At 34.3% G+C, this 56,389-nt stretch overlaps 2 protein-coding genes across 6 annotated transcripts; one reads left to right on the forward strand and one right to left on the reverse strand.

Moving 5' to 3' along the window:
• The first annotated feature begins 2,044 nt into the window (after window positions 1–2,044).
• Window positions 2,045–9,942, forward strand: LOC113716872 (uncharacterized). 5 transcript variants are annotated; one of them, XM_072070498.1, is made up of 4 exons: window positions 2,045–2,714; window positions 6,706–6,848; window positions 6,963–7,116; window positions 9,066–9,942. In XM_072070498.1, exon 1 carries the CDS (start codon window positions 2,115–2,117, stop codon window positions 2,709–2,711), a length of 597 nt encoding a protein of 198 aa, XP_071926599.1. In that variant the 5' UTR covers window positions 2,045–2,114; the 3' UTR covers window positions 2,712–2,714; window positions 6,706–6,848; window positions 6,963–7,116; window positions 9,066–9,942. The 5 variants fall into 5 exon arrangements, with proteins under 5 accessions (XP_071926599.1, XP_071926600.1, XP_071926601.1 ...); XM_072070499.1 differs by having other exon boundaries at window positions 9,072–9,942; XM_072070500.1 differs by having other exon boundaries at window positions 9,080–9,942.
• Window positions 9,943–10,135: 193 nt separating this feature from the next.
• Window positions 10,136–11,041, reverse strand: LOC113716873 (major allergen Pru ar 1). The gene is made up of 2 exons (XM_027241405.2): window positions 10,751–11,041; window positions 10,136–10,650 (listed from the first exon to the last, which is right to left on the reverse strand). Exons 1-2 carry the CDS (start codon window positions 10,929–10,931, stop codon window positions 10,331–10,333), a joined length of 501 nt encoding a protein of 166 aa, XP_027097206.1. The 5' UTR covers window positions 10,932–11,041; the 3' UTR covers window positions 10,136–10,330.
• Window positions 11,042–56,389: the final 45,348 nt, after the last annotated feature.

A 56,389-nucleotide genomic window follows, 5' to 3' on the forward strand; every position in this document is an offset into this window, starting at 1 on the left:
GTATACAGAGGTCTGCCATTGTAACTAGCAAATTTGCTCAAGGAGGCCTCATTATAATAATGCAATCGTAGATGAGCTCATTGAATCCAAATTGGGACAGCATCAAGCTCTTCCTTCCTCATATCCAATTCTGGGCTCCAAGGCTCCAAAAATGACATTTTACTTGCAATTGGCCATGGAGATTGCTCCAATACACATGTCTAACTCTCAGCAGAGGAAAAGTTGAATATAAAAATGCCATTCTTCAAGGATATCACCTCAACCTTCCCCATTTCAGCCCATCTATTTTCGACAAATTTCTGGACAACGCTAAATGGAGGGTTGAATCCCCCAATGCAAAGCCTACTACCGCATGCTGCTATTTCTCCAATCCTTGAGATACATCCTCCATCGACACTTGGATTGGGCATTGATCTTCCGGTGGAATAAATTTAAGATTCAATCCCTCATGAGCTGGTTGAGCTCCACTAACTACTTGTGCCCAAGACTTACCACCCATCTCTGGTGAATAATGCTTTGGATTCACTTGTCCAATAGCTTGCTCCAGCTTCCCAGGTTGAATTTGGCTAACATCAAGTCCCAAAATTGAAGCATGAATGGCTTGACGTGTCAGCCACTCCATGAATTGGGACTTTAGAACCCTACTTATGGTGACTTTAAACAAGAGAGAAGAAGACAGTTGGCTAACAAAACTCTACAAAAATGCAAAAAACCAATAGGATGAAATGTATGCGAATGTGAAGTTGAAACATAATATATATAGAAACAAGAATGCAGAGCTGCCAATGTGCAACAATGGCGGAAGTTTACTCTACGCAAGTTAGCAAACACAATTGCCAAGTACGCATGTTAGCCCATACAGTTTGACTTCAATAGGGTAATTGATTTATATTTTAATGAGCATCCATGTTTTGTACTAACCAAATAGTGGTATGTAGTTGGTAATTAATTAATATTTTAAGCTTAAGTGCAAGGTTTTTTTTACACATAAAAACCAACGCCAGACACGTCTAATGGCAAAACAAATTATAAAAATTCAATCTTTTAATAATAAAACTATTGTCTGATAATAATTTTTTAATCTAAATTATAGGTTCATTTCTTTAGCACACAAATCTCAATGTGATATCCCATTAGTCAACGTATGCAAGAAAAGTTCCAAGATTATGCCTAATTAATTTAGTACAAACATATGTTAGTATAGAACTCCTTGTAGCCTACTATAATGACAAAAATGAGGTTCATACACTCATGTCCTTTTCAAGTCCCATGTGTAGCATAAAAAACCCATTAAACCCTAACATCATAGTCCCTACACCCTTAACTTTTTTTCTAACATCTTTCCATTTTGGGTTAATACTTTGAGAGTTTTAACTATTTCTTAACAAGCACTTCTTAATTGAAAGATAATTTACTGAAACATATCCTAAATCGTGTACAGATCAGTATACTCATCCCTTGGTTGCTTCACCCAATCCATTAAAATCACAAACTTCACAATTTCCTCGATTATTGAAGTTGGTGAAATGATTAGGCTGCAAAACTCATTGTATGCCACCTATCTCCCTAATTTACCGAACAAGATAAGGAGTTTTTCACTTGGTCAACTTTCGGGATGTTTCAATCTGTGGGGTTCGCTTGTTTCAATACCCTTTTGGGCATTCTTGTCCATGCGAGAATATTCGTCCAACACAGGACCCATGTAACCGAATGGTTTACTAGTAGAAATTGACAAAATAACTCGAATGGCACACATTTTCCAATTTAACGACCTTTTTTGTCACAAAAAAAGTTTGATGATCAAACTGTCCCATTTTTAATAGTTGAGTGATAATTTTGGCCCTTCACTCTAGGGAAAAAATAGTCAAGGATATCTATAGTATTACCACACTCTTGCGCATGAATGAAGTAACACTAGACTTTTAAACCTTGGGGGGCAAAGTGTATATAAAACTTATATAGCGTGCCAAAAGTGAAACTAATTCCTAATTAGAGGGCAAATTGCAATTAAGTCTCTGCATATTTTTCCCAAATTGCACTCCAACATTTCAAATTTCAAAAGCAAGAATTAGTAATATCGGAGAGAAAGAGCCCAAAAATTCCAATCCAATAGAATGAGTAGTAGTAATTACGACGGCAGAAAGAAGATGGAGAAGTCAGTTGAAGAAGATGAAGTGGAGGAATTGCTGAAAGCTGCACAAGATGATATGCTTCTTAAACTCGGCCTCAATTCCCACATGACCCACTCTTCCTCTCAATTTTCTAGCATTGACCCTGATCTTGATTCACGCTTTCTAGCCCTGAAAAAACCCCATCAATCAAAATCAAATTCAAAATCAATATCAAAATCAAAGCTTGATGATACAGCAGGCACAACCCAGAAAAACCCAGAAAAGGTTTTGCAAAATATCGATGAAAGTGATGATCTTTTTGCAAGATTTGCTGCTCTCAAGAGTTCTCTTCCTTCGTATAATACTTCTGTTAGAGATGGTCAAGTGCAGCAGCAGCAGCAGTTGATGGATGATGATGGTGCTGGAGAAGAAGATGAAGTGGAGAAGGTAATTAAGTGGGCTATTGATGCTGCTAGGCTTGACCCTTCTCCTCCCTCTAATTCTAATGATGATGCTGCTAGTGATGCTGATGATGTTAGTGATGATGAGGTGGATGATGGTCATGGTGTTGATGCGGGGAAAAAGAGTAAAGGGAAATGATGAGTGAGTGTAGTATGACTGTTTTTGTCAATTGTCATTGTCTGCAAACTGTAAGAGTTAGAGCTAATTCATAAAAAATCAAAATTTTGAGAATTTCTACTTATTTCTAAATTGTTGTTGTTTTGAAGCATAAATTAAATACACATTGCTGAATAATCTTCTGTATTTGGTGTGACGTAAGAATGGGATTTGGTTTACATGATGAAAAATTTAATTGTTTTTTTCTCTTAAGGTGCTTTCATTGGACGGAGGTCAGATTTTTTTCACTATCTCTAAGTTTAAACTGTAGAATGATATGCTAACAGGCCTAAAATTAGTGGTCTTTTGGAATATGTTAGTTTTACTCTATCTTCTGAAACACTCCAAGGAGAATTATTTTGCATCATGATTTTCTGTTGAGTGATCCTTTCATCCTACCACAGTGATTGTCTGAAAAATTTTTATTACCATATTTGTTTTCCGATTGCATTTTCTTTGAAGTTAGCTGGGTTTGCTTTAAAACTAGGAGTGAGCCTTGGGAAAAATCGCATACTGTTAGAAAGTTGAGTAGAATTACTTCATGGAAAGCTCAAAAATTGGTGGTTAGTAGACCTTGATTCTCAAATTCAGACCAAAGTTGCAATTGCTTGGTTCCGCAATTCAGCTGTTTCACTGCATATTTTCTAATTTTTGGTCTTTCAAGTGGTTAAGAACTCTTCCAATTCATTTGGCTTAGGTATTCATATTTACGTAGAAAAGACTCTGTAAAGAGACTTTTCATTTTAACACTATTCACTCCTTTGCATGTAAAAAATTTGATCATGCTTAAAGGAATCTTGGTTTCTCCAAAACAATGATTGGGGGTTGCAGATGACATAGACTAGCACTAGCAAGTTCTGAATAGTTTCTACTTGCATTTCTGTCAACTTTATGTGGAGGCAGACCAGATTGCTCTAAAGGGTGCCTTGATAATTTTTCACCATTTTGGATGTTTAGAAAACTATGTGATTAATAATAGAAATACTGTACACTATGTCATTATCTTTTCTAATTGAATCTTCAACCTGCTGCTAGCAAAACAGTGCAATGGGTTAAAGCTTAAATATTTGCAATATTTCACGTTATACTAAAATAATTGAAGAGGTTGCCACTTGATGGATTCCAAATTGAGTTGTCACATTGCCTGTTTGAGTGGAATCTAGAGTAGACAAATTCTGTTGCTATGATGCAATAATCTTATTGCTAGATGCTAACCATCCTTATTGATGTGGTGTTAACTATTTTAGTAATGCAAAAATAGGCCATAAATGTATTAAGTTTTTTTCTTAACTGGATTTCTGATCTCCAAAAGAGCAAGACTTCTTTCTTTTCATGCTCGTAGTTCTGCAAATACAGCACTTCATCTTTGTGCAAGCAGGATCCAATAATTGGGTATCATTTGACGCTTCAAACTTTTATTGTTGGAGATCTTTTGATTTGAAATGGAAAGAGGCATTAGGTGAAAGTAGTTGCAACGAAAATACTGCCTCTGTCTTTTACAAATTTCCTCTCCTTTACCTCATCTTTCGTCTCTTTTGATGGAGACTGGCAAGGAAAGAATCTAAAATAGAAAGCCAAGGCTTGTGCAAAAGCTTGAGAACGCAGAGGTATAGTCGTCTGTGGTTATGTCTTTTCTGCAAATAGAATTTCTATCCAGAAAATTTCCCCCTCTGTTAAAACTATTTACCATCAATATTGAAACTCATTGTACTCAAGGGCCTGTAGTTTCCAACAATTAGTGGTTTGATCTCTGGTTACTGATGAATTGTTGAGAATGAAATTCTAATATGATTTATGTCCTAGACGAAGAATTGTGCCTGGAATCTCTTTGGTGTGAGTAGGATAACATCCAGGTTTTGTTTAGGATTTCAGAATGGACAAGAGAGTTCGACGTATATATGATACAAGTGACAGAATATGATCCAGATCAATATTTTAGCATCACACTGGCGGTAATTTAGAAGTTCTGTTATGCAGATTATGGATGAAATGCACAATGGAACCCATACATTGCTTACTTGAGTTTGTGATCTTTGAAATCATTGACTGCTTTAGTTCTTTTATATCACTAAACCCTAGTGGCATGACCTGGCTAAGATTTTGTGTCCAGGCCATTTTTGCCTGAAAAGAAACCTGCAAGTTCTTTCTTCACAATTTTCTCTTTAATTAGGAATGATCTGCTTTTATTTTCTGGGACCCAGCCTAATTATTATTTGTTTTGATCCAACCTAATCATCAACCACAGATTTATGAGCTTGTATTGGTATTTGCACAAATTTTATTTGTTGGATAGAAGAATATACTGCTTTATACATATTTGGAATGCTTTATCAAACACAATAACTTCTTCCTTTATGGAGATTAAGCCATTTTTTAGTTTTTGTTCTAATATAAATGCTGTCTAAGCAACTTGATTAATACTTGCCACTTGGAATATGATGACATCCAATATGCTTTCCATGAAATTAGTTTTGTCTGCTACACTTTCAAAAGTTTGATTGTTGAGATTTGACTCCATTACTATCAAGCTCTACATTTATTTCCTAGAGTAACCTTCATCTTTTCCAACCAGGAGAGGAGAACAATTTTGTCGGAGTGCATTTAAAAGGTTTTCATATGTATGAGATATTATATTTTCCTTTTGGAATGTGCAAGTATTAGTTACAGGAGATGTAGGCTCTCATGGTTGTATACTTTTAGATGTTATGTTTTGATACTTTGTGGAACTTAAAGATCCAGAAGAGTGCTTTTAGTTATCTACAACTAGCTGCAAGCAAAGGAATCCCCATGCCAAGATCAGTAAAGGGATAATTTGCAGAAAACATTACCTTAATTAGGCATGTTAGTTTGTAAGATTCCAAATGCTTTGTTAGTTCAATAATAAACTGCAGTTATATTATCTACTTCAATTGAAATGAAATACTAAAATAAATGGTAAATCCATATCTGGCAATTCCAATCCACATTCTAATGCACAATTGTGCATGCAATATCATATTGTTCACTTTGGCTATTAAGTAAAGAGTGGGGAGATAAACTTCCAATTTTATAATTGGCATTTTAATACTATGTTCACACTTCTGTCTGCAACTCTTTTATTTTAGAACGGAGTATTCTCTCTCTCTCTCAACCCACTCTTCCTTTCTAGTATCCTTTGATCACTCCCTTGGGAGAAATAGGTAGAGGCCACTTGTCCATGACTTGGTTTGTGAGAGATTTGATAGTTTTTGTTTTTCTTTTGTTGGTGCTTTATTAGCATTTCTCTTTTCTAAATCCCCTGAGTTTCCTGTTTTCCCACTCTATTCTTTATGCTAACAAACTTATGTGTGTTTCTGAATTACCATATCTCTAATAAATCCCTGGAATTAAACTGAAGGGCTGCAAGTTATGAGTTGTTATGATGTAGTCTGACTGGGCATTTGTTTCAATTATGCAGTTATAGTGCGGCTAAATGTTCTGAAAAGTTTGTTGGACTTTATTCTTTGTTTGAGATAGATTCTAAGTTTTGTTTCTTCATATATGGTGTTTTATCCTATTTGGCATCTTGTGTTACTCTAAATTTTGGTTCTAAGTTTGTTCTATTTCAGTCTGTTGTTTTTAGTCAAAATATAGTAGCTTTTATTAGGTAAACTTTCTGGTCTAATTTCTTCAAGCATGTAAACGACATATTGATAGTTGTTACTAACAGAGCAGAGCAAAAGAAATTGGTCTTGCCTGTAAATTTATCTTTATTAGTAAGAGTTGTTTATGCACATCACAAGGGAATACCTGATTTTACCCGTGTTACTTTTCTATATGGTAATTACAATAGGAATTTATGCCCAAGGTCTGGCATTATCCCAACCTTATATCTACTTTCTTCTTTGTTCATTAGTTTTGTCTTGCTGTGTTGTTTTTTTTTTTTTGGGAAAAGGGGTGGGGGTGGGGGTGGGGTTTCTTTCTCTTCTGAGCATAGCTTGGTGTATGAGATCATCAGGTCACCATGGAACGGACATGTTGTCATAGGATTTCGCTGAAATCTCGCAGCTCTTGGAGAGCATTGCTATTTCCAATCTGTTTTGTGGTGATTCCTTCGAACCGTCATATCCAACATCGACCACTGAATGAAGCAGTATTTCAGTAAGTCACCATCTCTCTCTTGTTTGGAAGACTTTTCCTAGTCAATTAACTCTGTTTTCTCTTCTTCGTCTTCATACTCTAGAGCTAATTGTATCCACATTTCTTATAGTATAGTCATGCAAAACCATCCTGGCAAAGTTGTGGATAGTGACCATTGGCCTCTTGCTGGTCGTCGTCTGCTGGATCAAGATACCAAAACTGTAGACAGCCCAACTCCTTGATGGCTCTGTTCCTGGTCCATATTCAGGCATCTTTTAAGAATTTGCAAGTAAGAAGATTTTTTATAATTGCCCATCTGATGTTACTCTAGAAACCTCGAACTGTTGGGTAAAGAAAAGAATGCTGTAACATGAGGACTTAAGATACCACAGTATTTAGCAGGCTAAATGTCAACTAGTCAAATCAAACAATTGTATATGGAAGCTTTAGACAGTTGCAGAATCATAAACATTTTGAAATTTGAGAAATACCTCGTTAGTTATATGGTATGTGTTAATGCTATTTTTTTAAGGGTTTTATTTTTTATATTTTATTTTTTTATAACTTCTTTTTAGAAAGAACAATGTTGCAAATTCCGAGCAAAGCAAAAATTTATCAACCTGGACCTCCATAGCCTACAGTTCCTTTTTACTCCTGTTGGACCATACTTATACAAAGTTTTCACTTTTCACTTCTAGTAGAAATCTGGCTTACCGAAAATTTCCCACAAGCCGTTATATCATGGCAAGAAGAACATTACCTGGCTTTATATCACAATAAATTATTTGTTTCTGGCACTGGTTGTGAACGTAATTAATTGAACTTCCTATGTAATATTTGTTCTTTGAAAAAGATTTAGTTTGTTGGATGTTTCTATTTGTCTAGACATCCCTTGGGCATTTAATCAAGAAGTAGAGCTATAAACTCATTTTTGTGAAAATCAATACTCGAGCAAGCAGTTGTAATCTTAATATGATTTCTGCCAAACACTTGCCTAAAGATGATGTTCAACAAGAAACTCGTGGAAGCTCCTTTATGTTGAAAATTGATTACTTCAACAGTGATAGTTAGTCCATTGTGGTCAAATTATCCTAAACAGCACCAAAGCTAGCCTACAAATTACTTTGTCTTTGGATAATCCATTATTTGCATGAAGTAGTTTTCCTGTAAGAATGTTCCAGGAATGGATTTTCTGTGGTTGATTCTGCAGGGAAAACTTTTTTTATGCTCCAAATAAAGCAGTAGATAAAAGACAACAACAGGGTGGCTCTAAGAACCATAGAAACTACTGAAGGGATCATTTTGTGGATAACATACATCTTCCGTAGCTTTCGTTTTCTGACGTTGCATCTCTACAGCTAAGAACTGGTGCACCACTGTAACAACTATTATGTCTGATAACTGGTACAGCACTAATGTCTGCAAAAGGATATAATAGATTCTTCATAAAGTTGTTGAGAGAAAGATCTTAGTTGTGAACTCTGCTCAGCTGGAGAGACAGGCCCCTGGAAGAAGTTCCCCTTTAGGTATAATATGCTAGGTTGCTGCAGGTCCCAAGAAAGTTCTCTGGACAAGATAAATGATTTTCAGATATGGCCAACTCAACAAAATTCTTCAGGTTGCCAGAATTGAAGGAATAGATCCAGTTAAATGGTTTTGTGCTAGACTTAATGATTGACAACAATGCTATACTGAAGAGAGTTTCTACTTCAGTTCCATTGAGCTTATTTCTGGAAGGATTGAGAACTAGTAAGTTTTGACAGTTTCCAAATTTTGCAGGTGTATATCCTTTTAATTTGTTTTCATTCAGCCATAGATCATTCAAGAGCGACAATTTCCCATAGGATATGGAAGGTTTCCTGATAAAGCTCAGCCTTTTGTGGCTTTTGAAGATTACCAATTCCAGTGGGAAAAAAGGGCAGTGGGCTTGTCATAATACTCCATAAATAACCAATTTAGGTTGACAAGATCACCAATGCACAACGAATGTCACCATAAACCTGTGTGAAGTTACTGCAAACTGTACAAGCTTAGTGGAGAATCTGCATGCATCATTTGTTATAGCACGTCGTAAAATCCAGATTGCTGCAGTTAGTGAATTCAAAAATGATTGAGCTCATCTAGTTCCCCACTAACAACATTAGTTTTTTTCTGGAGAAGTATCTCCATAAGCTTTTGTAGGTTTTAAAAATCAATTGACACCTTTCCAGTAAAACTGTTGCTTGACAACTTAAACAGCCTTAGCTTTGTAGAATTTGATAGTGAAAGTGGAAGAGCACCAGTAAAGTTGTTGCTTCCAAGCTGATAAAGATGAAGATGGGGAAGCACGAGCACAAAGCCTGATGGAAGTTCTCCACCATGTTAATGGATGATGGGCATATACCTGATAGATTGTTGCTGCAGAATGTTAGGAATCTTAATTTTCTCAGTGCATCTGGAGTTCTCCCTTAGAGGGCATCAATAGCAGCTGATAAACTCTGAAGAGAGGTAAGATTTCCCAAAATAAGAAAAAAGAGTAATGGCTCCTGTGAAGTAGTTGTAGTGAATGAACTTTGTTTTTGTTAAGGAACCAAGTTTTGGAAGTCTCTGACCAAGTGTGTTAATTGCCACAGCAAGGCAACTAAGGTTAAATCAGTTAGACAAGTTGGCTGGTATCCGCCCTTCCCTTCGAGAAGATTCCTGTCAGGTCTAGAATCTTCATTTCAAGAAGATAACCAAACTTGATAAGAAATTCCACATTGAAGGGTATTGTTGTGGAGATTTATCATATGACAAAAGTTTCAGTTTATACGTCAGTCCCTCTGGAAATTAAACTAATGATGGTTACTCTGCTGTGTTCACTCCACAGGTGACACCTTCTCACTGGCAAAATAGAGTATGAAAGTTGCTAAATTCGGTTTGAGATCCCTTATACTCAAAAAGGGATTTGATTGGACCACTTTAGTAATAATTGTATAAATAACTATAGATGACTGTTTTTTTAAACAAAATTTTCACTTTTCTTGTATTTTCTTAGCACTCCATCTGAGTTGGAGGCTAGATACTTGTATAAGCATACTTATGGGTGCTAATAGTCAATGATGCAACAATTGTAGACATTTATAATCAACAGAAACTATGGATTCCATAGATAGTGAAGAACTTCCAACTAACCAACTTTGACATTTCTTAACCTTAAACTACATAAGCAAATTTTTGGCAAATTGCTCAAATGGTGATAGATTTCTTCTGAGGATTCTCCAATCAATGAGGTGCTTCAAATTTCGACATAGGCATTAAAGATTTAGGTGTCACTCACGGCGCAATCATAAATCAAAGCTTCAAACAAGATTTATTATTGATGACCGGTAAAATATTACAAGCAAAACACACTTTGATGATACATTAAAATCGCATTACCCAACAATTGAAGCTCAAGAAAAGAGCTACCAAAGAAAACAGATCTTCAATATGTTTATTTCAATCATCCAACAAGTATGTGGGCATATATGACGCAGCATTGATCAGTTGTATACATCAGGATTTGCGATGAGGTAGGCTTCCACAGCCTTGAACATGGCCGAGGACCTTTCTTTTGCTGCCTTAATTTGCTGTTTTGCTCCCTCAATTTGTTCTTCGGTATACTCGATATTGCCCTTGGGGTAGTATGTGCTGGTGGTCTTACAGATTGACCCTCCATCAGCTGAGGCTTCGATTTTAATCACGTTAGCTACTTTTTCAATCTTATCACTGAAGGAATCACTTTCAAGAATAGTATAGCTGTAGGTGAAGTTGTCTTTGTCAATTCCATCGACTCTCTGTTTTGCACCCTTATATTGACTACCTAAACATTCAACAAAGTTCAAAAAATATATATATAAAATTATTCGAATTTATGGACAAAAAATTATGAAATGATGATTAGGTGAATCTCAAGAACTAACCTTCACCAAAAGTGATCAACTTGATGGATCCCACTCCTCCATCTCCTTCAACGATTTCGACTTTTTTAATGGCCTGTGGCAGCACCTTGGTAATGAAGTGGTCATCAAGGATGAAGGCCTTGAACAACCTTGGAGGAGGGATTGAGCAGGGGACGTCATAATCACAAGTGAGAGGGGCCATGATGCCTTGGTTGGTGTTTGGGAATAAACAAAAGTTCTCTTCAGGAACAAAGGGTTTGAAGAAATGTGTAGTTCTTGAAGAGGATCTGGGGTGCTAAGCAATGCGACTGGAGATGGTATTTATAGGATGAAATTGTAGTGTGAATCTTCTAAATACAAAGGACCTACACTGGACTTCATAGTCAGTCTTCTTGTGCTGGCGAGGTATTGTGATCTAAATTTTGACACCAATGGGCACTGATAATCCAACTTTGTTGGATTGTGATGCGTAGTTTTGAGTAAAAAGGACGCAATTTGTTGATGGTCTTATTTATTAGCATGTTAAAAATTAATCCAACTTAAACAGCCGAGGCCGGCGATAATATCTGGAATTTGTTGATGGTCTAATTTATTAGTATGTTATTAGACCTGAGATTTTTCAAATTTTGATTATTAGATTTGGAATTTCTTGGATCTATTCGACAGATCTCACCATAATATCTGAACTTGAAACAATTAATTAGTAGATCTGATAATTAAAAAATGCACAGATGTCCTTAAAATTACAATTATTTTATCTCATTTTTTGGATTTGGAGCTTTATAATGTAATTTTTATTGTTCTTCAAATCTGTTTTTTGATATTATGTTTGATGATGTAATTTCTATCATTAATGTAGATTTTAATGCAATTATGATATTTTATTAAAAAAAAAAACAACTAAGGCCGGCGATAATGTCAGAATAGTTATTTTAAAGTTAGAATAAGTTCTATCTAAAATGATAAATTTATGTTTTCTTTGCTTTTTGTGTAATTAGAAAGTCAAAACTAATCAATTCACAAGAAACTTGGCGTGGCATTGCATTTGCCACGTATTAAAGTTTCCTGAACCACAGTATAAAATGCTGAGTTGACTTCGTTGTCAGTTTTGGTGTGCTCCGACCGCAATTACTTATTACTGTTGATTTTGAAGAATTGGAACCACATTTCTTGATTTTAAGATTTAGTATTGACAAAAGGTACCGCGACTATATAATTCCAAACAATTTGAGTCCACAATGTGTGGTTCCTAAGTTCATGATTGTACTTTTGCCCAACTCTTGTTTTTTTTTTCTTGAGGGGTTGCTTTCCTTCATTTGTTGAACATTGACAAAGCTGTTGCTAAAACGAATGTTAAGTGGAATAGGTCAAGCAATAGTAAATTGAGAATGGCGTAAAAATTTTAGCCAATTTTTGAAAAAAAAAAATCTAAGAAAAAGATAACCTTATTCGATTTTTTTGTGTTATTCAAACTTGAAAGTTAAATATTGTTTTTAAAAGTGTATTTGAGGGTTGCATCCTAAATTTAACTTTTTTTTTTTAATCTTAGAATAAGTCAAAACAAATAGTGAGAGTTCTGGGGTTTAAATCCTCCCACTTACACTGCAAAAAAAAAAAAAAAATGAGTTGTAAAACTTGCAAATTCTTTTCCCTTGGCTTTGTATTGGTACGAAAGAGTCGAGAGATTTACTTATTCTTAATGCGTTACTTCTAAACATACCTCGTATAAGTGTTCTCATAATATGGATTTTCATCTGCATATATAGATCACACTAATTAAAGCATAATGTGTAATCTTTTGCCCTCCAGTTTCATAAACTCCTTGGTATTTTTATTCTACCGGAGGGAGCATGAAGCATCATCACCAAATTGTTTATCACTGAATAACTATGGAGAATGTAAGTTGCCTAGTGTTCCCACTAATAGCCATCTAATAAATATTGTACCCTTCTCATTGCTGGAGATAGTTGCTTTTCTATTGAAGTAATGTCTAAGCCACTATACATAATCAGTTTCAACAACCTTCAAGATTTATATGCGCCCTTACATTACGTATCAGAATCTCAACTCTCAAGTTTGGAGGATCTTTTATTTTTTTGTGTCTAGAAGAAATATATAACCGACTAGTTATATATTAATGACTACTTAAGTTAAATATGATTAAATCCTTTCAAAACCTATGCATGACGCATTAATTCCCGGGAATTAATTAAATAAAAAGTTGGTATTGAAGCTTTGATATTTTTGTTTTTTAGTGTAAGTGGGTCTCTTGAAGTGTTGATGACATAAATTCTAATGTAATGTAGGTTAGATTATTTTATTTACTTAAAATAAAATAATTATAAATGCTGATAATCAACTATTTGTGAGTTAAATATAGTGTATAATTACCAAAAGAATTAGCAAAGTGACACACTTGATTAGGAATACCATTAAATATTCGTTGAATTATAGGAATAATATAAAATTTTGAAATTTGCAAAAACTAGCTCAAACCTATGAATAGTGATACACGATTCGAATTCCGCAGCAATTCCCATTACGGAATTTTTTTTAAAATTATAACTAAAAGATAGCAAGTAGGGACATATTTAAATTTAAGATATTTTCTATTAAGCTTCAAGTATGTTAGGAGGTTAGTGGTGTTCTAAGTCACATAATAAATGAAGAACAAACTAAAAATTGTGAACTTGAAAGTTTATCCATTGAATAGGTTTTTGGTTCAGACACTCAAAATCTTCCACTAGAATTAGCTAAAAAAAATTGCCATGGTAGTTGTTAAAGCCGAAAGAGCCAATATCAAAACCAAAGGTACAATAGAAGAAACATACATGCACGAGCCATCAAATTGTAAAAATTCTCCACAAGATAGGAACTGACTTCGTATGGTGCTCCCAATTAGCTAATTCTTTATAACATGAACAATTTGAGCACTTTTCATCTCATGCTAAGACAAGAATAAAATTAGAAGAAAAGGGAAAGGTCAAATGAGCAATTTTTTTGCCTTCAAAGACATATATAAAGCCATCATAGGACCCTCAAAATTGGGCTGAAATCAGCAAAAGAGTCAGCTCTTGCTTGAAGAAACTCTAAATTGAATACAAATGTGTGTGTGTGTGTGTGTGTTTTTTTAACCCTTGCTAGCCTCTTTTGTGACTAAAAACCTCTTTTAAACATCAAACAACTTTCATTTTGCGAATGTTTTCAAGCACGAATGGCTTTTTGATGCACTGAAGTGAAGGTAAGGAAAGAAAGAAGTGAGAAAATAAAAATATGAGTCATGTTCACAGCAACAGAGAGATATGGATATGTATCCTAGATTCATCTCGAGTTTTTTTTGTCAAAATAACCTTTTTTTCAAAAAATATTCCGGCAATGATTCAACTCCAAATTTTATTACTAATCTAATCTTCTGACTTTATCCCCTAATAAGAAGCAACCACCTCCATACTTTCTAAATCAAGTTTTTCAAACTCAATCAAATTCTAGATTCACATAGGAGGTTCTAGATTCACAGGTATCCATCCAAAATAAAAGCATAAGACTCCTTTCCTCAGCCCTACATGCTATTCCCTCCATATTGCCACATGTGCAGTGAGTTTGGTTCAATGCAGTATGACAAAATCAAAACTAAAACTCTGGAAAGAGTTAATTGAATGAACAAGTGATGGAGAGTTCTGTACAAACATACTAATAATTCCAATTTTGCTAGATTTGTAGTGAGTTTTTCCTTTTTTTCATTCTTAATAGGAAAGAGAGCATCAGAAAGAGAAAATTACTGTAACTGGAATGGAGATGAACAATCAAAATTTTAGATTTTGCTTTTCGTGTTTGGTGATAATAGTTTTCCTGGATTTGTAGTGAGTTTTTCTTTTATTTTTTTCTTAATAAGAAGGAAAGCATCACAAAGAGAAACAGTCAGATTTTAGATTTTGGTCTCATCTTTGGAAATATCGTTAGGTTTATGTTAAGTATTCAAGACTTTTGCTCTCATGTTTGAAAATATCGTCATATTTATGCTAAGTATTCGAGATTTTTTTGGATACTTGAGTAACAAGTAAAGACAGAGTAGAGTATTATAGTCAAAAAGGAAAAGATAGATTCAGACTAGAGTATGATAGTTATATAGGGGATTTTTGGACAATATTAACGGCTAGTGAAGGGTTTTACCCTTTTTCTCATTTCCATTTGAATTTGATCGGATAGATTACAAAAAAGGTTGTTATGCGAATAAAGTATGAAATTGAATCATAACATTTTTTGTGAAGGGAGCTATTTAGGCAAATAACTCGATTCATCTCAGCAGCAGAATGAACAAAATATGGGTATAGTTGCTGTACTTTGAATTGAATACTGACTGAAAGCTGAAAGAGACAAATTGAGATGCAGAAAGAAGACCAAAAGGTATACGGATATGCATATTTTCTGGCATAATAATAATGCGTTAAGGATGACTGAAAGATAAATACTATTAGCACATTGAACATAAATAACAAAAGCTTGCAAGTGCAACCCAAAAGCAAAAAAAAAAAAAAAAAAGATTTCTTTTTCAACTTTTAAAATGAAATGCAACAAAATGAAATACGAATATGCATTTTGTTTGGCATGACAATAATGCAACACCTAGAGTGACCAAAATATAAAAACTAATATTTCATCAAGAGTGAATAGCGGAACAAGCTTGCCATTACTTGCCAAGAAATGAATAAAATGAAAAGGTGTTGCATGATTTTTAGAAAATATAGCGGCTCTTAGTCATGGTTCTGGCATTCAGATATAAAGATTGTGACTTTATAATTTTAGAAGGTGTGGTTGTAGTGGTGAAGTGGTATTTACTAAATGCTTCCAACAATTGTGCTAGTAGAATGTGTATCCTTGATTTACCTATGCCATAGAACAATTGTGCTGTTAATCATTTATGACTGATTACTGAATTAACACGGAGACAAATTGAAATCTAGAGCACATGTTGGGCTATGAGCATTTGGTGAAAGCATTTTGTGTATGAAAGGAAATCGTGCATTTTGTCTACAATTGACTCATAACTGAATTCGCACAACTTGTGTGCAACTTGCGTGGAATAGACTCTTAATTGAATTGAGTTGGATTGGAAATTAAATTTAATTTTGAAATTATTAAAGGAAATTAAAGGAAAAAAACATAATGCATAAAACTGATGACAAAATACAAGTAAATGATGCTCTCTGTTTTCCTAACATTTCATTAGACAACTCATGTTATTTACTTGGAACACAAACTACTTATAAATTTCATAATGCACTCTGGGTGATTTTTACTTGAGGATTAAAAAAAGTATTGAATTTATAAAATAATAATGACTTCATATTCTTAACATGAAGTAGAGATTTTGATATCATGAAATGTTTATCACCTAAAGAAGGGGTGATAAGAATAAACACGGATGCGGCACTCTCAGCTAAGATGGTCCGGACAGGCCTGGGGATCATTGCGCGGAATTGGCGTGGAAAGATAGTGAAAGCTAAAGGCATCGTGACACGGAGGAGAGGAGTACCAGCAATTGAGGAAGCAATGGCAATAAGGAGTGCGTTGGAAATGGCCAAAAATGCAGGATGGACTACAATAGAGGTCCAATCTGATTGCAAATGTGTGGTAAGCCTAATCAACTCAAGCAATAGACAGGATTGTATGTTGCAAACGATCCTGGATGACATTGAAGACTTGAAGAAGAACTTTGACTGTTGTGTGTTTTTGTTTATTCCCAGGACTGCTAATACTTGTAGCCATGCTTTGGCTCAATTTGCAGTTAAGTCAGTTAGGATAATTGAATGGGAGGGATCATTCCCATCTTGGTTATCAGAACTAGCTAGGAAAGATATGGGGGTGGTTACCCCGTTTTGTAATTAACTCTTGTAATTTCAAGTGTTAATATATATAAAATTGGTATCGTTTGTAAAAAAAAAAAATGTTTAAAAGTTTCATTGATGAGAAATGATTTGTTCTAAAGTACAATTTTATTAACTTGTGGTATGAATTAAGTGTTCTAGCAAGTGGAAGACCTCTTTAACATGCAAAATCACACAACTCTTTCACCTAAAATCAAAATTAAAAGGCTACCATGCTTTAAATTTTCAATTGGATTATTTGAACAACTTTATTCAATTTGTCGTATGGAAACAATACATTTCCTTGAAAGGTACAAATATTTTTCTAGCACATAAAATTAAGGCATAATACCATATAAATAAAAAAAAGTTAATTTAATGATTTACTTCGGTATATGGTGGATTAAGGGACCTGGTCGGGGAAAGGAAATTTCTTGCTAATATTTTTGCAATTGGTGCAGAAAATGTCCACCAGCCAAGAGCTGTACAACCTACTTTATATCATGATATGTAACTTGATGATTTCATTCTTACTTTAATGATTTTAGCCACTTAGACATCCAAATTTTTCTTATCATATTATGGCCTGGAATGTGTTCTATTATCTATGTAATACAAATGTCGTTGCCTAAAAAAAAGACAAGAAAACTTGTAAATCAAAAAAAAATAAAAGGATTATAATTTCTGAAAATTCTTGCATAAAAAAAGTTAATCTATCATGTCTGGTCCTAGGAAAATTGATGAAAGAGTTCTTGGGAATCCCAAAATACAAATAACAAAAGAAAAAATAAATAAATAAAACAGAGATACCGGTTAAATTGACTTACTTCCATGGAGGAGGAGAAGAATTTCACTGTGAAGAAGAAAATACAAGGGTCTTCAAAAAGTGTTCCTGAACTCAAAAACACCTAATATAAAAATACAAGAGAGTCTAAAATATTTTTTATTACAAAAAAAAAAAACTAAATGACCCAAAGGCCTAAATTACCCACTAAAACCCTTGTGGGTAGCTGCACTTAATCTCATTACAGATCAATTCTATTTATCGCCAATTAAGGGAAAGACTCACTTGTACAAAAAATCAATGTGGGACAAAGCCACACATAACATAATTTCTTATTCTTCTCTTCATAGGACTTTAATCAAAGGGTCGAAAAGACTTCTTCTCTGATTAACAATGGTGTTTTGTACAATTGGGGCTTAAAAAAGGTTGATTTGATGATTACATTTGAACACTTGAACCTTCAATCTTCAAGCCTTCAACACGAATGGAAGAATTTGTTTGACTTGACTTGGAGTTGATTTGATAATGAGGAGAAAAGCTCTTGGGAGAGTTTAATAGAGTTTTTCCAAAATTTGAGAATTAATCTATATCTTGGTTTGAGGGAAGGCCTCTATTTGTAACCAAAATATGTAGGTTTGGTATTCAAGAAATCTTTCATAATCTTCTTATAATCTAGATAACTTGAAACTCAAAAAATTCATTTAATTTGAGTTTTAATAAGAGACTTGTCCAAATAATATATTGTGAATTAACAAATTAATTAATCCATTTCATTTTAAATGAACCTTGCACCTTTATGTTAAGAGCCATATGACGCTGGCTCAACTTGTCAATCCAAAGGTGAAGGGACTTGACATAATTTAATTTAGTTTAATTAAGACGGTTTTTGCACATCATCACCTTGCTACTTTCTCAAGGCAAACGCTCGCATGGTGTCAAGTTCCATCTCAAAGGCAGAACTCAGTTTGGTCAAACGTGTCTGCTCCCACAAGAGCTGCAAACGAATCGAGTCACTCATAAGCCAATTGCGAGTGGCTCAAGTCTTAGCTCGGTCAACATCGTGTTATAGTAATCAAACTCGAGTCGAGTTTGAGTTGACCAAATCAAATTCAACCTCGAACCCGACCTAAAAAATACGGCTAATTGCTTAGAATATATGTAAAAAAAAAATAAAAAAAACATCGCACAAATGTATCTCTGACACTCACCATTTCTCATTCTATACCTGCCATGCTAACTCAGCACGGCAGCAGAACGAATTGTCAAAAATTCTGCAAAAATGTCAGTGGGTTAGCAGCCCACAATTGTTTTTTAGTTAGCCTATCCCCAGCCGTGCTGACTGAGCACGGCTGGGGACAGGCGGTAAAAAAAAAGGGCCTTCAACATGAGAGTACAGGAGAAATGTTGTGGGAATTGGAGCAAAGAGCTAGGGAAGTATCTTTCTTTATCAACGTGCAAAGTTAATTTTTACAATGCAACCATTTAATGAACGCTGGTAAAATTTAGAAGTGTTCAAATGACTTGGCATGCACTTTCTTTGCTTTGAAGATAATAAAGAACTGAAATTCATTATTTTTTCTCCAGTGCCATTCTTTTCATCTATCACCCCATAATTTTTAAAAAAAAAAATTCTGAAAGCTTTCTACTTGAATTTTACAGGGCAGCTGACAACCAGGTATTTGATGTGCCTCTCTTGCAATAATCTATTCCTCATCGCCAGAAACAAGACCAGACCTTTATTATCTTATTGGGTTATGAATTATGATGTATATTAATATATATATTAATATGTATATTTCAATTATGTATATTATATTATATATATAACTTATAGTAATATTAATATATTTCAATTATGTTTATTAATATGTATATTATATATATTATATCAATTGAAATAAATATTATATATATATATATATATATATAAATATAAATATTTTGTTTAAAATATATTTATAAATATATATTTATATAAATATATTTATATATATTATATAAATGTATAAACATATTTATTTCAATTTTGTTTTATAATATGTATATTTCAATTTTGTATATTATATTCTATTAATATATATATATATATTTCAATTATGTATATTATATTATATATATTATATTAATATATAGAAACAAAGCCAGTATATATTTAAAAAAATCCCAAAAAATTGTAAATTATAAAAATACTCAAAAATATATTTTAAAAATACCTCTAAAAATAATTCAAAAAACATCTACAGTAAAAGTTTTTCATATACACAGTTACAGTAAAGTTTTTAAAAAACACCTCTAAAAACAGCTAATCCAAACGGAGTCTAAATTTTTTAAGAAACACAATAATTATATCATTGACAAATGCCTGACTGGTTATTCTTATTCTCTTCATTCCCCTTTGATGAGCAGTCAGGTGAAATTATTGCAACCTCTGGCTCTGGGCATGAGGGGGGAAACCTTATGGTAGGAAGCCTTTGACCCTTCCTACCGTAGGCAGCTCCTCAGAGCATGACACGTGTATTTGTAAAATGAGGAGCTCATGGACTGTTATGTTGTAGTGGTAACGTGCATGGAGATAAACCAAACAAGACATGTCCGGATGCAGCCTTTTTTCCCCTCCAATTCCTTCGTTCACTGTGCATTGTTTCCCATTGCTTTATTACATTTAAAAAATTGTGAAACTATAATTTTCTGCACCTAATATACCAAACAATTTAATAGAATAAATAACAACATAACAACAATATATACCCATGACATAAATATACTAAACAATTATAAAAATTATTAGGATCATATAGTTACTTTAGAAGTTGCTCCCAAGCACCGTGCAACTAAATTTTTCATTCACACTAACGATAGTACGAAAAAAAAGACTAATTAATGAAAATACGATTTCAAAATTTTTTAATTCACAGTCACAATATGTGAATTCGTGATAAATACAAAAAGTATGGTGCTTTGACACTCATTGGTGTTTTATTGAAAAACGAGTTTATTTTTATTTTATCCGATAAATAAATTTGTTTATGGAAAAATGGGTACTCTATTCTTATAATAGAGAAAGGCTATAAAGAGCTGGTGTTTTATGAAAAAATGGGTATTCTGTTCTTATAATAAAGGAAAGTCATAAAGACCTGGTGTTTTATTGGAAAACAGATTTATTTTTATTTTATCCGATAAATAAATTTTTTTATGGGAAAATGAGTGTTAAAAAACTGGTATTTGATGGGAAAATGATACTTTAGGATACCAATGGATTTGATGGGAAAATGATACTTTAGGATACCAATGGATACCAAATCTGTGAATGTGTTTTAACTGTTATCCATTGGTATCCTAAAGTATCATTTTTCCATCAAATACCAGCTCTTTAACACCCATTTTTTCATAAATAAATTTATTTATCGGATAAAATAAAAATACACTTGTTTTCCAATAAATGGATATTTCCAATAAATAGCTGGTGTTTTATTAGAAAATGAATTTATTTTTATTTTATCCGATAAATAAATTTGTTTCTGGGAAAATGGGTACTCTGTTCTTATAATAGAGAAAAGTCATAAAGAGCTGGTGCTTTATGGAAAAATGGATATTCTATTCTTATAATAGAGGAAAACTACAAATAACTGGTGTTTTATTGGAAAACGAATTTATTTTTATTTTATCCAATAAATAAATTTGTTTATGGGAAAATGGATACTCTCTTATTATAATAGAGAAAAACCATAAAGAACTGGTGTTTTATGGAAAAATGGGTACTCTGTTCTTATAATAGAGGAAAACTATAAAGAGCTGATGTTTTATTGAAAAACGGGTTTATTTTTATTTTATCCGATAAATAAATTTATTTATGAGAAAATGGGTACTCTATTCTTATAATAGAGGAAAGTCATAAAGACCTGGTGTTTTATTGAAAAACGAGTTTATTTTTATTTTATCCGATAAATAAATTTGTTTATGGAAAAATGGGTGTTAAAGAGCTGGTATTTGATGAGAAAATGATACTTTAGGATACCAATTGGTATCCTAAAGTATCATTTTTGGTATCCTAAAGTATCATTTTCTCATCAAATACCAGCTCTTTAACACCCATTTTTCCATAAACAAATTTATTTATCGGATAAAATAAAAATATACTTGTTTTCCAATAAATAGATATTTCCAATAAATAGCTAGTGTTTTATTAGAAAATGAATTTATTTTTATTTTATCCGATAAATAAATTTGTTTATGAAAAAATGGATACTCTGTTTTTATAATAGAAAAAAGTCATAAAGAGTTGGTGCTTTATGGAAAAATGGGTATTCTATTCTTATAATAGAGGAAAACTATAAATAACTGGTCTTTTATTGAAAAACGGGTTTATTTTTATTTTATCCAATAAATAAATTTGTTTATGGGAAAATGGGTACTCTGTTGTTATAATAGAGAAAAGTCATAAAGAACTGGTGTTTTATGAAAAAATGGGTACTTTATTCTTATAATAGAGGAAAACCATAAAGAGTTGGTGTTTTATTTTTATTTTATCCAATAAATAATTTGTTTATGGGAAAATGGGTGTTAAAAAGCTGGTATTTGATGGAAAAATGATATTTTAGGATACCAATGGATAACAGTTAAAACACATTTACAGATTTGGTATCCATTAGTATCCTAAAGTATCATTTCCCCATCAAATACTAGTTTTTTAACAGCCATTTTTCCATAAACAAATTTGTTTATCAGATAAAATAAAAATAAACCCGTTTTCCAATAAAACACTAGTTCTTTATGGCTTTTCTCTATTATAAGAATAAAGTACCCATTTTCCCATAAAACACCAACTCTTTATGGCTTTTCTCTATTATAAGAACAGAATACCCATTTTTTCATAAACAAATTTATTATCGGATAAAATAAAAATAAACTCGTTTTTCAATAAAACACCAACTATTTATCGAAAATAGCTATTTATTGAAAAATGGGTTTATTTTTATTTTATCCGATAAATAAATTTGTTTATGAAAAATAGGTGTTAAAGAGCTAGTATTTGATGGGAAAATGATACTTTAAAATACCAATGGATAACAGTCAAAACACATTCACAGATTTAGTATTTTAAATAATGAAGATTGGTTCCGTTTGGATTAGATATGTTTTGGTATGTTTTTCAAAAACAGCACTGTAGCATTTCGAACATAAAATACAAGTAGTGTACATATCTGCTATTCCTTTCTCTTTTAGACCAATCATTTTGACTTTTGTGCTTTCTGATAAAAAATTTTCATTTGTTTTTTGTGGAAATGCAAAAAAAAAAAATTACTAATTTAATTATTGGCACTTTGCTCATACGTTGGAGGATTGGTAAGAAAGCCGTGAAGAGTTGGTATATTTATTAATGAAAACTTTTCCCGTAAATGGCCTGCTCTTTATGGCTTTCCTTCATTATATGATCAAAGTACCATACTTTTTTTTTGTATTTATCATGAATTCACATATTGTGACTGTGAATTAAAAATTTTTCGAGATCGTATTTTCATTAATTAGTTTTTTTTCGTACTATCGTTAGTTTAAATGAAAATTTTAGTTGCATGGTGTTTGGGAGCAACTCCTAAAGTAACTATATAATCCTAATAATTTTTATAATTGCTTAGTATATTTATGTCATGGGTATATATTGTTGATATGTTGTTATTAATTTTATTAAATTGTTTGGTATATTAGGTGCAAGAATGTTATCGTTCGGGAAAAAAAAATTAGGTGCAGAAAAATATAGGTTCACAATTTTTTAAATGTAATAAAGCAGTGGAGAAATAATGCACAGTGAACGGAGGAATTTGAGAGGAAAAAAGGCTGCATCTGGACACGTCTTGTTTAGTTTATCTCCATGCGCGTTATCACTGCAACATAACGGTCCGTGAGTTCCTTATTTTACAAATACACGTGTCATGCTCTAAGGAGCTGCCTAGGGTAGGAAGGGTCAAAGGCTTCCTATCATAAAGGTTTCCCATGAGGGGACCATTCTGATGGCTGAAATTATTGCAACCTCATGGGATGTATTTGACCCTTGGCCCCTTTTTTTTAAACCGTCTGTCCCCAGCCGTACCTAGTCAGCACGGCTGGGGACAGGCTAATTTTAAAAAAAAATGTGAGCCATTGACCCACTGACATTTTTGCAGAGTTTTTGACAATTCGTTCTGCTGCCATGCTGACTCAGCACGGCAGGTATAGAATGAGAAATGATGTGTGTCAGAGATACATTTGTGCGATGTTTTTTTTTTTTTTACATATATTCTAAGCAATTAGCCAAAAAATACTAAGTTCATTAACTCGCAAGTCGGATCGTGCTCGATTATATATACATATATATTATTTTTTATTTTAATAGTAAAATTACATACATATTCCTAATATTTTATTATTTGTTAAGAAAAATTATTATTATTTTTATTTTAAAAAATGAAATAATTATTTATTTTTATTTTTTTAAACTCGAGCTCGAGCTTCATATTTTGAGCTTGTCAAGCTCGAATTCGAGTTCGAGTTTCATAAACCTAGGTTGAAACTCGATTCAATTAGATTAAAATTCGACTTGACTCGACTCGTTTGTACTCCTAGTTCCCATACTACAAGATTAATTTTGATGTTTATTTATCAACTGTTAATCAAGTGATTGGCATTACAGTTGTTATTCAAAGTAATGATAGTCAATTCATTATTGGCTTATCTGAAAAATCAAATGCCCAATTAATGTTGAACTGGCAGAAGCTGTAACCGCGAAAGAAGCAGTTTCACTTGCAAAGATTTTGATGATTCCAAGTTCATTTTGAAAGAGGATGCTTTTTCGGTTTTTAAATTGATTTGCAGTTCTGAAGATATGCTCTCGTACATAGGCTCTGTATTGAGGATGTTCACTAGCTCTATTAGACCAACACGTTGTGGATGTAATTTGAATTTTTAGAGAGGTTAACAAGATTGAACATAACTTAGTACGTTTTACTAACTCTGCCAACTAACTTGAATCCCTTTGAAATTCTCCTTTGACCTTTGTTATGCAAATAGTACTGGATAAATTTCAGCGATCTCATTAATAAATTTGTTATTTTTACCTCAACATAAATTAAATGAAAATTTCATTTTCTACATATGCTCCCACTTCCAGGCTTGGTGAGATATGTGTGACAATTATTGGAACAAGGCTTGAGGTTCAGTCTCGCAGATTACCCAGCCCTTTCAAAGGCTCAATTTTGCCTTGAAGTCCAGTTGAATCAATCAGATCGGCGTAGAGCCTGTGGCTTCAATTATTTAATGGAAGCCTGACTCGTTACTTAGAATAATAAGTCACTAGACCACTTTTCTTTTGACTTATGGTTGATTGCGAAATAACCACTATTTTGAAACCCAGACCGAACTAACTAGTTTGACCAGTCAATTCACGACCATTCATAGCTTCGGTTTGGTACATACTTTGCATTGATTGAACTTAAAAATTGATAATAACCGATTGAACTGTGCAAACCATGTGAACTAGGATGAACCGTTGATTTTTTGTTTTTGTCTATTAAACTGAAATTTTAAAAAATAAAAAGAAACTAAAGGCAAAAACTTGAGTAGAATTGGTGGTCCAAATTTTACAACATCTTCAATACTTGAATTGGTGAGATGGACAAATTTTGTACTACTAAATCTATATAGACCGAGTGTACTCAAGTTTTATCAACCCTACGGACTAATCATTAAATGCCTCTTAATGATTTTGCATCTTATTAAGTTTGCATCTTATTTTCTATTTTCCTAACTTCCTCCAAACGTTAATCTACTTTTTTTTTTTAAAGTTCCAATCTCTAATTCTCAAAATTGTTATTTAAATTTAAACTCACAATGTCTAATTCTCAAAAACATGAATTATGTATAATTTCAATATATTGTGGTATTTTTGGGGTTGGATTTAAAATTATATTTTGGTAGATACAATTGACATTGAGATGAAATTTATTTATTTGAACTTATAATTAAAAAAAAAAGTATTTGTGAAAATCCAGGTTCTTTGAAATATTTAACCTTTCATTATATAAAGCCTTAAATGAGTTCATTGAATGTCTTATTTTGTGCACATATATTTATATAAATTATTTTTTAAAAACTCATTAAACAAGGGTTGAACCAATCGAATCAGTTGAATTGTGACCCAAATATCTCGCGAGTTCAATTAACGGTCCTAATTTTAAAATATTGGAAATAATTAGTACTTAGTTGGAGACGTTCATTAATCGCCAAATACTAATGCTTCCAAATCAAATACCCGACGTGAGTAGGCTGTGGGCAGCAACTTATACCAAGACATTACCAAATTGGCAAATTCACTTTACAAGCTTAAGCTGCAAACAAAGACCACTGTAATTTATTGAAGTTCACATGGAACATTCTCTTCCAAACATTCATGCATTCTGTAATTGCATCAAGACCACTGTGGCAAGTACGAACTTCGACAATTTTCCAATTGGTTTCAAGTCACCAAAATTTGCAGCTTTCCAAAGAGAATCACCTAACTTCCTCTTTACAATCTCACAACCATTATCTTGAAATTGAAATTTGAAGCGTGTCAAATTTCAATTTCAAGATAATTATATTTTGAGAATAAAAAAAATAATTAACCTTTATGGAAGTTGGTATAGATTCCGTACTTCTATACTAATCAGGATATAGTTAAGGTGAAGGGATAATAATTATATAGCAATCATTCGTAGAAAGGTAAAATCAAATCACTTAACTTTTCTCATTACTTGGGTGATCATGATGCATTGTTAAATGTCAATATTGATCTACAAATATGAATTGATTAATTAGTCAAATGAACAATAAATCAAAGGAGTTTAATTTATCTACTTCTTTTCAAATTATTTATTACCAATATGATATGAAAACCTAATGGGTCATACACATAAAGGACAACAGACAAAAAAATTAAAAAGATATTAAGTGAAGACTGAATAAGATAAGTTTGAGACACTAATAAGTTAGTTTATAAACATTAATTAACTCAAGAGGTATGGTGCAAATATTTAAACTTTTTTGGGTTGGGTTGTGCTTATAAATACCTCATTGAAGACCAAACAAGCCATTCTAATTTGAAGTGGAAGGCTTTGTTTCCCTCCTCTTTGTTGAATACTAACGAAGAAAAGGAAAGTTTTTTTTCTTGTTCTCTCATCCTTAAAAATGATTTGGGTAAAGAGTTAGCACTTATCTTGCATAGTTCAATCTATTCTTAAAGGATTCCTTGAGGTATTATTGGTGTGGACTATCACTAGTTTGGTGGTACGCATCCTGTAGCCTTTTAAAAGTGGTGAAAAAACTAGCATCTTTGAGATATTCTTCATGAACCCACTTGATTTATCCATAAATTTACAAAAAGATTCATAGGATGAAAATAAATTTTTAAAATTCTTTTATTGCCTTGTTGATTTGTTTCCTTCATCTTCCTAGGTAGCAAAATTTCAAAAATGATACCACGGCAAATAACATGATGATCATCACTTAAATCATTCAAATCAGGTTTCTTAGACATGGGCATACCAGAAAGTCTCCATTTGATTATATGCATCCTTCAGATTAAAATTATTATGCGAAACCAAATGCTTTTTGCACCAAAATTTTATATGGCCATCATACGCTTCAAATATAACATTCAAGGTAGAGGCACCAAAAGTAAATTTTTATAACCATTGTTTTATCATACGGCAACAGGTAGTCTAATCATTGTTTTATCACCATTGTTTTATCATACGGCCATCATACGCTTCAAATATAACATTCAAGGTAGAGGTACCAAAAGTAAATTTTTATAACCATTGTTTTATCATATGGCAACAGGTAGTCTAATCTACTCCTACTCTAACTTATACTAGGGGGACCTGGGGAGCTGCCCAGCGGGTTTAGAGAAATCGACGGAGACTGAACCACTATCGGATTAAACAGGTGCACTACGCACCCATATGGACTTAGAAGAAGTCACCTGTAGTGACACATTGAAAAAAGGTAAGGTTTGAATTCTTGATCTCTCATCCTACCAAGATTTAAAGTCTTTGGTGGTGGTCAACAGCCACCAAAACTTAAATTTTTATAACCATTCACTTCAGATTTGTAAAACTCATCATTCAATTCCTCCAGGTTGTAATAAAATTTGCATACTTTTAAGTGACAAACTTTTTTCTTATATATTAGAAGGAATAATGAGCCCATAGCTCAGAATGTGACCTTAAGATAAAATTTATCAGTCTTCTCTGAGTTGACAATCCAAAGAAAGATACAAAGAGCATGACAGTGATCAAAAGGAGCTAGCTTGCAAATCTCTTTTTTTGTTGACTTTTTTCGTTTCTTATTGTATGTGATTGGCTTGAATGCATGATTGAGCAGCTAGTATTTTCAAAGAAAGATACAAGAGTAGAGAAAATTTTCTTGAAATGATTTTTGAATAATAGATCAGATGGAATTCATTAAAGGCATTCGGTAAAACTAGCTTTCAAATGCTATTCTTAACACCCAAAGTTTCAGTTGAAAAAAGGGAAAATTTCAGATACCTCCCCTGAGATTCTAACAGTTTCACTCCCCTCTTCTAAGGTTTCCAAAATATCATAGACCTCCTTTGACAGAATTTTGGGTCCCATTTCTTACATCATCATGGACCGAAAAGACATAAATATCTACACTAGTTAGCAGATATTTCGTGATTATCTGGAGAAATTTTGTTAAGTTAGTTATAAGCACAGTTAATGTAATTACCAATAATTTAAAATCTTTTAATGAATATATAAAAGCCTTCAGCAAATGGTGCCAAATTTTGGCGCCAGTTGATACATATAGAAAGCTGCAGGTACATATAATCACTTTAGATGGACTCTTCAAGCCATTGTTGATATACCCGCGCAAGTTAGCTCGATACATGGCAACCAAAGCTCTTGATTCTCACATTTGGTGAAGAGTTTCTTAGCTCGTTAAGTCTGTACCAAGTTAGTGTTTATGAATTTTGGAATGTTCCAATATTCCTTAGCAGCCTATGTTGATCAGGTTGTTGTTTGTGTAAGCTTGATACATGTTTAATATGATTTTTTGGTTTGTTATATGACTTGCTTTGAGTAGCCTTTACCAGATTATGCTTACTTGATTCTATGTTTCTCGTATGACTTGGATTGTTTCATATGGTAAGATGCCAAATCTCTGTGCTTAGAAAGCTGATGTATGCTTGTAACTTCAGTAACTAATATTGTAAGATGGTTAACACTGATATTCATGATATTATACTCTATTTTATGGGAAGAAAAGTAAGAGTGCCCAATGTAGATCCCTAAAGTTACTTGTACATTGATTTATTAAATGATGTTGCTGAGAAGGCATTGCATGAAATGCCTGAAAATGTTAATCTATTACTACACATGAGGTGCAAAATACTTGGAATAGTTGAGTACCTAGATATGAATGATGACCAATCTGTTGCTGAGATATTCAAGCTGCATCAATCTCATGTAGTCATCAATGTATAAGTGTTCAATATGAATATCATCCTTCCTGAATAGGGTGATAGCTTTCTAAATAGAAATATAGTAAAAGAGCATGAGAATTTAGGAATTAAAACAACTGGTAGAGGCAAGAATGTTGAAGTTGATGACATAAACTATGAGATTGAGGAGTACGGTTACGATTCTAGTTCTGATGATGGAAACAAGTTTGGGATAGTAACAATGAGGATGATTTAGGTGGATACGTATTGGTCTATGTCCCAAAGTGACAGTAATGATGATGGTTTTTCTGACTTTGATCACAATGAAAATGGTGATATTGTACTTGATTCATAATCTGAACATAAAATAGATCTCATGAGAGAAGTCGAGAGCCAAGATGTGGACTTACAACCGAATGGAAGACATAGAATTTAAGAATGGACTATTTTGACTAATGTTGATGCTTTCAAAGCAGCATTAAAGGATTATGTGATTGAAAAAGGTTTTCTCCTAAAAAGATTGAAGAATGAAAAAGGTAGATGTACTGCCAAGCATGGTGTTGATGGATGCAAATGGAGAATTCATGCCTCACCTTTACAGATTTAGTGACATATGATAAAATCACACACCTGAACACACTTCTGTGATGGACAACAAGAACCGAGAGGCCACCTTTGATTGGATGGCCAAGAAACTTGTTGCTGTATTGAGGGATCATCCTGACATTTCCAGAAAGGGGATTGAAATTGAGTGGCTGAAATATGGTGTTCATCCTAGTAAACAACAAGTGTATAGGGCAAGAGAAACGGTCAGGAAAGAAATTGAGGGTACACATGCAACTTTATATAGTAAGATGCCAAAATATGCAGTTCTTCTAAGGTGGAGCAATCCTGGTAGCATATGCAAAATTCATTATGATAGACCCAATTTAATTGTCGAGGCAAGATTTTTGAGATTGTTAAGAAGTTTCAAATGAGAGAAAGATGGTTTCTTAACTGGTTGTAGACCCTTTATTGGTTTTGATGGTTGTCACTTGAAATGCAGCTTTGATGAAGTATTACTAACTACTGTGGCATTAGATGCAAATAACTCAATTTTTTCTATTGCATTTGTTGTGATTGAATCTGAAAACAAAGAAATGTGGAGCTGGTTCTTCTATTTTTTCAAGAATTTTTTGGATCATTTGATAATAGTGTTCCTTTAACATTCATAAGTGATAGAAAAAATGTATGGAGCTTGTTTACTGTCACTTCAAATGTGTCATGATTATATCTAGATGTGCCTATTATTTGACTAGTTTGAATCTTGTTGTAGGGATTAAATCTTGCTCATGAAGAGATGATTCCATTAGCTACTAGACGGTACTGCTGTAAACACATTTGCAGCAACTCAGGCTCAATTTCCTGGACTATTATGGACTATTATTGAATAGTTTCTTTTGAAAAGCTGCTAAAAGCTATGATGCAATAGGTTACAATGAAGCAATGATGAGCATTAAAGACATAAAGGTAGAAGCAAGGAGATACTTATCAAAGATTCCACCTACATCTTGAACTAGGCACACATACTGAACTGAGATGGAGTATAACTAAGTCACAAAAAATTTTACTAAATCTTTTAATGCATGGGTAGGAAATTAGAGCTGTTAATCGAGGCGAATCGAGTTCAAGCACCTGATAATTAAATTCAACTCGAACCTCCAATCGAGCTAGTTCAAGCTCGCTCGATTAGTAGTTCGAGCTTCAAAAGCCGTTCAAGATTGACTCGTTAAAAACTCGGCAGAAGCTCGAACTCGAGCAGAGCTTATCGAGTTCGGCGAGCTTGAGACTTGAGTTCAAATTAGAGTTCAAAACTCAAGCCAAGCTTAATGAGCTTAGTGAGCTCGACCTGGACATTAGCAACCATTATTGTCTATCCTATTAACAAAATTTCCAGGCAAATTCACAACTAAATCTGCGGTTGAAGTAGATACAGAAATCACAATTCAAGCAGTTCACAATTCAAGTAGTCCAAACAATTAAACATCAGCCATCAAGTGGTTTTAAATAGATTCTAAATTTCTAAACTCTAGATCAACATGTTTAAGTTCAATTGTCCAAGAGTTAAAAACAACTTTCTTGAGCGAAAACAGCTTGTGAATGATGCAACTTTGGAACGAAATCAACTTGGGAAATCAACATGTGAATGAAATCAGCTTGCACCAATCAGCATTAGTAGCTACCAAATCAGGTTGTGAATGATTCAGGAAGTTCAATTTCCTCAAATGTGATTGATTTAGTCACATCAAGTGATTCCTACAAAACAAAAGAATGAAAGTTATAAAGCTCTTGAAAATCAGATCTAATGAAATTGTAACAACAGCAAAAACATCTAATCAATTACTTATGCGAGACTTATTCTTTAGGCCATGAAGACTGCAGAACCAATCATTGCCGCAAACCTACATTTGCACCGTTTCAACTGACATAGAAGCTCGTCAATCATCAATTACTGTGCCTCCAACGCTGAAGGTAGATTTTGAAACCGCAGTTGTAACAGAAACGGAGAGTATATCGGCAGCCATCCTCAACAAGATAGGAAACCTCAATCTTTCCCCTATCCACCAAGCAAAAATATTCAGATTCGCATTTGCATCACAAGCATACCTACCTTCTTCTAAATAAACATCTAAATCTGACTTTTCTGGTAGAGCCTTGTCAATTTCACTCACATGAATGTGAAACTTTTTTTTACCAGTTAAAATGGTGGGTCCAGTCATTTTACTAGCTTTCTGACTAGAAGAGCTAGAACCTTCATTTTGTCTCCTTTTTACAGCCTGCCTCTGTTGTTGTTCAAAATGGGAAACAATGTGACAATCAACATATTCATTTTAAAACTCATAAAGAATGTCTTTAATCTCATCCACAAATCTACGAGTTGCATCCTCACCATAAATCAGCGAAAAAAACATGATTAACAAGAATCATTTTGTATCTTGGATCCAAAATTGCACCCAAAGATAGTAGCACATTATTTTCTCTCCAATACTTATCGAATTTAGCAGACATACTTCCAGCCATAGTCCAAAAATGCTCATAAGGGTCAAGTGTTTTTTCATTTAAAAACTCTTTAATCCTATACAGCTCCATAAGAAAAATGTTAGCTATTGAATACTCGGTTTTGGAAATCATGTTAGTGATTTCATGAAATATTCTTAGAAATTTGCACACTTCTTCCACTTTCATCCACTCAAAATTAGTAGGAACATAGTGAAATCCAAGGTCAATGTCTGCATATCTTGAACAGACATTCTTGAACTCTAAACCCGAAACCAACATCAAATAGGTGCTATTCCACCTTGTTGGACAGTCCAAAATTAGGTTTCTAAAAGACAACTGGAGCTGTTTTTTAATTTTAGCAAATTCAAGAAGCCTAAATTTAGAATTGTTCAAGTACTTTGTCCCCTCTCTAACAACATTAATCACATCACCAAGTTGACCAAGACCATCTTGCCCTAAGAGATTAAATATATGTGCACAACACCTAACATGAAAAATTTTTCCTGCAATACGTAATCTCTTTCTTAGAAAAAAATCCTCTCTAAATCTCCTAATACACACATCATTATATGAAATATTATCTACAGTTATGCTAGAAACCTTATTCTCAATCTTCCAATCAATAAAGTACTTAGAGCATCAGCTATAATAACTCCAGTATGAGGAGGGGGAACTTTGCAAAAATTCAACACACGCTTTTGTAGCACTCAATCCGAATCAACAAAATGACCAACCACAACCATATATTGAATTTTTTGACTAAATTTTCACAAATCTATGCTAATTTTAATCCCACCAGTACCTTTCAACACTGATTTTAGCTTCTTTTTTTCAATTGTATAAGTATTAATGCAGTCTTACTTAACAGTCTGCCGATTAATCTTTTTATAAAATAGAGATGCTGCTTTCATGAATTTGTTGAAAACTACATGATACATCAGAGAAAAGGGATACTCATGTGCAAGAACCATGTGTGATGCAAGCTCTCTTACTTTGGCATGATCATATGAGAAATTAATGATGGAAGTGATACCATCACTCGATCCTTCAGTGACTGATAGCACTTGTTGCTTTTGTTTGCTTTGCTCCCCAATAGCCAACTTCCTCTGTAGGCAAAAAGTCAGGAGCCTCTTGTATTAAGATGTAGCTCTAATTGCGCTCTTGGCAAAAAGTTTCTTGCATTTGACTTTCCCATTATCCAGCACAACTGTTGTCATTTCATCACATATAGTGGATTTCTTCTTCCTTTGTTTTTTCTCATCTTCTTCATCTCCATCTACTTTCTGTCCTCTTTCATTGCCCTCACTTTCTATCATTTCTAGTTCTTCTTCACTCATCTCATCATCTCTTTCTTCGGTGTAGTTCAATTATTCCATGTCTTCATTATTTTTCTCTATCACAGGACTTGATGATGAACCTTGGAATGAATTGAATGGAGAGCTATACATACATTAATCAAAACACATGCAAGAACTAATATAGCTTTTGATTAGCCAAAACAAAAATTTAGAATAACATTTCTAGAAAATAAGGTACAAAAGTAACAAAATAGATAAGGTACAAAATAGATTCCAAGAAATAATCTTCTTTCATGCCAGTTTTAACATTTCTTTAACTTGTTCCTATCTCAAGCTCATATTCAGATTAATGAAATAACAGAGAAACATCTAAAACCTACAATTAAAACTTTCAAATATTTTCCTACATAAATATAAACCTTGTCCAACTTGTTTTCTGAAATTTTTTTCCTTATCAGCAAAACAATCATTAATTTAATCAACAACACGGCAAAGCAGATAACAAAATTTCCTAAAGCAAAGCAAAAAAAAACATTTTCCCTATTAGCAGAATATTCATTACTTGCTTACTTGTAATAATTTTTTTCCTAATTAATCTCTAAATTCTTGGTATAAGGTTCAAAATAAATTCAATGCAACGCAAACAAAAAATCAGATCGTAATTGTATTTTGCAGTATGCCTGAATGACTGAAGTTGGCTTTTAGAATCCATCGGAACCTTCTATCTTATATACTAATATTTAATGGGTAAAATCTTTATAGCATGTTTCTTAAATCTCTCTTTAGTTTATTATGCAGAAGCATCTGTAGTCTTATTTGATCCATCACTTTAATTTACTCATACCTGTGCAGTTGCCTATACTGTTGTGCCCTATCATTTTGATTTAAGCATAATGAAATATGTATTTTAGTTTTCTTCTGCTTATTATGACTTGCTGGTACAAGTACTAAAGAAGCTCGTGAAATTGTCTTGCTACATTAGATTCAGAATTCATTTCTAGGTCCTTTATGACTGGCCATTTGAATTTTTTGGTTACCAAGGTTGATATAGGTTAATTGGTGGCAAAATATTTTCAAGTTTGTAGGTAAGCAATCCATTCAAACTCCTTAGTTGTTGAAATTCTGACTGGAAGATTACCTCTTTCATATATATCTTCTCTCTTCATACAGTTATAGTATCTGTATTTAAAGCAATTGGATTGGTTGTGAAATACTTCCAAATTTCCTTCTCATATAGTACCACCCTCATTCACAGAAACATGACTAAATAACCCTTTTGGCATGTGGCCATATTTACTTTGTCAACTGAAAGTTGTGAGTTTGCAAATTGTAAACTGAAAAAGACAAAAAAAAATAAAGCAAAACCTAAATAGTCTCTTAAAACCAAAAATAAATTGCAAATTCGAGAAATGGTACCAGATTATGCAGCTAGTCAGCGATATGGTAGTAGCCCTCGGCTCTATCGAGGTGGTTCTGTGACGGATTCACAGCAAATTGCTCACAGATTCACGACAAGTGGCGGTGTATCACTAAATGGTGCTCATGGACTCACGGATTGAGTGATGGTGATAAGATAGTGGATGGATTGGTGATGGCGGTGAGATGGTAGATGGATTAGTGATGGTCGTGAGAACTGGGAACGTGCGGCTATAGGCTATGGCCTGTGAAAAAGGAAAGAGAAGAGAAAAATTAGAGCCAAGAACAGGAATGAATTAGGGTAAAACTATCGGATACACAATGCAATGATGCTAATGCCCCTATATTTCGAGCCTGTTGAGCAGTTAGCAAGTCGAGCTTAGCTCGGCTCGTTTCATAAACAAATATATATACAACTCAATCTCAGCTTGTTTGCTAATAAAAATGAGTCAAGTCGAGCCCTTAATGAGGCGGGTCGAGGTCAGCTCGCGAGCTACCCTATTCGATTTATGACACTATGGGAATTTAAGAGGAAAATCAATACTAACACTTGCTGATGGTTTAAGGAAAAAGTTCATGAAGAAGCTACATAAAATATATCAGAAGTCTTGCACATAGAGCTCTAACATCACTCCAAAGATCACTGAAAAACTGAGGGAAATTGCTCAACAATCTTGGAGATGCTCATTGAAGATGGAAAATGAGGAGATATTTGAAGTTAGTGATGTAGACAAAGAATATATTGTCAATTTGGCCTAAAGGACTTGTGATTGTGGTGCTTTCCAATTGTCAGGACTGCCTTGCAAGCATGCTGCACTAGACATAATATATAAAAGACAAAAATTAGAGACTTACTATGATGGTTACTTCTCAACGAACATGTGGCAAAAAGCATATAGTGGCATGATCAACCCAATCGCTCATGTGAAATGATAGTCTCCATTACCCAATGTCACTCCAACAATTGTGTTACCACCATGCCTGAGGAGAGCTTCAGGTAGACCAAGGGTAAATAGAAGGCAAGAACCTGATGAACCAACTCCATCTCAAACAAAAAGGTCTACTACTTTGAGATGTGGGAATTGCAATGCTTTTGACCATAATAAAAGAACATGAAAAAGAGCACTTATAAGGGGAAGTAACTCAGCCTCTTCTACAAATCAGTAGGTTCATTAGTGGTTTAACATAAAACTTCATAATTTTTTTCACCATACTTTTGATCATGACATAAAATTTCATGGCAAATTCCTCAGAGAAGAGCACAGCCTGGTAGGAAATTGCAAACACGGGTTTGGTAGGATCTGTTCTCTGGGTAAATCAAATTTTATTGTACATTTAGTGAGGTTGAACTATTTTGTATCAAGTTCACAACTATTAACTAATTAGTGTGATGGTAGTGTAGGATTGTGCAGAAGGAAGTGTACCTCTTGTGATTTCTAGTCAAGGCAGCAATCCAAGCCCATCAACTCAATGTGGTATAGCTTTGAATGTACAAACAACTACAAATGCTGCTAAGAGAAAGGTATTTATGTGGCTTTCTAGTCATTATTTCACAAACTCTAAGTTGCTCATCATATGCACTTATCCTACATCATTTCAGAGAGAAAGGCCGTCAAATAAAGATGGAACATTTGCTGCAACTAATAGCAAGATGAGAGCTTCATTTGCAGCTTCACAACCAACTCCAATTGTGGCAATTGCCGCAGTCAATTCCACTGGCAATTCCTATTTAGAAACTTCTGTGAGCATTAACACATCAGTTAATAATGAGTCACACATTGTCAGCAGCAACTTTAGCTTGAGGTTTTAAGTAGTTAAACTGCCGTTGTCATATATTGTTCTTTTGCAGCTGCTAAAATATTATTGATGTTCTTTTATATGTGTTGAAGACTTCATTACTTTTGTCACTGCTTGTTTTGCTAAAACTTTGTAGCAACTTTTGGTTTTGTAAACCATCTATGGATTTAGTACCCATACATGGTTTTTGCATGGCATTTGAATTCCAAACAACAATGTAAATTCATTAAACACATATGGTTCTGGTCTTTGGAGTAAAGTTCAATATGCATGGCGTTAATTTTTGAACTTTTTTTGTGAATATGGTTTTCTGGTATTGTCTTAGTAAGATCATAATAGACAAGGTATTGAATATCTTTTGACTATAAGTTCAACAAACAGCAATAGGAACATCACTCCAACAATATTTCATCATCATCATTATACTGCACCAATCTCGTTAAACAGATAGACTTTACAATTTGAACAAACAAATAAATTGCTAGGAATACAAGGTCAAGTATGATCAACTTTGTCACTATATAGTATGGTTGTTCAACTCTACCAGTCCAGACTTGTTCTTCCCTTTGCATTGATAAATGTCTTCGTTTTCTTTGGATGCTCACCTCTTCCTTTTCAAAAACTTCATACCATTTAAAGAATCTGCAATTTGTGTAGCAAAAGTACAGCTTGTGTGGATTTCGTTCACTCTCAGAAATCTTAATTGTTGCCTTGCAATTACATAGACAATATCTATTTTTAATTGTAAATGATGTAGGTGAATTCCAGAATTCACATCTACTGCTTGAACTGGTCATTTGTGTATGTGTTTGTTGCTACTGCAGTTGCTTAGTTCGTTTGCTACTATTGCTAAAAAGCTCATCCAACACCAAGCACTTCAATTGCATCTCTTGCTATTGCATTATGCTCTTATAAACAGTCTTCTGAACTGGGCGTTGCATATGGACGTTACATATGCTGACCAGAAGGAGCCGTTGGCTTCCATGTGTGAAATTGATGTTTAGACCTTCCTTCAAGCATTAGTTTTCACTTATACCTCTTGAAGTTTCATTCTTGTTAAATTCCCTGGTTATTCTTTATATCATACTAGTTCACTAATGCAAGACAATGAGGGCATATGTGGTATATAATTGTTTCTCTCTCTAGCTCCCCATTTTTAATTGTTTGATTCTTGTTAAATTCCCTGGTTATTCTTCGTATCATATTAGTTCACTAATGCAAGACAATGAGGGCATTCATGGTATATAATTGTTTCTCTCCCCAGCTCCCCATTTTTAATTGTTTGTATATTTGAATTGGCTTAGATTTGAGACTGCCTGTTTAGTTTTAGGGGAAATTTGTGATATTTTGAAAATTTCAGGAGAGGCAAGTGAGATTGTCAGAAACTTTCTGAAATTACCCCTTGAAAAAATGAATCAAATTTTGAAATTGTTTTGACTGGAGAGTGGAATTTTAGAGATTGATATGATGTTTCTCTTGGAAATTTGGAAGGTTGTGAGGGAAAAATTTGGTTCAATTAGCTGTAATTTTTACAATCACAAAATTCAAGAAATTTGAATTTCAAATAATAACTGCCTAAACTACACTAGTTGACCTATAACTACAAGGATAACCTGTTAACTTACCCTTAAGAAAACTGTTAGCTTGTAGCAAGCATACATAATAGATCATTTAACATTGCAAAATTGATTTTCAATAATAGGTTTCATAAATATATCAACTAATTAAAATGAGTATCAATAAATTTAATATGGACATCATTTTTTGGCACATGATCACGAATAAAATTATGTCTAATTTCTATATGCTTTTACACGTAAGTGTTGAATAGGATTTTTGGTGATATTTATCACACTAGAATTGTCACATTTCAAAGGTATATGAGGACAATATTGGTGGGTGTCAAACCACCAAAAATAAAATTTATATTAGACCTACTACCAAAACTGAATGAGTATAGTGGTGAGTAGGGTCGTCTCCTCAGGGAACAGGTAGGCAAATCACACAGGAAAATGGGGGGGAATTTTAGCAGTAGTACCAACTAATTTAAAAGGAATAAAAACTGAAATTTAAAGTTGAGTAAGATAGCAGGAACCAAATTACACAAATAACAATTAATTAAAACAACCTAGTCAAGGAATTAATCTTGGCACCGAAGCACACAACTGATCACAGATACAAGGGACAATTCATATACTCACGAATAAACTGGTTATAGTGGTCAAGCGACGCGCCCAACCACCAATCTTTCCTTAATTTTATGGTAGTCAAGAGACGCTCATAAACTACCCTCTTGTGACTAGACAATCCCAGAAACGCTCACAGGATTTAATGTAGCCACAGCATTAGGAATTAGAAAGACCCAATTCTAGATGACAAACACACATGCGGGTTTATTTAGGCTAGATTAATTATCCCCACGATCCAAATTAAACCGCTTGCGAGGCGGTGAAATTGTCTCGTTTGCCACTAATCAAGATACTTAAAGGCGACGCGCCAACATCCTAATTGGCTATCAATTATTTAGACAATCGAATAACAGGCCTAATTATCCAATAAATCTAAACAATTATAACTCAGGGAAAAATAGAGAATAATCAAATACCCATGAATATATAAATTAACAATAAAACAATTAAAATGATCTCACAGTTATGGTGCCTCGATCCTTGATTTATTCCTCAACTAGATAAAAGAATTAGCCTTGCCGCATAATCTTGAAGCAATTCAGAGTTTTCATGGAGTTTTTGTCGATTGAGGAAGTAGTAAAAGATGTCGGCTGCTATTTGCTACTTGCGTTCAAAAGGAAAAAAAAGAAAAGAACAAAGAGACAAGTCCAAGACAGAAGATCCTCTCTAGTCTATTGCTGTTTTCTTCTTTTATTCTTGCGCCGCCACCCACTTGCTTGTTGAAGTGGAATTTGTTTCCTCCCAGAATTGTTTCCTTATTTTCCTTTGTGAGTTGCTGCCAAAAGTCTACATTGGAAAGGCTTCCTCTTCCCACGTAAGTTCCGAATTTGCTTCAAAAGGTAGGTGGCAATTTCAGTTGTAGGACCCGCATCCGGCTTTTTCACGCAGCTCCGCCCTGTCTGGCGTGGGCACGCCTTAGAAGCAAGAGTCTTCTGGATTTTGCCTCACTTTTGTCACTTTCAACACTAATTGCCTGTAATTAACACAAATACTAATTATGAGCAGAAATCCAATACTTTGCATACTGAACTGCCAAAATTAAGACCAAATAACCACAATTAAAATGCATAATTATATCCCTATCAAATTCCCTCACACCAAGACAATGCTTGTCCTCAAGCATTTCAAATTTTAAATACACAACCAAGCGAGCAAACATTTTGCAGCAGTTGAATTCAAAACAATGGCTATTAATCAAAGCAACTATTGCCAATGTGTAATTTAGATAACTGTCAAGTACTGATGACAAATTTTACGAGATAACTCTCCAACTAGCTTTTAAAACCAATGACTCTTTCAAATCCAGACTAATCAATCTAAGAATAGAAAATATCCAACCAACATTCTTTAATAACTGGTCCAACCATTAAGCAAAATCTCAACATAAAGACTCATGGATCCGCAGGCAATACAATTATTCGCATACTTTCATGCTCGTATACTTTTTTTTTTTTTTTTTCATTTTTCATCACTTTCATTTTTTTTTCTGTTTCTTTTCCCCCTTTTTTTTTTTTTATGAAGGAAGTGCTTAGTCTTGAGCCATTCAAGTCTTTTGACGCGACCTCCGACATCTCTTCAATGAAGGAGCCCGGTTACTCAACTTAAACCGCTTAAAGACCACATACTCATAGTTATCGCTGCTTTTTGACGCGAAAATCGACACTTTAGGTGAAGACCCCCGGTTACTAGTCACTGATAACCAGCGGAGTATAGCCGAATGTTATTCACAAATAAACACCCAAGTAAAATTAAAACCATGCAAGCCTGCTTTATTTCCTTAACATGGAGAACTAAGATTAATAGCTGAACCAGTTCACACAAAAATGTCAGAAAAATATTTACAATGCCTAGAAAAGTTAACCAAAAAAAAAATTGCAAGAGTCACAAAATCTCAAATATTTACCAGAGAGTCATCCTAAATTTTACCATATCATACTTGACATATTATCATCTAAAACCATAACAATAGTTAAATTTGAAAATCTAGCCATTGCTTATCAGGGCTAACCATAAAAGTCCAAAAGGCATGGTAAAGTTTTTTTTTGTTTTTTTTTTTTTAGGGAAGAAAGAAAAGCAGTAAGAAGGAAAAGCTAGACTACTCCCCCCACACCTAAAGTCTACATTGTCCTCAATGTAAGAATGAAAAGTTGAAGTCAAGTGAAGGGAGCAAAAAACTTCCCTGAATGAATAAAAACTGCAGCAAAACACCATGGTAGAGGAGGTGTCAGGGACTGGCAGCGTGGAGCCTCCGATGGTAGTGTGGTGTAGCGTTGCTTCAGATGGAAGCGGAAGTCTTCAATCCAAGCCCGTGTCCCCAGAGTTGACTAGAGTTGCTGTAAGGCGTGACCACGCCTTACAAGGCAGAGTCTTCTGCCCAAGCATCTCTACGGTGTTCAAGAGCATCACTTATAAGGCGTGGGCATGCCTTGTAAATCCAAGTCTCCTGCCCAACACCAAAAACAACACTTGCAATGAAACAAAACAACCCAAAATCAACGAAAAACGAAAGAGAACTATAACAAAAAATGGAGGCCTTGGGTTGCCTCCCAAGAAGCGCCTTTCTTTAACGTCTTTGGCTAGACGACTCCACAGTGAGCAATTAGGCATAGATAGGATCTATCAAATGTACCTCTTCCAAAGTGCCAATGTCTGAAATATCAACAAACGATTTTAAACGATGACCATTAACTGTAAAACTCTTATTAGTCTCTAAACTCTGGATTTCAACCACACCATTGGGAAAAACATTGACTACCACATATGGTCCAATCCAACGAGATTTTAACTTACCTGGCATGAATTTCAACCGTGAATTGAACAAGAGTACCTTTTGTCCTGGGAAAAAGTGTTTCGCACGCAATAAACGGTCATGAAACTGCTTGGTACGCTCTTTGTACAAACGTGCATTGTCATATGCTTCAAGACGAATTTCCTCCAACTCCTGGAGTTGGAGCTTTCTCTCTTTGCCATCTCTATCCGCATGGAAATTGCATTGCTTGACTGCCCAGAATGCACGATGCTCAATAGCCACAGGTAAATGACACATCTTACCAAACACCAACCTATATGGAGACATTCCAATGGGCGTTTTATACGCGGTTCGATATGCCCACAAAACATCATCCAATCGCAAGCTCCAATCCTTACGGTTGGGGTTAACCGTTTTCTCCAATACGCTCTTGATCTCTCGATTGGAGACTTCAGCTTGCCCATTGGTCTGAGGATGATATGTTGTACTCACACGATGGTGCACTCCATATTTTCCCATGAGAGCTGCAATGGTGCGATTGCAGAAATGGGTACCTTGATCACTTATGATGGCTCTCGGCACCCCGAACCTACTAAAAATGTGGGATTTGAGAAATCCTACAACAACTTGAGAATCATTAGTCCGGGTAGCCTTTGCTTCTACCCATTTCGATACATAGTCAACTGCTAACAGAATATATAAAAATTCAAAAGAGCTAGGAAAAGGTCTCATAAAGTCCATACCCCAAACATCAAACACTTCACAAAATAACATAGGCACTTGAGGCATTTCATCCCTATGAGACAAACTTCCAAATTTTTGACATTTTTCACAGCTTTTACAAAATGCATAAGCATCACGAAACAATGTTTCCCAATAAAAGCCACAATCAAGGATTTTTCTAGCAGTTCTCTTAGGTCCAAAATGGCCACCACATGCATAATTATGACAATGAGCAAGGATAGAAGGAGTTTCACTTTCAGGTACACATTTACGAATAATTTGATCAGAGCCTATTTTCCACAGATATGGCTCGTCCCAAATATAGTATCGAGAATCATGGACTATCTTATCTCTCTTACTCTTACTCATGCCAATAGGAAATTTATGACTGACCAAAAAGTTCACAATATCTGCATACCAAGGTTCCTTACCTTTGAGATAGAAAAGATGTTCATCAGGAAATACCTCAGATATGGGAACTGCTTCCTCTTCTCTTATCAACCTGCTCAAATGGTCAGCTACTGAATTATCCACCCCTCTCCGATCCTTGATCTCCCAGTCAAATTCTTGCAGCAAGAGCACCCAACGAATGAGTCTTGGCTTGGACTCCCTTTTTGACAAGAGATACTTCAAAGCTGCGTGATCAGAGTAAACCGTTACTTTTGACCCCAATAGATATGATCTAAATTTCTCAAAAGCGAAAACAATGGCTAGAAGCTCCTTCTCCGTGGTGGTGTAGTTGCATTGAGCTGGTGTCAATGTTTTTGACGCATAGTATATCACGTGACTACACCTCCCACTCCGCTGTCCAAGCACAGCTCCTACGGCATACTGACTGGCGTCACACATGAGCTCAAAGGATAGCTTCCAGTCTGGGGGTTGGATAATTGGTGCCGTGGTCAACATACCCTTGAGTGTGTCAAAGGACAATTTGCAATCATCTCCAAAGTTGAATGGCACCTCCTTTTGAAGCAGGCGAGACAATGGTTGAGCAATTTTTGAAAAATCTTTTATGAAACGCCTGTAAAAACCTGCATGGCCTAGAAAACTACGAATATCCTTGACATTAGTAGGGTAAGGTAGACTAGTGATCAAATCAATTTTAGCCTTATCTACCTCAATACCCCTTGATGAAACAACATGGCCCAAAACTATGCCTTCCTTAACCATGAAATGACATTTTTCATAATTAAGAACCAAGTTTGTTTCAATGCATCTTTTCAAAACCTTTGTTAAATGGTCTAGGCACTGATCAAAAGAATCACCATATACTGTAAAATCATCCATGAAAATTTCAATGCAATTATCAATCATATCAGAGAAAATACTCATCATGCATCTTTGAAATGTTCCAGGAGCATTACACAAACCAAAAGGCATACGGCGATATGCAAAAGTTCCAAAAGGGCAGGTAAAGGTAGTTTTGTGTTGGTCCTCTTGAGCAACAATAATTTGATAATATCCAGAGTAACCATCTAAAAAGCAAAAGAAACACTTACCTGCCAATCTCTCAAGCATTTCATCAATAAATGGGAGTGGAAAGTGGTCTTTCCTAGTTGCAGCATTTAACTTCCTAAAATCAATGCACATTCTCCACCCATTTTGCAATCTCATTGGCACTAACTCATTTTTCTCATTTTTCACCAATGTGATTCCAGTCTTCTTGGGAACAACATGGACTGGACTTACCCACTGACTATCAGAAATAGGAAAAATAATTCCTAATTCTAAGAGTTTGAGAATCTCTTTCATCACCACTTCCTTCATTGCGGGATTGAGCTTGCGTTGATGCTCTCTCACGGGTTTTGCGTCCGACTCCAGAAGGATGTGATGCATGCAAATGGATGGATTGATGCCTTTGATGTCTGCTAACGTCCATCCAATTGCTGGTTTAAATTCCCGCAAGACCCGTAATAGCCTCTTTTCTTGCAACGCAGTTAAATCATTGGCAATGATTACAGGCAAAGTCTTGTTATCTCCCAAGTAAGCATATTTCAAATGCTCGGGCAGTTCCTTCAATTCCACATTAGGTGCCTGTTGAACAGAAGGTAGAATCCTTTCATTAGAAGTGGGTAATGGTAGAAAAGAATTTTCAAACCTGCCTGGAAGCGGATGTAGTGAATGTAAGGACATGATAGCTTCTTTGACTTCCTCCTCCTCCATGTCGTCCACTTCCAAATTGGTCTTGCCTTGTTGTAAGACAAAGTCCAACTTGTCCCTCATGAAATTCTGTTCAAAATTCTCTTGCACAATGGTGTTAGTCATGCCAACAAAATTTACAGATTCAGTATCCACAGGATGCTTCATTGCATCAAAAATATTAAAAGTGACCTTTTCTCCATCAAATTCCACAGATAGAGTCCCTTCATGTACATCTATTTTAGTCCTTGCTGTACTCATGAAGGGTCTACCCAAAAGAATCACTGCTGAATCAGTAGAGTATGCATCATTCATATCAACAATGTAAAAAATCACAGGAAAAATGAATTCATTGACCTTTACTAGAACATCTTCAACTAGGCCCTCAGGGTAGACATTCGACCTATCAGCTAGTTGAATGATTACCCTAGTTTCTTTGAGGGGTCCTAAATTCAAAACTTTAAAAATTGAGAAAGGCATGACATTTATTGAAGCACCTAAGTCAAGCATGCTTTTTTCAATTCTTTGATTGCCAATTATGCATGGTATAGTAAACATACCTGGATCCTTGCATTTCTGAGGCAACTTCCTTTGAAACATCGCTGAGACATTCTCCCCCACCTTCACCTTGTCATCCAGACTCAACTTATTGCGGTTAGTGCATAAGCCCTTCAGAAATTTAGCATATTTAGGCAATTGCCTAATAGCATCCAATAAAGGAATATTAATCTCCACTTTCCTGAAGGTGTCCAAAATCTCTTGCTCAGATTCTTCCTTTTTAGCTTTTGTAAACCTGCCAGGAAAAGGAAGAGGAATGTCAACTTTCTTTGAGATTTCAGCGGATTGTTTCTCTTCTTCCTCTTCCACCTTCCTGGGCACTTCTTCTTCTCTGGCGTGGGCACGCCTAGGAGACTGTACCTCCTTGCCACTCTGTAATTGCATTGCACTGGCATTTTCCTTGGGATTAGGAATTACTTGAGATGGTAATTTCCCTCTATTGCTATTGTCCAGGTTGCTCATGGAAGTTGCCAATTGGGACATCTGTGCTTCCAAATTCCTAATGCTAGCACGAGTCTCTTGTTGAAATCTGTGAGACTCCTGCTGAGATCTTTGAGCCTCTTGCTGTAATTGACTCGTGCTTTGGGCCAGTGACTTCACCATATCTTCAAGAGACATGTTTAAACTGGAAGTGGATGGTTGTTGCACTGGTGGCCGTGGCTGAAAATGTTGTTGAAAACCAGGTGGTTTTGAAGCATAACTAAAGTTAGGATGATTTCGCCACCCTGGGTTGTAAGTGGGTACAAAAGGATCATTCCTTCGTGGAGGTGGTCCAGAAAAATCTCCCACTATGTTGGCTTGTTCAGGTGAATCCTCCTGGAGAGTTGGGCACATGTCAGTCATGTGTCCGGGAGCAGCACAGATACCACAAGTCTTCACAGATTGTAATTGCCCCCTTGCCATTTGACGTACCAGAGAGGTAAGCTCAGATAGTTTACCCTCTAAGTCAGAGTGATTCACTTCATTGACCCTTCTTATTGCTCCATCAGCTCTCACTCCAAATTGTTGGGAATTTTCAGCCATGGTGGAAATCAATAACGTGGCTTCGTCTGTGGTCTTGTTAACCAGAGCACCGCCACTGGCTGCATCTAACATGCTCCTATCCATATGTGATAATCCCTCATAGAAATATTGTATTAAGAGCTGATCAGGGATTTGATGATGCGGGCAGCTGGCACACAGTTGTTTAAAGCGCTCCCAGTACTCATATAGAACTTCCCCATTTGCCTGCCTAACTCCACATATTTCTTTCCTAATATTGGCAGCTCTAGAGGCAGGGAAAAATTTCTCGAGGAATCTTCTCTTCAATTCTTCCCACGTAGTGATGGATCCAGATGGCAGGTAAAATAACCAATCTTTAGCCTTATCCGCCAAAGAGAAAGGGAATGCTCTCAACTTGATGTGGTCCTCAGTGACTCCTTGAGGTTTCATTGTGGAACACACCACATGAAATTCCTTCAAGTGTTTATGTGGGTCTTCACCTGCAATACCACGAAAAGTAGGAAGTAAGTGAATAAGACCAGATTTAAGCTCAAATGCCTCTTCCGTGTTAGGAAATGTAATGCATAATGGCTGCTGGTTCACGTTAGGAGTTGCCAACTCCCTCAAAGTTCTTGGGGCTGCCATTGCTACTCGGGGAATATGCACTTCTTCTTTTTCAGATTCACTTGATGAATCACTGGAAACAAACTCTTGCTCAGATTCTGAAGGTGACATTGAATCTTGTTGCTTACGCAACTTTGCCTCCTTGGTCAACCTTCTTGCAGTCTTCTCGATCTCTGGATCAAATTCTAATTCTCCTGTACGAGAAGATCGAGGCATAAAATAAAAATAAAAATAAAAATAAAAATAAAAACTAAAGCCTGTGCAATAAATCACTTAAAACACCAATTCCCCGGCAACGGCGCCAAAATTTGGTGGGTGTCAAACCACCAAAAATAAAATTTATATTAGACCTACTACCAAAACTGAATGAGTATAGTGGTGAGTAGGGTCGTCTCCTCAGGGAACAGGTAGGCAAATCACACAGGAAAATGGGAGGGAATTTTAGCAGTAGTACCAACTAATTTAAAAGGAATAAAAACTGAAATTTAAAGTTGAGTAAGATAGCAGGAACCAAATTACACAAATAACAATTAATTAAAACAACCTAGTCAAGGAATTAATCTTGGCACCGAAGCACACAACTGATCACAGATACAAGGGACAATTCATATACTCACGAATAAACTGGTTATAGTGGTCAAGCGACGCGCCCAACCACCAATCTTTCCTTAATTTTATGGTAGTCAAGAGACGCTCATAAACTACCCTCTTGTGACTAGACAATCCCAGAAACGCTCACAGGATTTAATGTAGCCACAGCATTAGGAATTAGAAAGACCCAATTCTAGATGACAAACACACATGCGGGTTTATTTAGGCTAGATTAATTATCCCCACGATCCAAATTAAACCGCTTGCGAGGCGGTGAAATTGTCTCGTTTGCCACTAATCAAGATACTTAAAGGCGACGCGCCAACATCCTAATTGGCTATCAATTATTTAGACAATCGAATAACAGGCCTAATTATCCAATAAATCTAAACAATCATAACTCAGGGAAAAATAGAGAATAATCAAATACCCATGAATATATAAATTAACAATAAAACAATTAAAACGATCTCACAGTTATGGTGCCTCGATCCTTGATTTATTCCTCAACTAGATAAAAGAATTAGCCTTGCCGCATAATCTTGAAGCAATTCAGAGTTTTCATGGAGTTTTTGTCGATTGAGGAAGTAGTAAAAGATGTCGGCTGCTTTTTGCTACTTGCGTTCAAAAGGAAAAAAAAGAAAAGAACAAAGAGACAAGTCCAAGACAGAAGATCCTCTCTAGTCTATTGCTGTTTTCTTCTTTTATTCTTGCGCCGCCACCCACTTGCTTGTTGAAGTGGAATTTGTTTCCTCCCAGAATTGTTTCCTTATTTTCCTTTGTGAGTTGCTGCCAAAAGTCTACATTGGAAAGGCTTCCTCTTCCCACGTAAGTTCCGAATTTGCTTCAAAAGGTAGGTGGCAATTTCAGTTGTAGGACCCGCATCCGGCTTTTTCACGCAGCTCCGTCCTGTCTGGCGTGGGCACGCCTTAGAAGCAAGAGTCTTTTGGATTTTGCCTTCCTTTTGTCACTTTCAACACTAATTGCCTGTAATTAACACAAATACTAATTATGAGCAGAAATCCAATACTTTGCATACTGAACTGCCAAAATTAAGACCAAATAACCACAATTAAAATGCATAATTATATCCCTATCAAATATAAACCATAATCATGTGAAGTTTGCTTCGAACTTGTGCAAAACAACTACTTAACACTATATATTCAACTTTAGCAGTAGATAAAGCCACAGAATTTTGCTTCTTACTAACACATGAAACTAAACAATGTCTTAGAAAAATACATGCACAACTAATACTCTTCCTATCAACTTTGCCGCCTACAGAATCAATATTAGAATAATCGATAAGATTAAAATAATAAGTTCTAAGAAACTACAAATCTAAATCCAAGGCATCTTTAAGATACTTAAATATTCGCTTGACAGCAGTCATATGAGGCTCTTTAAAACATGCTTGAAACTGTGAACGTAGATAAATTGTAAGCATGATATTAGGATAACTAGTAGTTAAATACTATAAGAAAAATTGCACCAATCATTTCTCATACATTGATGATGATATAAATTTTAGTCTCTTAAAATCAAAATGAGTGATTTTAGTCTCTAAAAAATAAAATGAAAAAAACTCATTTTTTGTCCTTAATCGGCTGTTAAATCAAATTTTGATAGGAATAAGTCATGGAATACGATGTGGTCATTATTTAAATAGATGATTAGTGGTTGTGAAAATCTTGAATTCATTTAGAATGACTTGAAAAACTATTTATAATCTAAAAAACTCACAGCTATGATGTACGGTGATAAGAGTCTTAGAGTACTTGCAAAAGATACAGTTAGAATATCCAAATGTTTACTATGTCATTCAAGTATATGAAAATGATTTAATAACTAATACATTTTGGACTGATGCAAAGATGAGAACAAATTTTGTTCATTTTGGTGCTATGAATTGTTTTGACACTACTTACAAAAAAATATAAAGGTGGTAGGTCCACTGCATTATTTGTCAGTGTAAATCATCATAGGGATAATTTCACAAACCTCCGCTGAGGTTTCGGACACTTGCATTAAGACCCCTCCAGGTTTTAAAAATTTCACCTAGCTCCCCTGGCAGAGTATTGGGGTCCATTGCTGACGTGCAGAGCGCTGAAATGATCAATTTGTCCTTAGAGGTTTGTTTAGATGACTAACGTTAAGTAATTTGACAAATGCATCTTCACATTGGTAATTACATTTAACTAGAATAACAGAAATTTAATGTCTAATTAAGGTGTTAACTAACCATTACTCCTAGGCGCCAATAGAAGAAGTAATTTGGCGCCAATTTTTTATGATGAGTGATGTGACAAGGTTGATTGAACAGATATATCTTGCTTTGTAGCTACAAACCTCAGAAGATATGTCTTTAGGCAGTGAAAAAGAAACATGACAATGAAGAAGGCAGTGGATTTCAAGTGAAGTTATCTTCATCTGGTGGAAGTAAAGCTTCTTAAAAGCAGAAATTAAGGTACCAATTTCCATTTTCTTGATACAGTACTGTAATGCAGTGTTGTAATGAATCAGTTTGTTAAAAAATTGCATGTTGTGGAGTAGTTTTTTGCTTGATCAGTAGATGTGTCAGCTGATGTTTCTTGAAATTTCATGTATGTTGATGTATGCTGATGTTTTCTAGAAATTTCATGTGTTTCTGTAAAAAAAAGTGCATGAATGCATTAGCAAATATGAACTGTAATGATATTAATAGTACTAGTACTTTCAGCAACTGGTGCATATCAACTTACTAATCCATTTTTCTGATGCGGTACTGTAATGATGATCATATTCTAATGAATCAGTTTGTTAAAAAATTGCATGTTATGGAGTAGTTTTTTGCTTGATCAATAGATGTTTCATCATCGGATTCTTGAAATTTTTGAAATGCTAATGTATGCTAATCTCTAGTTTTCATGTATTCTGATATTTTCTGGAAATTTCATGTGTTTCTGTAAAAATTTATAGGCATGAAGCATGTACTTTTATTTAATCACCACTTTGCATCCAAATCTGAAAATGTAGGATGGGAACTCTTGCTGCTGCATATGACATTGTTGTTCACTGTAATGCAAACAAAATCAAGATTCCAAATGTTGATCCAAGTGGCTACTTATACATTAACTTGTTGTTTGATGTAACTGAAAAGGCATTGAGCAAAATCCCTGGGAATGTTGATATGATTATGCAGATGAGATGTGAAATTCCTGGAAAAAATTGCACGATGGATGTTAATGATGACTATTCAGTTAGTGAGATGTTCGAAATACATCAATCTAAACCAGTGATAAACTTGCATGTCTCTGATATGGAAATTATCCCTGCTGATGAAGAGAATAGCTTAGTAAATTCAACTACTGTGAACATGCAAGATACTCTAGTAATGAAACAGAATAGTAGGATAGTAGGTGTAGAGGTTGATATCTCAGATGATAAGTATGGAGACTTTAGCTCTGATTCTTCATGGAGACACAATCTACATAGTGACAATGAGGATGAAGTAGTTCTAGATAGGGTCTCAAATGATGACAGTGAGCACGTTTCCTAAGACACTTGGTAATGAAAATTGTCTTTGCAGTTCCACAGCAACATCAGATTGCCTTTCTGAAATGCCAAGTACTCTAGCTTTGCTAATATCCCTTTCCTTGTTTGTGTCTTGGTTGCTTCTTCTGCTATTAACTTCTTCTTCTCCTCCTCTATCATACCATTTGAAATATCTGCTTTTTGAGCGGCAGAAATACAATTTGTCCGGATTCTTTTCGCTCTCTGATATCTTCACTGTGGCCTTGCGATTGCAGTAGCAATATCTATTTTTAATAGTGAAAGTTGTGGGTGAATTCCAGGATTCTGCTGGTTGGCTTGAAAAGGCCATAACATCTGCTAAATGTTTTCACGATAGCCTTCTGTTAATGCTCCTCACAATCTTTTGGCTTAAGGATAAAATGTGCACTTCAGATGTTTATGTACAATTAGAGATATACAAAATCTGGCCGTAGGAAGATTGCAGGTTGCCGTTGGCTATTCCTGTCAGATACTGAAGATGTCTCCATGTACTGCATCAAAATTCTTGAATTGCATTTATACCCCCTCAACTTTGATAATCATCTCTACCTTTTTAATAACTTGCAATCTTGTACTAATATAGGGAGGAAGAGGGTATTCATGGAATAAAAATGCCATATCTATCATGATAGCAATATTTTAATCCTAATTGGACTGAATTGTTACCAAAATTTGAAAAGCAAGGGAGCTAGGTGAAATTTTTAAAACCTGGAGGGGTCTTAGTGCAAGTGTCAGAAACCTCAGGGGAGGTTTGTGAAATTATCCCATCATCACAAACAAACTACAATGTTGGAGCTGCTTTGTTGTAGTGATGAGATAATTGGAACATTTACATGGTTGTTTCACATATTTGCCAAGTCTATAACGGGGAAAATACAAAGAATTATTCTTATAAATCAAGATAGAAGGATGGCATTAGCATTAGCTTCTAGCAGTTGACAACAACATCACTGATTAAAAAAATGTCGAAAGAAATGGACGCATGTTGTCAAGGGGAAAAGAAAATGAAAGAAGCTTGTTCTGAAGAAAACAAAAGCGTGAAATGTAGGTTTATTATTTCCTTCTATTCTTATTATGAGTTGCTAAATTTCATTCCTAGGTTAGGATGTAAACACTTTACTTTGTTGCATGAAATGAATTCAATTAATTGGATGTATACTTTTGCAACCTATTTAACATTTTTTTATTACACAATTGTAATTAATTAATCATTGATTATGATTATCTGAGGTGTTAAATGATGTAACGTAAGTAGAAGTTTAATATTATTTTGTAAAATCACTAATTAATCCATGGTTGTGGACTCACATAGTAAGGGCATGCCATGTAATTTCATAATACCTAATGGCTCTACAATTAGAATTATATCACGAAAGCAGTTTTAAAGTTTCTGTAGACATGGTGGGTATGCTGGTAGATATGGGTACCAAGTCCATTAAGATATTAGACCATTGCTTAATTAGGCCAATACTTAGTGAGACAATTCAAAATCTTAAAGGTTTTCTCTTGTTATTTTCATTATCATTTGTTTTATGTTTTTTAGTATAGTTTTATTTACTCGCAACTATGAAATTTTATATAATAAAGGAGTCATTAAACTTTAGTAAATTAATTAACCTTCCTGCAAAATAGACAATTGAATCAACCCTGTGCACTTGCAGCAGAGTTGTGCATAGCAATAGGAGTATCAAAAATCCACACCAAATCCACAAAATCAAATATTTAGACCTATGTCATGGGTACTGCTCATTGTTTGTATAAATGTGTACATTAGTAAATCAAATTTGCACATTTAAGAATGAAAAGACAAAGATTACATGTGGCTAATCCGCTCCTTAAAATCATTTGAGGCCCTAGTACGGATTAAAGACCCCTGCAATTATCAATGGTAATTGCACTGAGTAGTGTAAGAAGTTGATCATGAATGCAAACACTAAAACAATAACGAAAAAATCATACAAACGGTCCTCCACATTTGAGTTTTGTAGCTTTTTATTCTCTCACTTTTAAAGTTACATTTTGGTCCCTTACTTATGAGGTTATATACTTTTTTAGTTCTTTATTTTTGGGGCAAAAAACCTCGGCGGCCATTAAACTATTGGCGGGATTATATTTTGACCATCAAACTATTTTTTGTCAATAATTGACCATTAAACAATTTAATCCATAAATCCGTGACCATTTCATTGTTAATTGCTTTAAATTCTAAAATTAGCATTACACGTGACCATGTTCGGGGGTAATTTTGTCTAACAATTTACTGACCCTACAACTCAACTCATCTGTTTCCTCCCCTTCTGAAACAGGTTACCCAACCCCACAAACGATAAATAGTCATTAGATTTTTCTTTTCAACTTTGATTTCTCTACCCATAAATGGCACTTTTTCGTCTTCTCCATTTGCCATCATGTCCCACAAACTTCTACTGCTTCCACCAGAACCTTTCCTCAGCTTCACCACAACCGTCCACTCACAAACCTCCCACACTCAACGCCATTCTCTCTTTTCCCTCTCTTCCATTCAAACTCCCATTTAAGTCCCAAAGATTCAATCTTTTTGAGTTCCAAGTCCCTTTTTCAACCCAAGTCATTACTCAAAATTCAGAAAATGCAGAAAAAGATAACCAAGAAGAAGAACAAGATGACGATGAAGGAGAAGAAGAAGAATTCTCTAAAACCAGAATTTTAGCTCAGGATGTTCCATGGACCTCCACTGTAGATGATTCAGCAGTAGAGGTGTCAAAATAAGTGATTTGGACGGGTTTGAGTTGGGTAAAATGGATAATGGGTATAAGTGAGTCAACTCATTTATACCCATTTTATTAGATGGGTATAAATGAGTAAGTCAAAAAATGAATTGGGTAACCCAATTACCCATTTATAACTCATTTATTTTAACTTTTTGCAAACTCATTAAATTCATTTTTGCAAACTAAGTTATCAATTTATACCACCCTTTGTACCCATCATTAGTTTTAAATATTTACTTATAATGTTCAATAAACTTAATTACCAATTTTTTTCATTTATACTCTATGTCACAAAATTACCTATTATTTAATAATTAAATAATACGAATATAAAAATTTGAATTAAGTACTATAAAAATTAATATAAAAACTTAATCCAAAAATTTTGAACCCCTAACATTTTTTCATATATAAATTTAAAATTTCATTTTATAAAGATAAGAAAATAGGCTAAAATTTATCATAAATTGATAATGCTAAAAAATGAGCAAGTTAACAAACTAAGAAAAAATAAAATAATAAGATAAAACCAACAAATAATAATAATAATAATAATAATAATAATAATAATAATGTTAACATCATGACAAAATGAAAAATTTGAAAAAAAAAAGGTAGGGGAAAAGAAGAGACTTGGGGGGAAGAGAATTTTAAATGAGTTAATTGGGTTTGATGGGTTACCCAATAATAAATGGGTATTATTGGGTAATCCATATACAAAAATTTAAGATACCCATACCCATCTATTCATGGACGGGTATGGGTAAATCTAATTAAGTGGGTTGATTTGCCACCTCTATTCAGCAGGTAGCGCTTCCAGTACTGGGAATTCTTGCAGCTACTGATATTACCTTCTATGCCGTGAGCTTCGCCGAGCTTAGAGAGGTAGGAGGTTCCGTACTCCTTTTTTCTTCCAATCCATCTTCATACTCCTCCTAACTAACTAACTAACTCGTACCCTCCAAAAATCTTTCAGAGACTTGGAACAGTCTGGTAATGGAGGCTTCGAGTCATCCATGAGCTCTAGAAAGAGGCGGGCAAGGAGGACGGCTGATAAAGACGCCAAGCCTTAGAAGATCCAATTCAATTCCTCTGGAATGGCAGGCATTATCTCATCCGTGTGTTGTTTAATCATTTCCTACAATGGGGGTAGTATCTCTTTTTTTTCGAGGAAACAAAGGATTGAGTTGTAGCTGGACAAAATTGTCCCCAAACATTGCCAAGTGTAATGCTAATTTCAGAACTTGAGAGCAATTAACGATGAAATGGTCACGAATTTATGAATTAAATTGTTTAGTGGTCAATTATTGACAAAAAATAGTTTGATGACCAAAACCTGATCCCGCCAATAGTTTAATGGCTGATCCCGCCAATAGTTTAATGACTGCTGAGGTTTTTTGCCCTTATTTTTGCAATGGTGTTTTTTGTCCCTTCAAACATCCAAAATGCACCAGTTTCATCCCTGTTCTCATTTTCATCTTCATCTTCACTTTTAATTCTAAGTTTGAACTACATTGAACCAAACCTGCAAAAAAAAAAAGAAGCTATTCTTAAGGTACCAAAATTCATTTTCCGAATTCTAGAGTATTATTGTAAAATTGAAAGTTTCCAAACTCAACTGATTTTTTTTCTCTAAGATAAATATTAGATTTAGTATTTAAAATTTTATTTGAGATGTTTTCTGGGTCGAATGGAAATGTTTTCTTCATAATAACATATTATGATTGAATATCAAGATTTTTATAAATTATATATTTTTTATTTTAATATGTCATAGTTCTTGTCAAAATCATGTTGCACTTTATTTAATAAAATTTTCATCTAAAATAACTAGCACCAATATGCCAAAATACTGTGATATTACATGTAAAATCATAAAAATGTTATTTGAAACTAATTGCAGTACGAAACTGTCTGTCTTAGTTTAAGTGCTACCTGATATAGAGAAAAAATTGTACAGTATCATATTAAAAAATAGAAAATAATTTATAAAACTCTAAAAATTTGCTCATAATACATTATTATGAAGAAAATATTTTTTGTTAGACCTTGAAAACACCTTACATAAAATTATAAACTTATTTTGAATATCATTAAAAAAATGAGCTAGTTGAGTTTGGAAATTTTCAAATTTTGAACATACTCTAGAATTTAGAGAATGAATTTTGATACCTTACGAATGGATTTTGTGTGAACTGTGGTTCAATTTAGTTCAAAATTAAAAATAAAAATTGAAAATATAGCTAGAAATGAGAATTGGGATCAAAATGACGTATTTTGGATATAGGAAGGATTAAAAAAATTACCATTGGAAAAGTAAGAGACTAAAAAAGTATGAAACCTCATAGGTGAGAAATCAAATATAGATCATTTTAAATGTAAGGGACTAAAAAACTACAAAATCCAGATGTGAGGGATTATTTTTAAAGTTTTCTCAACAATAAATGTAAATACTAACTCAATCATATATGAAAAAATGCAATAAATTTTAGACACAAATTTTAAGAAATGAAAAAATTTTGTTATATTAATATCTATATTCATTGTTTTACCGTCTGTATGTGTTTTGGTAATATCTACACAACCCCGTGCGGAGAGTGACAGTTGTAGCAACCCTTACATCCCCCAAATTGGTCGAACAAGTAAAAGAGGGATTTGGGGCATGAACAGTGAATAGAGAAACGTCCAGACCCATTTTGTGCATTTTGTATATGATATAACTGAATTTGTACACGATATAACTCATTTTACACAACGTAAATTATAACATAAAATTTTGTGAGATTTACACATGATGTGAAAAATAATGTACAAACAAAATAAAATCTGAGCCTTATACATATTTTTTTTAGCTAAATCTTGGTTATCAATGTGACTTTGCTTATATTTATGTGGATACTTGGCACCTGTATGATCCGATGATGATTCAGTTTTCATCGATTTTTCATGATTTTATTGAATTTTTCGTGATCATGTTGAATCACCCTAGTATAAGCTATATTAGAAATAGAAGTAGATGGTTGACAATAGGAAAAATAAAAATAAAAATCTTGACTATCATCCTTTCGGTACCAATTACAAGAGACTAGTGACAGGATAGGGCTCATGAGGACCTTAAAGTAAAAGAGAC

This window comes from Coffea arabica, chromosome 11c (genome assembly GCF_036785885.1).
Source record: "Coffea arabica cultivar ET-39 chromosome 11c, Coffea Arabica ET-39 HiFi, whole genome shotgun sequence".
Taxonomy (NCBI): Eukaryota; Viridiplantae; Streptophyta; class Magnoliopsida; order Gentianales; family Rubiaceae; genus Coffea; species Coffea arabica.

Excerpts from the sequence above, each read along its gene's own strand:
- LOC113716873 (XM_027241405.2), bottom strand. The coding sequence starts at position 10,931 with ATGGCCCCTCTCACTTGTGATTATGACGTCCCCTGCTCAATCCCTCCT. Across the intron at positions 10,651-10,750 it reads GTTGATCACTTTTGGTGAAG|GTAGTCAATATAAGGGTGCA; the intron begins GTTAGTTCTTGA and ends TTGAATGTTTAG.
- LOC113716872 (XM_072070498.1), top strand. The coding sequence starts at position 2,115 with ATGAGTAGTAGTAATTACGACGGCAGAAAGAAGATGGAGAAGTCAGTT.